Below are 72,089 nucleotides of genomic sequence, written 5' to 3' on the forward strand. Positions count from 1 at the left end.
ATTCAAGTGACCAATTATTTCATGTGCAAATTTACCGCGTAAAGGAGTTTTATTTTTGGATCAACAAAAACCTAAACTCGACATAAAATTGTATAAAATCTCGCAAAATAGACCTATAATTGAATTATTTAGATTTTTTGGGTGAGCCACTACACCACTTTACGGGAATTTGGATCAACTGAAACCTAAAACCGACACAAAATTGTATAAAATCTCGCAAAGTAGACCTATAATCGTTGATTTTTTAATTTTTGGGGGTGGACCGTGGCCCACCTCAGCCCATGAAGGGCTCCGCCACTGGGCTGAAACCCACTTATCTCTCTCCACCTTCTTAATATCAGTTTGGATTTATCCTCAAATGCAGTGACGGATCCAGAAATTTTGAAAAGTGGGGGCACCACATATATATAAATTCACCACATATATATAAGTAACTAAACAATTGTTTAACCATTCATCTCCCATGCGATTTCGCATCCGATTCTTGACAAAGTTGTGTTGTTGTGTCAAGGTGTGTGTATATGTGTGGGCCAAGAGAAAAGTGTTGTGTGGTTTGTGTGGGCCATTTGATCAAAATTTCAACTATTACTATCTATTACTATATTATTACTACCTAAAAATAAAATTCTACAAAGTTAATGTAGGCACAAGCCTACATACCTTTGTAGGTAGATCCGTCCCTGCTCAAATGGTCATATTTGTGAGTCTATAAATACTAACTCAGAGCACTATTTGTGATTCTATACAAATTTCCTAATGCCTCACGTTTATTTTACTGTTTTCTGGTTTTCATTTAAATAACCTTATGTTTTTCATTCATTCGTTCAACTTTGTTGACATCTATCTACAACTATATTAATAATTTACCACAACTTACAAAACAGTGATGGTTCCAGAATTTACCACTGTTAAGAAGACATTGAACAAGGCGGAGCCAGAAAAAATAGTTTGGGTGGGTCATTAAAAGTTTGACTAAATAACTCGGATATTTTAAAAAAATAAATTACATAGTTTACTATTGCTATAAATTACAATTTTTTTTCTTATAATACAACTGTTAATTGGAGGAATTTTCAATTGAGAAGACAATATAAAGGAGATTTGAAACCCCGAGAAAATTAGAAGATATGTAAACCTCCGCTACCCAACCAAGTATAAGCATGACAAGAATCACATGTCACTTTTAGAACTGCCAAAAACCCAAACCATTGAAAAATTGTTTTTTTTTTTTTTTGTGGTGGTCAGGGTTTGAACCATGGACCTTGCATATTTTATGCATTGTCCCTACTAACTGAGCTAAGTTCACGAGAACATTGAAAAATTGTTTAAAAACTCGTAAAATAGACCTATGATTTTTAATTTTTTAATTCTCCAGGTGGGCCACTACACCAATTATTGAGGATTTAGATCTGTCGAACACTAAAACCGCAACAAAATTGTTTAAAATCTCGCAAAATAGACTTAGGATCGTTAGTTTTTTAATTTTTACGGATGGGCTGTGGCCCTCCCCAACCCATGAAGGGCTCCGCCCCTGTTTTTGTTCTATGTGAACTTAAATATTTTTCAATACATAAAAGAAAAACTCAATTAATTACTCATTTATGAGGAGGTCTACGTCATAATTTTAACGCGTAGTCTTGTAGTCTTATGAATCTGTATTTATAAAAGCAATACTTTCTTCACCCCAATCAATGGCAATTTCTTCCTTCTCTCTCCAACTACTCCTTTTCTCTTTCTACCTCTCGTGCATTCTCTCTCCAACAAAAATGGCGCAAGAAGCATCATCATCAACATCTTCAAAAAAGATCTTGTTGAGAACAGCTGATAGTGACACATTTGAGATAGAAGCTCCTATAGCAAAGCAGATGAAAACTCTGCAAGCTTACCTTGAAGAAGATGTGGAAGTTTCCACAATTCCCTTGTCGAATGTCTTCAGCAAGGATCTCGCTAAAATTATCGAGTATTGCAAGAAAGAAATCACTGGAGAGGTCACCAAGGATTTTGAAGCTGGATTTGTAAAAGAAATGGGAGACGAAGAGGTAAAGGACCTCTTCCTTGCATCAAATTACCTGAATGTTGATAGGTTGTTTGAATTTCTAAGCCAGACCATCGCAAATCGAATCGAGAACAAGAGCATAGAATATGTGCGTATGTACTTTGGGATCGATAATGATTTCACGCCTGACGAAGAGGCCAAACTCCGAGAAGAGCGTGCCTGGGCTTTTAGAGGTGTCAACGAAGATTAGGGTTGAATAAAAAAAAATTATGATGTATTAGATTATGAATAAGGAGTAGGAAATCTCCAATGTTATCTTTGAATTTATCAATTAAATCTGCAATCTTTTCCCTAATGGTATACAATTTGTGTTTAATTGTGATATAACTACTTTGACGGAGAAGCATGTGAGATCCAAGCCGACCCTATTTTTTACTGAGAGAAACTCCAACTTCTCGTTTTCTCTCTTTTTCACTCATCCAAGAAGGGTGATTTTAGGTCATTTTGACTTAGAATCACCCATCTGCATCTTTTTCCCCTTTCCTTCGATCTAAATAAGTGATTTCCACGTATATATTAAATGTTTCTTTTGTGTTTTTTTTCATGATTTCGTCGTCCGAGTGCGGCATGAAGGTGAGAAAAACATAAGAAGGGGGGGGGGGGGTTGAATTGTGTTAGATTTTACTTCGTTTCTCCTAAACTGAAGCACACTGATCAGAAGCAAAGTGAGATAGATTCTGAAGTGATATTCAAGATCTAAATGCAGCGGATAAAAACAGAGAGAGAAGAAGAAAGACACAAAGCAATTATACTGGTTCCTTCCACAATCCGGAAGTAGTCCAGTCCCCCTTGCAGTTCCAAGGAGAGTTCACTAAAATGTAATATCTGATTACAATTGCTCAAGCACACAGCAAGAGACTTCCTTTGCTCAAGCACACTTTGCAAGAGTCTTCCTGTGCTCAAGAACACAATCAAGAGACTTCTATGCTCAAGCACAACTGCAAGAGACTTCTAATCAAACAAGATTACAAAGAAAAATGTTTGAGGTTGAACACTTGATATACAATCAGAGGTGCTCACAATACAAATCAGATACAGACTCTTAAGACTTTAGAATTTATAAGATATGAACTTGAGAAACAGAAATTCTAAGTGAACTTTGGATGTAGAATGATTTCAACAGAGTTTTGACGCTTTCAAATTGTTGGAGAGTCTTGTTCATTCTTCAAGTATTCACTCATATTTATAGAGGTGTGAAATGAACGTTGTAAGTGGCAGCACATCCAAAAAGAGTCGTTGTTGAAGCTTGATCTTTCACCAATGATTCCTTGCCTGATTTAGTTATTGTCCTATGAAGAACCAATTTTAAATCCATTCCACTTGAGAGGGAACATTTCTGCAGGCTTGGTTGTATATTCAGAGCTGTTATCTTGTCTTGTAGCAGAGACACAAAACAGAGTAGTGGAGAAGGTGGTTGTACAGTTCGTACATAGTACAATGTCAACGCTCTTGTTCCTTTTTGCAAGCAAATGCCTTCAAATACTTTTGAAATGACCGTTGCAAAGTTCCACTAGTCTTCTGCCATCTTTAGACGAGTTTCAATCCATGAAACAACTCTTGAATCCTTGAATTCTACAAATTCAGTTGATCTTCAGCTTCTGGTGAAAATAGCTTCTGATGAGGTTGCTTCTGATTAACTTGCTTCTGATGAACTTCAGCTTCTGATGACGTCATCATCTTCAGGAGCACTTTGTCTTCAGGAGCACTTTTGACTTCAGGAGCACTTTTCTTCAGACGCTTTAAAGCTTCCTTTTTGTGATTCCTTAGCTCTCTTTTGTTCTTCAGAACCTTTACATGATGTAAATTTTTAACTATGGTCCTGTACACTTGAACAAATATTAGCTAGTCCAATTGACAATTTTTAATACCTTGTTATCATCAAAACTCTCTAAGGTTCATTGTTAAACACATTTTGTTCCAACACGGCGTTGTGTTGTTTGTCGTCTTGTGCGACGGTTTTGTTTGATTTCGCGTCTTGTTGCGTTGCGATGTTCGTTTGGTTCATATTGAAAGATCTACTTCAGTCAATCACATATTCAATCAATGATTTGGACGTAACGTTGCAGATCCGAAAGCATGAGTATTATGGTGATTTAGATTTTTTTCATATTATTTGTAGGCATTTTGCCGTTGTATGCTATTAACTTGGGTGTTGTGAGTTTGTTCACAAATTCATCTTCTACGTTTTTAGCGATGTTGATTCTGATGTATTCTATCAATTTGAATGAATGAATATCATTTTGTTTTTATCAACAACAAAAAAAACTACTTTGATGGAGATCAATCAAACATTTTTCTCAGTTTTTGATTTTGATAAAAAAGAATTTAACATGTCAAACATACATTTGAATAATTATGTAGTTTATATAATACAAGTGAAAAAAATTAAGTTTCTTGACTACCTCGTTGACTTTCTCTCTAAAAACCTTCTTTCTCTTTGACTTCTGTCTAGCTTTCTTCCGTGCCACCTCTCTCCCCCTCACCCAATCATCATCTTTCACGATGTAAATACCATTTTCAGTAATGTGATGGGTCCGTACCACCAGTGTTTTATTTTCTTCACCTATCTAGCCTCCCTTCTTTAGCTGTTGCAATATCTTTGTAGAAATCGAGAGGTAAGTGATCATGAAGACCTTCATATGGTTAGCTCTATGTTATAGGTAAGACAACGTTCTTTTCAAAGCGTTTGTGGTAGTGACATTATAACTTACATCTATTGCATATTTTGATATCTAAAAAGATTCCTACCACTCTTATTCAATCCAAGTGTTCCAATGTATAGACCTTCATACAGTTGAAGAGACAAATCATATTTATAAAGTTTAACAAAAATTGCAGTTTTGGATTTCACTACATATTGTGTATCAAGCAAAGATCAAATCACATGTTGGATTTTTGTTCTATGTTTTGTTTGCGGTGTTTGTCACATATTGTTCCAATAGACTTTTTCCATGCTATAACTAGAAGAACAAAAAAGTATGTAATTTTTGGAGTATTTTATTTGAGTCTTTTCTTCTTTGTTGCCCATATGTACATCAATTGATTTTATTTCTTAAAGCTTTGAGGTTGAATCAGAAGACAAAAAGGTGGAATTTTGTATTCCCCGTCAAAGTTCATCACTTTTATTGCAAGTTTTTGTCAAAAGAAAAAACTATTTATTCATCCTTCTCAAATACAAACAAGTACCAATTTAAATCACATTGTAGCTAATTTGCAAGACAATAAATTTCATTATTATTAACTTTTCAGATTTTTTGATCACATTATAATTTTCACAAAAAATTGTTTTTCATCAAAAATTAAAGATGAAGATTATGTAATATAGCATATATTTGCTATACTCATATATATAAGATAAAATGTATGAATTTAAAAAATGAAGATTATTTGAGCAAATGTATGAATTTAGTTTATATATATATATATTTTCAGCAAACCGAAGTGGGTTGAACCACTGTTGTTAGACGTTGTACGACCTCCGCAGCTGTATTTTTTAGCGACCCTTAAAAAGGGATTTTGAGATGTATATATTAAGTATCACAACATTTCGTTTTCAATTAGTGCAGTAAATCTACTAATAATATATAAAAAGAAAGTACTGTCAAAATCTCTTTACTGCCCATCCCTAATTTTTCACCATTTGAATTTACAGTTTCACTGGAAAGGTTAAATTAGACATTTCACCTGTTACATCTAAACTTCTCTCATATCTGTTGTTACACCCTATTATCCACTGGGTAACACTGCCTACTCCTTAATACCCACCTTTTTCTTCCTTGAGAAGGTAAATACACTGTTGCCATCATTTCATAATGTGTATCCCAAGTTTTTCATTTCATTTCTCATTTCACTCTCTCTGAACTTTCGCCATTCTCTCCCCACCGAGTTCCTTCTCTCCATCACAATCTCTGTTTCAGGTAATCTCTATCACCCATTCCTGTCGATTTTCTTCTCTTATCACTTGCATGTTGTTTAATCGGTTCATTTGTTTTATTCTTACTTGGATTTTGTTTGTTTTCAATATATTTTAGCTTTCATTGTTGTTTTCAGAACTGAGTATCAACTTTCTTTAGTTATTTTCGCATCAATCTTTAACTTATTCATCATATTATAAAGATTATCAAACAAAAGCATTGATTTCATGCTTTCAGAGTGAATTTAATGTTGCATGTGTTGATTTTGAAAAGGTTTTCCCAATATTTTACTGCTGAAAGAAGCCATTTTTCATGATTTTGTTTAATCACTGTCATATTCATTTTCTACATCCTTGAATAATAATAATCCATTATTTATTACACATTTCAGCTTCCTAATCCATTTACGTTGGTTGGAAATGTTGTTAGGTAATTAGTCATTAACGACTGGGACAGAAGTTGATAATAACTGATTAGATCTTTAACTGATTGTGTTTTATGGTTTAGGGGTTGTGTTCGTGCCATTGTTGTTTGGAAAAAACTATATAAACTTGGTTGTTTTACCTTTAATGATAAGAACTTAAATTTTGGATCTTTGTCACATTGTTCATATTTTGTCTAACTAAGATTGTACATGTACATTCATAGTTTGAACATGGATAACAAGAAACCTGTTGAAGTGGGTACATCTTTGAACATGGATAAGAAGAAAGCTGTTGAAGTGGGAACGACTTTGAACATGGAAAAGAACAAAGTTGTTGAAGTCGGAACGTCTTTGAACTTGGAAAAGAAGAAAGTTGTTTTTCGTCCCTATGACAACATCAAAGATGTCAATGAATCCAAAGATCTTTGGACTTTTGCTGTTAGGATTGCAGATGCTTGGTCTGTTATGGGTAAATTCAGACAAGAACATTTCGATATGGTCGTGGTTGATAAGCAGGTCATTTTACTGTCAAATACTGTACTTCTTTTTACATCTTATTTTTATATATAATCTATTTTAAGTATATTGTTAATGAGTTGTAATAATTTCATGTGCAGAGTGACAGTATTCAAGTTACAGTTCCAACTGATGAACTTGATGAATGGAAAGGAAAGTTGGTGAAGAATAAGACTTATGAGATGATGAACTTTAAGGTCCTTAAAAATGATATTGTTGTGAAGGCATGCACTCAGCCATACAGACTTGCTGTCACCGGTGCAACCATTATCAAAGAAGTTGATTTTCCTCAAATCCCTATACTCCCTATGAGGTTCAAAGACTTCGGTGAAATATTGGCTGGAAACTACCGTACTGATTTGCTCACAAGTAAGAAAATTGAAAACATGTATGGTATTCTACTTATAGTTCATATAATAACTAAACTTTGTTTACGTGTGCTTGCAGATGTCATTGGATGTTTCCAAACAGTCACCAATACAAATCAGTATAATGGCAGAATCAAATCAGTGACTTTTCTTCTTAAGGATACCAGGTTTGTTCCAATTATTCAAGAGAAACTTCATGCATATCCACATCAGTGACTTTTCTGCTTTATAAAACTAATAATATTCATTTTTATTTTGTTTAAATTAGTGGTCACTTGGTCCACGTATGTATGTGGGATGATTTTGCAAGGAACTTCATGGATTCATTCTCTAAGGTCAATGATGACAGGGTCTTCGTTGTTGTGAAACGTGGGAGGATCAAACCAGCCCATGTTACTAGAAACCTTTCATATTATTCAATCATTGAATTTCCATTTGTAACCTGAAATACGTTTTAATTACATCTTATTTTGGCCATTAGGAATTTACCCGTTAAGTGTTACAAACACATGGTCTGGTACTGAGATCATTCTTAATGCTGATATTCCTGAAATCAATGAATTCAAAGCGAGGTTGTACTTATATCACACTTTACTAAATTGGTTTTGTTTATCTTATATTCGCTTACACAACAATATCTTTAACATGTGAACACAGATTTGCAGAGGAACAATTGGATGATGTCAATCCAACTCAACAGTCTTCGCAATTTAGTCAAGGTTCTCAGCTTACTCAGCAAACTGATATCATGTCTAAAGTCAATTTCCTCACTCTTTCTGAGGTGAATCATGTTCAACATGTAAGAAGTTGAATATCTCATTGCAAAATCAATTCAAATATACTTTAAGCCATCATTTCGTAGATTAATCTGCATTATTTATATCTTACTAATAGGAAACAATCTGTGTCACTATCGCTAAAATTGAGAAGATCAATGCCAACAAATTTGGATGGACATATGATGGATGCAATTTCTGTGCTAAGGCTGTTCACATGGACAATGGTGAACTGAAATGGACCAGCAAACATATTAATGAAAAGCCTAGAGCAAGGTTCATTCTATGTCTTATTATCAATTAGAAATTTCAATTGTTAGCTTAAGTTATGCACAGACCACTGATCAATTAATGCTGGACTGATGAATATAAGTAAAAGTGATGAAGTGAATATGCAAATCATAGTACAATATAATTAATGCTTGATTGTTGAATATATGTTGAAGTTACCGTGTCAAATTGCATGCACTATTTCGTGTAAAATGTGGTACTACTTAAATTTTTCGTGTAAAACATAGCTTGCTGCCAGGCGAACTGCACACTAGCAGCTGCTGGCCAGCAAGAAAACCTGCTAAATTCAGCAGGAAAACCAACTTTAATCTTTGATTCTCCGCCTAAATCAAACAAATACAAGAAATTTGTTGGTAAAAAGTCACTTTTATCTTAACTAAGTTTTGCTAGGCATAATCATCCCTTTCATTTACATTTTCTTCATTTAAGATATCAATTCTCCACCAACTCTCTATATAAAACATGGTCATGAGACAGATTATACTTCATTCATACTGAAAAATTACATAATATATATAGATGCCTATGAACTAATGATAAACTTGAATTTATATAGGATAGTTTATGGGCAACAACACATTCTTTCGTTTAATTGCTTTGTTTTCAGGTATAGAATTGAGGTTCAAGCCATCCACAAAGATGTTAAGGCTAGGTTTTTGCTATGGGACAATGAGGTCACATCCATTGTTGGGATATCTGCTGCATATTTGAAAGAGGAGATGATTGAGGTAAACAATGTTTATGCCATATTAAAATTAAACCGCACTACTGATTTAACACTGTTGGAAAGACCCATATGTTCCTAACTTTTAGTCCTGATTTAGGCTGGTCAGTTTCATCCTAAGCTTTATCCTCCAGTTCTAGACAAGCTGGTCTGCAAAGAAAAGGTTTTTAAAATTAGGGCAGTTCCTGGCAACAATCCATGTACCGTTAGTCAAATTAGTGACAATGAACAGCTCTTGACCAACCTGAGAAAGCAATTTGGATTAGAAGAGGTATAAAAATTACTTATAATTCTCATGTTTATAGATATACTGGATCATTCTAATCTGACATTCAAAAATCAATTTTGAGTAGGTGAGTTCAAAGCTTGCAATAGGTGGAGAAATGAGTGATGCTAACAAACAATTTAGTGATGCTGACAACAAAGATGTTGACATTGTTCAAACTGTAAGTGTTTACTTCTCACATTTTTTAAGTTCAATACCAAAGTTCATACAATTTAAGATTAAAGCCAAATTATACTTTAAAAACTTTCCATCTACAACCATGTGCAGCAGTCACTTTGCGGTGAAAATGATCCATCGTCTACATCTGCCACCCCTCCTCCAAAGAGACTTTCCCAGTATGAGGTTGATTGGATAGCTTCTAGCCAAGATGTTGAGCCTACCCAACTCTCATCTACTAAGGTGGCCAAGCAACCTAACCCGACCAAACAACCAAAGTTGGAGCCTAAGAACTGAGGATAACTCTTGTGATGAATCACTTTTTGCTAGAAGTTGTTTAACTGAACTTATCAAGAACCCAACTCAACAACTTATTAAGTAACATATGTGGGTCTTTTAAACTTATTTGTTTTTTGTAATCTGTTAACTATGTGTTTAAAACTACATGACTGTATTATGCTTAAAACTACATGACTGTATTATGCTTACTTGACTACCAAGCTATCTGAACAATGATACCAACAATGTGCTGATGTCAAAATCATCTATTATGGTACTTTATATATATATGTTTGACTATGCAATTTAAGAACCTGAAATATGCCTTATTGTACATACATAGTGTGAATCTCCGACAAGATCACTTAATGACATGTTTATGATCTCTTTTTAACAAGCGTGACCACAATAACATGTTTTGCAAAAGAAATAATTCTTGAATAGTATAATATATACAAAGTAACATGTTATCACTACTAAAGGTATATATATGTTATAAGATCATACCCAACGAAGCTATGAACAACAAACATATTCTGAATACTATTGTTTAGATTGAGAACAGAAAACCAAATTTACATCACAAATACAAGATTCAACTTTTGAAAATCCATCATATGGAATTTAGGGCGTTCATAATAGTTTATGGTTATCAGAAATGAATTTTACATCATTTGGGTAATTGCAGGTAGCTGTTGAATAGTACAAATAAAGTTAATCTGGCATATGGGAATTTGCCACTGTGTATTACATCTTGGTCTTAGAGGCTGACTTTGGTAGTTGAATTTTAACATTGAGAAACGTGATAGACACCAAGCCTTTTGCTGATATGACATGATGCTGATGTATTAACACCAAATCTTTCCATATCTCTGTTCAACAGCTTCCAATGATGTTTACAAATATATATTAACTTTTTGTATATGCTGAAAATAGGTCTTAGGATGTCTATGTAGCCTTTTTGATGTTTATTTTTTTATGCTAACTCTACAATACTGAAATTTGGAGGGAATCTGAAAATTTTCAAAGACAATCTTCCCTCTAATATTTGAACCTAATCATTCTATAACTATATTAATTTTAAAATAGAAATCTAAATCTTTTCAATATCATTTCCTTATAGATTTACTAATCACATGCTCATTTTCTCATTTTCTGCATTACAAGGCAAACACTGACTATGAATGATCCTGATGAGCATGATATTCACAACAAAGCAGCTAAGGCAAGGATGAGGCAAAAACAGATTTTGCAGTCCAAGTTCCCAAAAAAACGAAAAAAGCAGCAATCAGGTTCCTCATCTCCATTTAATGATATCACTAACACTCTATTCTCCCCTAAATCAAAATTATATGCTAGAAATCAAAACTATGAATCAATTGCTCCAAATATTTCTATGAACAATACTTCATCATCACTATCTTCAACTCCATCTTATGCTAAGAAAACAAGTCCATCTGATTGTAACAAAACACTCCCTCAAGCTCCAAAACAAACAGCACTAAAGGACTTGACAAATAAACAACCAGCTGTTTCTGTAACTTATCAAACACCATGTAAAAATCCCTTTTATAAACCAAAACACCCTTTTCCAATCAATACCCCAAAATATGCAGCATCAAGTTCAAATCCTTATCAAACTAACACCTTATCGCCTTCTCCTTCTATTATTAAAACTCCAACTCTGATATCAACTTATTATTCACAAACTAAAACATCAACTTTCACTCAACCAACCTCATCCCAATACTACAGTCGAATTCCTAAGAAATCATCCACTTCTAATAGACTAGGGATCAATTTACTTGATAAATTTAGAGCTGAGATTGATAGAAATCCTATGGCACCAGCTTCTACTTCTGCTGAACAAAATGTGACCAATGATGAAAGTGAATGATCAATAGACAGTGAAGAGTTTGAAGCATATGAAGCAGCTCACCAGACTGAGAGTGAATCTTCTGATGAAGATGACTTTCAGGGTAGTTATTCTAGAGATATGGATGAAACAGATCACCAAGGTAATTGTTATCTATGTAATCAAATACTCATCAATAAATGAGGGTGATAACATTATAAAATATTTAATCGTATTATATATTATTAATCCGTTAAGAACTATGCTACTTTGAATAAGTTTTGCTTGAATACAATTTGTTAGATTCAATCACCATATCTAAATGTTTACATTTTTAGGATATGCTGATCTTGGTGATCCCCTGATGGAGTGTCAGAGATGTGGAGCAACCATGTGGTCCAGGAAAGGAAACAAAAATCCAGACACAGTGCCAATCCTAAGTTTGGACTGTGCTGTGGTGATGGGACAGTTCAGCTACCTTATCTGGAACAACCACCTGCATTGCTTAACAAACTACTGTTTGATCACAATGATCTTAAATCCAAACATTTCCAGCAACATATACGGTTGTATAACAGCATGTTTGCGTTTAGCTCACCCGGTTTTAAAGTAGACAAAAAGATTGGAAGAGGTAGAGGCCCGCCTACAATTAGAATTCAAGGACAATCATGTCATAGGATTGGTAGCATGATCCCAATGCCTGGAGTTAAACCAAAGTTTGCACAGTTATATATATATGACACGGAAAATGAATTACAACATCGAGTCGAAGGACTAAGGTATGAAACTAATTATAACAATTTTTTTAATAGACAATTTCAACATTGCATTCAATGGTACTTAAAGCTATGATATGTTTTCTGTAGCAATGCAGGAAAACTTGATATTCAAATGATGGCAGATTTGCAAAAAATGATTGATGAAAAAAATGTTCATGATAATCATTTAGAATGGCACATGATAGATTATCACAAGGCAATGTTCAAAATTTGAAACTTAAACTCATCTCTGAGAGGACTACTGATGGCCGGATATACAATCAACCAACTGTTTCCGAAGTGGCTGCTCTTATTGTTGGTGATGTAGATTATGCTCCAAAAAGGGATATAATCATGGAAACACAAAGTGGGGAGCTACAAAGGATTGATGAATTTCATCCTGCTTACTTGGCATATCAATATCCACTTTTGTTTCCATATGGAGAAGATGGCTATAGAGATGATGTTCTACACAGAGATAAGAAGACAGGAAAAAAACCAAAAAGAACTCATCTAACAATTAGGGAGTGGTTATGTTTTAGATTGCAAACAAGATATTTTGAATCTATGACAATTTTATGTTCAAGGAGACTATTTCAACAATTTTTGGTCGACGTTTTCACCATGATGGAAGCTGAAAGATTAGCATGGTTGAGAAGGAACCAATCCAAGTTAAGAGTGGGTAAGTACAAGACTTTAACTGAGAATCAGAACAACAATGATGCTCACTCTTCTAAGCAAGGTAAGAGAGTAGTGCTGCCATCCAGCTATGTAGGTAGTCGAAGGTACATGGACCAACTCTATTTTGATGGCATGGCAATCTCAAGTGCGGTTGGATTTCCGGATCTATTCATCACTTTTACTTGCAATCCTAACTGGCCTGAGATCCAAAGATTTGTTGGACCAAAAAATCTTAAACCACACGATCGTCCAAATATCATTACAAGAGTATTCAAGCTAAAATTTGATCAGCTGCTAAAAGATCTAACAAAGAATCATGTGCTTGGGAAGGTCATTGCATGTAAGTTAATGTCAAATTATTTTCAAATTTTAAATCTGAATATATCTTTTATTTTCATATAAATTTGAATTATCACCATTTTGCTTTACAGACATGTACACAATTGAATTTCAAAAGAGAGGATTACCGCATGCACATCTTCTTCTTTTTCTACACCCGTCTAGCAAGTATCCAAAGCCCGAAGACATAGATAAAATAATTTCGGCTGAGATACCATGTGCAAGTAAACATCCAGAATTATACAAATTAGTGGGAACTCACATGATGCATGGTCCTTGTGGTCTAGCAAATAAAAAGTCTCCTTGCATGAATCCTAAAGGCCGATGTACCAAGTTTTATCCAAAGAAATTTACCAACAACACTAATTTTGATAATGATGGATACCCTGTTTATAGAAGAAGGGATAACGGTGCTCAAATTCTAAAGAGTGGAATCGCACTAGACAATCGACATGTTGTTCCACACAATCCTCATCTGTTAATGAAATATCAAGCTCATATGAACATGGAGTGGTGCAACCAATCAAGCTCGATCAAATACCTCTTCAAGTACATTAACAAAGGCTATGATCGAATTACTGCTGCTGTTGTATCTGAAAACTTGACAAATCCATCTCGAAATAACAACCAGGATGAAATAAAAAAGTACCTTGATTGTCGATATGTCTCACCTAGCGAAGCTTGCTGGCGCATTTTTTCATTTCCAATTCATGGAAGAAAACCATCTGTTGAGAGATTATTTTTTCATTTGGAAGGTGAAAACTCAGTTTATTTCAATGATTATGAACATATTGATGATGTAATGCTTAAACCTTCTGTTACTGAGTCTATGTTTACATCATGGATGCAATGCAATGCCAAGTACAGTGAAGCTAAAACACTTACATATGCAAACTTTGTATCCAAGTTTGTTTATGACAAACCTAAACGCACTTGGAAACCAAGAAAAAGAGGTTTTACTATAGGAAGGTTAATTTGGGTACCACCAACCACAGGAGAGTTATTCTACTTAAGAATGATGTTAACAAGAGTCAAAGGACCAACATCTTATGAGGACATGAGAACAGTCAACAATGTTGTATATGACTCATTTAGGGAAGCATGCTTTGCAAGTGGTTTTTTGATGGATGACAAAGAATACATTGCTGCAATTAAACAAGCACATGTATGGGGTTCTGGATATTTCCTAAGACTGTTATTTGTAACTCTTTTGACAACAAGTTGTATGCATAGACCGACACATGTTTGGAATAATACTTGGCAGTGGTTGAGTGATGGTATTCTTTATGAACAAAGAAGATTGGCAAACAATCCAAGCACGTTGTAGTTTATAATCTCAATCATTTTTTTTAATGTCTTCAAATACTTACCTATGGTTTCCTTGCGTAATTGACCTTACTATTTAATATGATTCAGGTCTACAACTCAATGTAGAACAGATCAAGAATTTAACATTAATTGAGATTGAAAGGCACATGGAAAGAAATAGAAGAACATTGAAGGATTTTAAGGGTTTTCCATATCCATCAGGATATGTTGTCGAACAACTTGGTAAAAGACTTATATATATGATGAACTCAATTACAATGCGGATGCTTTAGCTGTAGAATTTCAACAATTATTCAGATCTTTGACATAGTTTATTTTTATACTATAGAATCATATATATTACTGCTGCATACTCACAAAAATAATATCATACAGATGAACAACGTTCAATTTACGACAAAATCATGTCATCTGTTACTATGCAAAAAGGCGGTGTATTTTTCTTGCATGGTTATGGTGGTACCGGTAAAACCTTTATGTGGCGAACTTTAGCTGCATCTTTAAGAAGTCGTTGCCAAATTGTTTTGACAGTGGCTACAAGTGGTATAGCATCTCTATTGTTACCTGGAGGAAGGACAGCACACTCAAAGTTCAAAATACCGGTCCCGGCTTTTGAAAACTCCATGTGTAATATTCAGGGTGTAAGTGAACTTGCTCAACTTCTAAAGCAGACCAAATTGATCATATGGGACGAAGCACCCATGGCTCATAAATTCTGTTTTGAAGCTCTAGATAGAACACTCAGAGACATTTTGAACAATGACCAAATTTTTGGTGGAAAAGTTATAGTCTTTGGAGGTGATTTCAGACAGATTTTACCCGTGATACCCAGAGCTGATCGTTCAGACATTGTCCATGGATCAATTAATTCTTCTTACATATGGGATTCATGTCAGGTTCTAACACTCACCAAGAATATGTGTTTGCAACAAAATCCAATGTCTACTAATTCTCAAGAGTTGAAGGATTTTTCTGAGTGGCTTCTGAAAGTTGGTGAAGGAAAGTTATCGGAGCCAAATGATGGAAATGTTGAGATTGATATACCAGATGAGTTTTTGATAAAAGGTTTTGAGAATCCAATACAAGCTATATTTGAGAGTACTTATCCGGATTTCTTCAATAACTACAACAATCCTGAATATTTACAATCAAGAGCAATTCTTGCTTCCACAATTGAGGTTGTTGATGAAATTAACGAGTATATACTGTCATTGATTGAAGGTAATGTTCAATCCAATTTATTAAACACTATTGTTTATTTAATGATTCAATGTAACTTAAAATTTCGTCGTATGTTTTTAAACAGGGGAAGAACGAGAATATTTAAGTTGTGATACTGTTGACAGATCGGAAATTAATGATGAATGTGAATCATTTCAATTTCTAACTCCAGAATTTCTTAGTACCCTTAGAACTTCTGGTCTACCAAACCACAGAATTAAGTTAAAGGTAGGAACTCCTGTTATGCTTCTCCGAAATATAGACCAATCTGAGGGACTCTGTAATGGGACTAGACTCATCATTACTAGAATGGCTGAGCATGTCCTTGAAGCAAAAATTATCTCAGGAAAGAACATAGGCAATATGACTTACATTCCAAGGTTGGACATGTCTCCTTCTCAATCACCCTGGCCATTTAAGCTTATAAGAAGACAGTTCCCAATAATAGTATCCTATGCAATGACTATTAACAAATCTCAAGGTCAGTCCCTGGATAGTGTTGGTTTATATCTTCCTAGAGCTGTGTTTAGTCATGGTCAGCTTTATGTAGCTATGTCCAGAGTTAAGAGCAAGGCAGGTTTAAAAATATTGATCCATGATGCTAATAAATTGGAGCTATCAACTACCATGAATGTGGTCTACAAGGAAGTATTTGAAAACCTATAATGTAAGTAATAGAATTTATTTTCGTTTCTGATCAAATTATTGTTTCAAAATTCACTTCTGAAATTGATTAGAATTGCATTCATTTTCATGTAGGCACAGGATACATGGATGAGTTGGAAATTTTTTGCACACATTCATAGGAACAAAATCCAAGTTAACATCTACATTACTGCAACAATATGATAACTTGGAAATTGATCCTATTTTGATTACATATCAAATTTTGTTGTGTGTAGTAGTATTGAAGGTATTGCTTATCTATGATCTAAGTAATTTTAGTTTATATTGTATTATGATCAATTAGCAATTACTGTTTTATCAAAATTGAACTTCAGATATATATATCTCAGTACCCTTTTCAGCATACAGGAGTAGTACAAATGGATATTTATTCATCAAATTACTTCTTTGATAAAAACCATTATTATTCAACCTAATGGTGTTAGAAAAAATTCACGTTAGATAAATGGTTGTATCTGGATCCTCTCAACAAAGCTTACAAAGATACACTTCTACTTTCAATTGCTATCCAATCAAACAATACTATTTTGTCACCTTATTCCTAACTTATGTCAAAATAGAATCAATAGCATGTGATCACAAGTTGTTCAATAATTCACGTCATATTGCTGTCACAAAAGGTTAAAAACTAATATTCATAATATTATTTTGGTATTACAATTTCCTTACGGGTATCAATCACACTTTAAGATAAGACAAACACACATGTCTAACATCACAATTCCCTTTTGGTTCAAAAAAATAAAAAATACACTTCACACTTGATTTTTTCTTTTACTATAAATAAAACGTTTTGCTTAAACTTTATAACCAACTTTTCATTTTTCAATATGGAACAACTAAAGCAACTCATTCAATCTAATCCACTAAAATATGCACACAACCAAATGTATGACTTGCCAAATCAATTGGCAAAATCATTTATACCTTTTGGTCAATAATTCAACTTAGCATTTATGCATTTTTTGATACTACAACCATATTTTCAAGACTAATCAATATGGCTACTAATCAATACTGCAGACTTATTTTTAGTGAGAGCAACTGTAGGAAGTTGGAAAAATATAGAACACGTGAATGGTTGTAGTGGCACCAAACAAAGTACACAAATATAACACCTGCAGCTTTAAATTTGTCCTATTCTGCACACATTCACTATACATTTCACAATACCATGTGCTTATACCATGTGCTATCTGTCAAGTTTAAAAGAGCACAGTCTAGCTACTTGAATTGGCAAATCACCTACATTTATGTTCTTATTTTTACTTAAATTTTTTGTAGGATGTTGTGACAAGGTGAGACACGATTTCTTACCAAACCAACTACCAAAATTTATAACATATTAAATTATATAATTTAATAATATTTGTATTTCCTATATATATATAATAGTGAATACAATATCATACCATTCATCAACTTCATTCATCGACTTAAATTGCCTAAGAAAAATGAATGCACAAAAAATTATCACAATGCTTCAAACTGATCCAGTTGAATATTTTTCGGTGGTTCGATTGGCATTTCAGGTATTACTTCATTCTTCTTAAAAAAATAATATTTTTCCCTCATTCATAATTCTTAATCAACAATAACATCTATATTTTTGTCTATTCCCAATTAGAACTATGCTGAGGTTGATGAAAGGTTTGTCGGAAAATATTGGCATTGCCTCAGCAATACGTGGAAACTTTTAAACGAAGAAGGAGGATTTTATGAACTCAAGTTCAACAAAAACCGATATATTCCAATAATAACAGATGGTTGGGCAGAGATTAAGGAATACCACGAAATTCCTGATAATGCTGAAGTTGTCTTCTCTTTCTATGGCAAAGATCTCTTTGGCATGTGCATGTTAAGAGAAGTTGTTGATCCAAAGACATTGCCGAAATTCCATAGTCGCAATCTCCTTCCAAAAGAAACATTTTTCTTTGATCAAGGGGTTAATGATATGCTCTTGAAAAGGCCTACAATCGTTAAGTTCATCAGCCATATCATTTTTACTATACATTTTTAATATTTCTGATTTCCTTTAATAATTTTTTTTTATATTTAAAATATTGGTGTATTAATATTCATTATTTCTTTAATTTTTTGTTTGTATTTTTTAAATATAATTTCATGTTATGTCTAACTTTAAATTTTTTTATTTTACAGACTATTTCTGACCATTTTGGTGAGTTTCTAAAAAAAAATAAGTATGAGATGCTTGCTTGCTGCCATGATCAAGGACAATTTGAACCGTTTAAAGTCTTTCTTCGTAACGATAAAAAATTCACTGTTGAATTGGGAGTAGGTTGGGACAAATTATGCGAAGCAAATAATTTTCAACCAGGAGTCATCCGATTCAAATTTGCTACAAAAACTGGTCATTGGTTTTACCATGTTTATCAACTCTCCGTCCATGGATCACGGTCTACTTCAACTATTATTCAATGAAACTTATATGTTTATTATGTGCTTTTATTAAATAAATTAACAGTTATGTAATGTTAGTGTTAACTAGACCTTTTATATTTGTACTTCAACCTAATTATTGTCTAATATTTTAGTATAACTTTTAGTATTTGCATTTTATTCCTGTAACTTAAACATTATGATGTTTCTATATTACCTTTTATTATTAAGAACTGTTAAAAATAATGTTTATTGCTTATTACATTGTTATAATTGGAAGTGGATGGATAAGATTTTGCTCATGCAATTGCATTGCTCCTCAGACTCTTCTAGAATTCAAGTGTGACTCTGTCATGCCAAATAACATCATTATTGTATTTAGATTAACTAGACGATACTAAAAGTCTACTATTTTTATTGTTATAATTATTCTGTAACTTTCAGAAAGGGTATATTTTCCTATGTACTTCTTACAATTAATTATATTGCATTTTTGTTCTACAACTCATTTTTTCACTATCAACAATAAAAGTAATTACTTTTGCAACGTACCCTGTCGATAGGCGCGGCGAAGCCGCGCCGTACAGCGCGGCGAAGCCGCGCTACCCGTGCTGTAGCACGGGTATCTCGACTAGTATGTGAACTAAAATGTCGCAAATGAAAGGACTCGATAAAAATAATGAGTAAACTTTCCATTTTTCATCCCCTCAAAAAAGCATTCAAGTGAAAGATAAAAAAACTGTATCATTAATAATTTACGTTACTTGTGACTTACTTACTACTATTTTTTTTTTAATGTAAGAGATATTATTAATTGAACAATTCAAAATAGTACATAGATTGGATCTGATAAGGGACTTCTTCTAACCAGACCCTATTGGGCTCTAAATGTGCCAATTGGGCCAGGCAGTGTGCAACCTTATTACCCAGCCTATGGGTATGTCTAAAGACACAGAAATCAAATTGAGACAAAAGCGAGAGTATTTCTCTGACTACCAAACCCACATACAATCTGTTAGTATGCTCTTTGTGCTTCAATAGATTCACCAACTTTTCACTATCAGATTCGACTCTACCCTTCTAAATCCACAATCATGAGCAAGCTTCACTGTGTTTAGCAGTGCAATTGCTTCGGCAGTGAAAGCACAGTGGAAACCCTTGGAGAGCCAAGTCGCAGCTACCATAACCATACCATCCTCGTTTTTTATTATTGCTCCTAAGCCCCACATGCCCCAGTTTTGAAGGTTAGCATCAGAGTTGGCTTTTAGTCTGTCGATGCTTGGTTTGATCCATTTGGGAAGCTGGCTTGGTGGAGAAGAATGGTGGGTACAACGAGCCTGAGGGACCAGATCTAGGAGTTGCATGTTCGCGGTTCTGAAAGCTAGGATGCTATTTTGGGCTCTGCTGATGATAGCGTGTTCAGGTATAATAATATCTTCAAAAATACTCTGATTTCTTGCATGCCATATGCTATAGATGAGAGCTACTACTTGTATGGTGCTTTGTTCTGTTTGAGTAGTGATAAAATCCGTAAGCCAATCTTTGAAATTAGATATAGGTTGATCTAAAATCCTTATGGATAGCTGCGAGCCAAACCAAGTCCTGGTAACCAAAGGGCAAGACATGAACACATGAGTAATGGTTTCATACTTTAAGTTGCACCTAGGGCATAATATACAACAGTTGATCCCTCTATTGCTGAGTTCACTCCTCACTGGGAGGGAATTATTGAGGATTCTCCATAAAAAGTTTTTATGTCTAGGAATAGAATGTAGCCCCCATAGTTTCTTCCAAACAGATGACTCTGAACCACTAGTGGAAGGGTTCGTGTTAGTTTGAGCTTTCCAAAGCTGAAGAGCTTTATACCCACTCTTGACAGAGTATTGACCATTTGGCTCAAACAACCACATTAACTCATCCTGTTGGGTTAGGTTAATAAGGGGAAGTTGTTCAATCTGATATTTATCTAAAGGAATGAATTTATCCTCCAACAAGTTAGTATTCCAATTGGCTGAGTCATTATCAATAAGGTCTCTAACCAAAATAGGCTGAGGAGCAGAACCTTTGTTAGAGAAAACCTTAAATCATTTCTTAATGAGTAGGCATGCCCAAATATTTAGAAATGCAGGTAGAGATTTTAATGGGAAGGTGATCCTGGAACTCCTTCTTAGTTTCTTTATTAATATTTGGACTGAAAATCATTTCTGATTTGTCCAAATTAACCCTCTGACCAGATGCTTGCTGGTAAATGTCAAGAATACTTTTGATGGCAATAGCCTCTGTTGGTTTAGCTTTACAAAAGAGAATGCTGTCAACGGCATAGAGGAGATGAGAGATAGGAGGCACATTAGTTGCTATTGAAACTCCATGTAAGATACCATCCTCCTGAGCCTTAGAAATTAAACCAGAAATAACTTTAGAGCAAATTATAAAAATATAAGGTGAGAGAGGGTCCCCCTATCTTAAACCTCTCTGAGGGAGGAAAGGGGCAGAGGGTTTCCCGTTAACAAGAACAGAAAACAACACAGAATTAATACAGCTCATAATAAGAAGGATAATTTTAATAGGAAACCCCATACTTCTCAAAGTATTCTCAATGAAATCCCATTCAAGGCTATCATAAGCTTTTGTCATGTCCAATTTTATTCCTATAAACCCATTGCTTTTCTTCCTAGTTTTGTTGAGATAATGAAATGTTTCAAAAACTATAAGCGAGTTATCAGTTTTCAACCTACCAGATAGAAAAGCACTTTGGAATTCATTAATAATGGATGGCAAAACCTTTTTGATTCTATTTGCAATGGTTTTGGTAATAATTTTTAAAATAACATTGCGAAGACTTATAGGCCTGAAATCAGATGGGAGGGAGGGAGAGTTAACTTTGGGAATAAGACTAATAAAAGTATGGTTAATTTTACTAGGGGAAGCACCATTGTTTAAAATGTTAAGGACAAAAGAAAGGATATCACTACCAATGATATCCCAATATTTTTGGAAAAATAAAGCAGCGAGACCATCAGGGCCAGGAGCAGAATTGCTCTTAAGGTTACTGATGGCCTCTAGAACCTCCAGACTAGTAAAATTGTTATCAAGGTAGTCATACTGATCATTAGAGATTCTATCCTTAACCACCTTAAAGAGCTTAGGGGCATATTGAGTATCAGATTTTTTAAAGATATTAGGAAAATAGTCATTGAAAACAGAAAAAATATGCTCATTGTCCTTCCAAGTGATGCCTTGATTATCTGTAATGGAATGAACATAATTCTTTCTCTTTCTTTGGCTGGCCTTATAATGGAAGAACTTGGTGTTCAGGTCCCCATGTTTGAGCCATTGAACTTTTGCTCTTTGGGCCCACCATAATTCTTCCTGCCTAAGCAAATCATCTTGATATTTCTCCTTAGTTTTAATGAGTTGTAAACAGTCCTCATCAGGTTTTTTATCCTTAAGCTGGGTGAGGCACTTCTGAGTGTTTTTTTTTATCTCTTTTTGGAAGTTCTCCAAATTTTGATTTTCCCCATTCAAACAAAGACTCCATAGTAAACTGTAATTTGTGGATACTATCATCAGAGCTAGATTTCCACATGTTTTTAACAATTTGAGTACACTCTTGATCTTGGGCCCATAACTGCTCAAACCTTTTGAGCCTGGGGGTATTGTAGGTTGACCTGGATTCATTAACATCATAAAATTCAAGAAAAATAGGGCAATGGTCAGAAGTATATCTTAGAAGATACTTATTATTATATCTGGGGAAACTTTGAATCCAATTGGAGTTAGCACAGAATCTATCAAGCCTTTCTTTAATGTGATGAGAGCCAGATTGATTATTGGCCCAAGTGTAAATGTTACCCTGATATCCAAGGTCAATAAGATCACAATAATTAAGAGTTTCATTAAAACAAGCAGATAGATTTATGTCCAAACCATTTCCCCCAAATTTTTCAGAGCTATTCAAAATTAAATTGAAATCTCCAAAGATAAGCCAATTGGCATTAGATCTGCTACTATAGAGATCTTTAATAGCATTGTAGGTAAGGTATTTTTTATTAGTGTAGGGAGAGCCATATAAGCCAGTGGAAAACCAAGAAAAAGGCGAATTACAAGCAGTAATATAAGTATCAATGAACATTTTATTAAACTGAAGAATATCAACATGAACGTTACAATTCCATATGATGGCTAAACCACCAGCTCTATGTCCATTATGCATATTACAATCTACCATGAAAAAATTAGAAAGGGGGCCACAAGTGAGGGTGGACTTAGCTTCAGGATCAGATTGAAGTAATTTTGTCTCTATAAGAAAAACCAGGTCTGGGCAAAAGGACCTAATGAGCTTCTTATAAGCTCTAACTGCAGAGGAGTTGCCCAATCCTCTACAGTTCCAGGACAGATACTTCATGCTTGTTGGCTGGCCTTGTTGTCAAGGCCTGCCATAATAATATCCTCCTGAGTGTCAGCCCTGCTGGATATAAGCTCTTGGACACCTGCGACCAGTTTCCTTTTATTATTCTTCTGGTCCTCCTTAATAGGTGTAATCTGATACTGCTGATGCTGTGAATGAGATTGATGGTGAGTAATTGCCACATGATGCTGATGTTGAGACTTGTGGATAGTATGTGAACAGGCCTGATATGCAGATGAATTATTGTTCCCAGTTGTAGTAGTATTGAAACCAGCTTTTTTCAGATTCATATGAGCCATCTTTTCTAGCAATTCTTTGGGAATGGGGCTGAATTGACCCCCACTCAGAGATTTGAGAGGATTCTGCTAAAAGTCTTTTCCTTCCTTTCAATCACCCTACATCCATAGCTCCTAGTCCTCAACCAGGCACCCCTAGGATTAACTTCACCTTCCTGTAGGACAATCCCACTCTTACAGATGTCACCCTGATGTCCAATTAGGCCACAAACAAAACATAACATAGGTAGATTTTCAAATCTGAAATCTACCCAGTTGATACCATCATCATCATTGCCAATATACATCTCTGCTCTAATTGGCTGCTTGATGTTGAATAATATCTTGACTTTAAGAATTCTAGCATTTTCAGTGAAATCATATATCCCCACATCTAAGAGGGTACCAAGCTGGGACCCTAGTTCTTTGCCTATAGTGATTGATTTGCAATGCAAAGGGAGTCCCCAAAATGGTATCCATAGGGGAACATGACTAAAATCCAAAGATAGGGCGTTAACCTGACGGTCCCATTGGTGCATGACAAACCAGCAGTTACGTATAATCCAAGGACTCCCTTTCAAGATCCTTTGAAGACCATCTTCCTTATCAACTTTGATCTGATATAGTTTCCCTTCCAATTCACTGATTTTGAGCCCCACTGGATTACACCATATTCCTAATAGACTGCTATGAATGATGGGTAATGGGATGGGTTTGTCAGCCAGAATTTTACCAATAATACTTTTCTGGCAATGAAATAAGTTATCTTGAACATGGGAATCCTCATAATAGAAAAAAGGTTCTGGCTCAGGATTACCAGTAGTTAAGTTCTCTTGATTAGTGTCATGCAGATTTTCAGGAATAGATGAATCTTGATTGGAACTGTGACAAGTATGGCTTGTTGAGCCTTGTTCTTGAAATTGATGATATTGTTGATGAAATTCAGGTTGTTCAGGCATGTTAATCTGGAGTTTCTACTATTGAACTTCCATCATGTTTTTTTTTTTTTTTTTGAGGAACTTCCTTCATGCTTGGTATACAAATTTTTTGAGAGAAACTAAAAGGTTACCATAAATAATTTTCGTTATTTTTAACTTACCAATTGCATGTCAATGAACTTCCTGCATATTTTTTTTTTTTTTGAGGAAACTTCTTTCATGATTGGTATACAATTTTTTTAATAACAAAGTGTGATTGAGATTTTTTTTTAATTCATTTTTTTATCGTGTTACCTTATTTTCCCCTGCATGACTTTTTAACTTTGCGAAAAGAAAAACTAAAGTTAGTTTAAATTAAGCTTTACTATACATTATGGGGTCAAAAATAGTTAGCTATCTATATATCTATATTTATAATCTCTCAAAAAAAAAACTATCTATTTATATAAATCCTACTAAGTCTTCTACCCTAAATCCTATTTTTTTCTAAACCCTATTTTTTCCCTTCTTTTATGAAAAAAAATCCTGTTGGGAATCAAACCAAGTACCTCATGCTTTCAATCCACAGCTCTTACCACCAAAGCATTTGATGACATGTGATTGCTTCAATGTTATGCATTCAACACAAATCTTGGGTCCTATTTCTTTCAATCTCAAAATCCCTAAATCATTTCTCACCATCATGCAATCGAACTTAATAACCATAACCCCACCCTTTTTAGCGGGCCTAATTAATTTTTATGAAAAATAAGGTCTACAAGGAATTGAATCAGGTAGCACATGAAAAGTTCATTTTTTAAGTCATTAACGTGTTACAATTCCTTTTTTTATAGCAGTTCCTTTTCATTATTATTTTTTCTTTCAATTACCACATAACAGTTCATTTTTATTTTTATTTTTTCTTTCGGTTACCACATAGCAGTTCCTTTTCATTATTATTTTTTTCTTTCGATTACCACATAGCAGTTTCTTTTCCTTTTCATTTTTATATATTTAACAACCTTTGGTGCAGACCTTTGTATATATTTGTTCTTTTGATTTGTCTTTTTTATTGTAGTCCATCTTTTGTTTTTGTTGCTTTTTGAGGTGGTTTGATAACATAATACTGAATATAACTTTAAAAGTAAGAATATAGTCACTTTCATTGTTATATACAAAGCTCTACAAAACCCGTGCAGGCAGAGGTTAATTTCTTTTCAATATCCATTCCACTTCCAATCAATTTAACATTCAACTCATTTAGTCTTCTAATTTTAATGCACAAGAATTTTAGTAGATGCTATTTTTTTCTACCAAAAATGACTTAATTTTACCAAGGACGTATGATATTAACGCTCAGTGAGATCAGTTATCCCATTCATGCATATATCTAATTATCCCACTAACAAAATATTTTATATATCATAATGTGCCTCTAAATTGAAGAGAAAGATGAATGAGAAGCAAACCAATGAAATAAAAAAAAATTATCCTCAAATCCTAACTCTCTAAGAACAAATATTTGGAGATGTGTAGAAATGGAAAATAATGGACGAAGAGTGGGAGAAAAACAAAAGGTCAAGAAATGAAATGGAGAAAGAAAGATGAGAAAGAGGAAAAAAAAAGGGAAGAAAAATAAATCAGAGAGAGAAACTGAATCATGATAAAGTGATATGTGGAAGAGAAGGAGACATAACTCATATGTCAAGGAAGAGTTTTCAATGAGAATCAAGGTTGCAATGACCATTAATAAAAGTCAAGGACAATCATTTAATCATGTCGGAGTATATCTCCCAACACCAATATTCTCATATGATCAATTATATGTTGCAATTTCAAGATGACCTCAAGAAAAGGTTTGAAGATATTGATAACCAATTAAGATGGTGAAAATGATATGGGTACATAAAATGTGGTTTACAAAGAAGTTTTTAGAAATGTGTAATAATTTGTATCTACTTTTAGATTTTAAATGTTTTTTGTTGTTTATGTTTCTTACCGACTATAAGTTCAATATAAACAACAACATTAATATTTTCATGAATAGTGAATCACGACATAGTATTAGGTATTACATCAGACCCAACCCGTGTGTCGCACGGGTGTAGGTCTAGTATATTGATAAGATACATTGGATTAACAAATTACATATCCTTTATTGTTCAAAAAAAAAATTACATATCCTTTAGAACCATTGGATCTTCATCTCTTCTAATTACACAAATTACGTATAGATTAAGGATGATATATGTAGATTAACAAATTACACAAATATGTAGATTAAGGATGAAAGCGGATTATGTTTTATTGAAGAGATTGTAGATTCAGAAGGGAAATAGAGATTATTTTTGGTTGTGGGTGAAGTGAGGAGAAAGAGACTATGGTGTTTGTGTATTTCTATAAATTAATGAAATAATTTTTGAAAGAAAAAATAAAGCAAATAATAATGAAAATTAGGAGGTTACATGTAAAATAAAAGTTTTTTATTTTACATAAAAAGAGGGTTTGTCCGGGTTGGAATAAAGGGGGACTCCATGTGCCTAAAATCAAATGAGTTTCTAGTTTTGGTAACGACTGCTTCCGGATACTCTCTAAGCATTCTAAATTAAGTAATTATTCTATAAAGGAAAATGTTAACTTGTGCCCTTAAGGAACAAGTTTAGAAATCAAATGTAGAAATAATGTATTGGAATGCGTGCATTAAATTTAATCTTTACACTGTGTTTGGTAGAGTAGAAATAGAGAAGAGAGAGTGAAGGAAGAGAGAAATTGAAGAGAGATAGTGAAGTTATCATGTTTGGTGGTGAAGAGAAACAGGGAAGAGAGACTAAAAACATATGGGTCCCACAAAAGATTTTTTCTCCCCAAAACTGAGAAGAAATGGAAGAGAGCAGTAGTATATTTATGTTTTGGGAAAATTACATTGACCTCCCCTGAGGTACATCAAAATGACACTCACATCCCCTCTATTTTAAAACTTGACATTCTCCTCCCCTGACTTTGACACTGTTAACCACCGTTAAAGAACAGAAGCTCTAATGACTGTAATATTTTCCTCATAATAATTGTTTGACAATAAAATGAAGTGAAAACGTAATCGATGGGAAAAATGGTAAAGGCGAAGTAGATAAAGAAGAGGAGGTGTCTTGTTTTAGTATACTATTGTTTCCACTCAGAGATGAGGTGGAAGAGAGGAAAAATTGAGTACGATTGTCACCTAATGATATAGAACCCATTCTCTCATTCTTCTTCTCCAACAACTCTTTCATTTTTCTCTTTCTATCCCTCATCCTCTCTTCCCAGATAAATTTAAATCAGTTTGCAAGTTCATCTCTATTTACCAAAACATAAACCAAAACCTCACTTCCTGCGCCGCCACTTTCTGCGACGGCAACTCCGGCAACACATATTCAGTTGCGGAGGAAATTTTTGCGATTTTTTATGGCCGTATATCCTCTAATTTCCTCTCTCAAGGCTTAGATCCTCTGTTCCATATTTTTTTGGGATCCATGACCATGCTTCTTGTCGTGCTGCTCAACACAAATATGTAAATCTTAATTTTTTTTTAAATAGCTAAGTGTGCTATGTTAATTATGACAGAAAAGAATAAGGAATTTCAGAGCAGCTACATCAACATGTGTGTAGATGTGTGAGAAGTTGCAGAAAAAAAGGGAATTTTACATTTGTTAGTTTTAAGTAACAGACCTAAACACCGTTAACTAAAAAGGGAGGTATTTGTCACATGTAATACTAAGTAGGGGAGGTCAGTGTCATTTTAAAAAATAGAAGGGGTGTGAGTGACATTTCAACAAACCTTAGGGGAGGTTATTGTAATTTTCCCTTATGTTTTTCCTGTTATACCCTTCTGTCAATACCATTAGTTTAGCTTAAAGTGATTTTTTTTTTTTTTTTTAAGAAAATAGGAAAGTGAATTTTAAAAAAATGCAGTGTTAGTCATGTTTTTCATAAGTATTCATGCTTTATAGAATTTCACGTTACATACATAGTATATACCCGTATTTTGTTATTTTGGAAATGAATGCTCTTTTTTTCTTACAAAAGAATTTACAATTATTTTTTTATATATTCCAATGTTTCTTTTATAAAAAGATATAAATTCTATTTAATTAAAATAAGTAGTCGAATTAATTAATTAAGTGTATTTAAATAAAATAATAAATTAATTTGGTTGAAAATGTTATTCAACATAGGGGCATTGTAGTACTTTTCAAAATAGGCAATACTTCTCTCTTCTCTATTTCTTCTCTCTATCTCTTATACCAAACAACCCCTCAAATCTACTCTATTTCTCACATACTTCTCTCTTCTGATACTCTCTCTCACCTGTTTCTCTCTTCACAACTTCTCTTCCAAACCAAACACACCCAATGTTTTAATGAGTTGAATGCACAAAGTTTAAGGGAATATTTCTTTTTTTGGATTTCTTAACATGTGCCCTAAGGACACAAGTTAACACTACCCTGAATATATTTATGTCACAATTACGAACATTAAACAAAACAAAAAAAGACAACGGTTTTGAGAGAGAAAAAAACAGTTACAATTTTTTTTTAATTACATAATTACTCTCGTTTTACAATGGTTTATAATAGTGGTAGGTGAATATTTTTGTCTAAATAAAAATGTACACATTTGCTAACTTAAACCTTTATATTTTCTGTTGGTTTAAGTTAGGAAACCCGTATATAAACAACGTATTTATTTATTTTAAATTTAATTTTGATTCTCACACGCAATAACAAAAACCTCTGTAACAAATGGGATATTCAGGAAAGGTACACTTAGAATCTGGACAATCGTCCACATTTATACAAGGGCGACCTGTATGTTAAATACGAATAAATGAATGTTATTAGAAGGAGATAGAATATTTTATATGATAAAGAAGAAACATTAACTTGTGTGAGAAAAAGGACTTACTCTGGCTGCTTACGATAAGAATTAGAGAAACTAAGATGATCAAAGAATAAACAATTTTAATGATTTTAGCCATATTTTGTCTCTTTGATTACATGTACCAAGCAAATCATTATTTGATCACTTTATAAGTAGAACATCCCATCCTTTGTTAATATTTATTAAATTGTTAGTACAACTTACGAAGTTTCCAAAAAACATTCATATAATAAATATTATTATTTTTTGACATGATATAAAAAATACTAATATTAAGTGTCTCTTGGGTATAATATTGTGTTAATTTTATCTGTAAAGCTCACGCAATTGGTTACTTGAATTTAGTAACCATCTCGTTTAAATTTTATTATAATGTTTATATATAGTTAGAACAAAATGAGTTTTAACAATGCCACTTAAGAACCCACTTGGGTTGGCCTAGTGGTATTGGCTTGGATCTGGAAGTGTGCTCCTCCTTGAGGTCTCAGGTTCGATACTCTCTGGTGCCAATCCAATTTAGGTGGGCTAATTTAGCTTCTTCAAAAAAAACAATGAAACTTAACATTGGTTTACAAGGTATTAACCAATTTAGTTGGGCTAATTTAGCTTCTTCAATTTAGCCAATTTAGTTGGGCTAATTTAGCTTCTTCAAAAAAAACAATGAAACTTAACATTGATGATAACAAGGTATTAAAAGTTAAATTAAAAATAAATTAAAAATATAAGTGTGCAGTAAAATTTATTATGTCTTAATCAAAGTATTGGTTCCGAAAGAACAAATTGAAGAGCAAAGTTTTTCAAAAGAAGCTAGTTGCAAGTCAGAATCTAGAAGAAGTCAGACTCTGAAGGCTACCCAGACTCTGGAAAAAGTCAGGCTCTGAAGATCAACCAGAAGTTGGACCTCAGACTCTGTGAAGACCAAAGGAGCAAAAGCATTGGATGTCAAGCTTTGGGGGCGTTTGTTTCATGGTTACAAATTGAATTCCCAGGAATCTAAGATGGGAATTATATATTCCCATGTTTGGTAGACATGCACACAAAAATATTCCAAGGAATGAATTATTCCCAGCAATATTTTTTTACACTATACTGCATTGTTTTTATTCCCAACAAAAAGGGTGGGTTTTATTTATTCCCGGCGGTTAACATCCTTTGTGTTTGGAAAAACCATTTCTACCCTCCTAAAACCGCAATATACCCACGTTTTCTTTGGTTACATATCCACTATCTTTATATAGCAATTTACGTGCCACCCATAATTTATTTCTTCTCTGCACTGATTTTGCTATGGAAAAAGATCATACAACTTTTAATATTTGTTTTTTCGATTGGATGTTAGTAGGCAATGCACTTTTATTGGAACAATAAATGTCATATTGTTTTTTCCTACAAAAGTCATATTATTTTGATTGCATCAATAAAAGAAAACATAGATGAATTGATGTATGAAATAAAACTCTCAAATATACTGGTTTAGATTCTTTTTGATGAATTACAGGTTTAGATTGTTCATTGATATGAATAGTAATAATTTGAAGTAATAGAGAAAACCAAAGACACGTCTCTTTTACCAAATATGATACAAGGGTATTTTGATAATTATATATATTTTTTAAAAATAATTCCCAGGAATTCAAATTATCAACCAAACATATTTTTTGAAAATTCCTTGGAATAAAGTCCACACCTTTTATTCCTGGGAAAAGGTTAATCCTGGAAATAATTTTGGTAACCACGAAACAAACGCCCCCTTAATGGTTCTGAAGATCAAGCACAATGGTTCTGGAAATGTCAGAAGGTCAATGGATGTCACTTTCAGTGAATGTACAAAGAAGGACAACAATGTACGACCACTACTCCACTACCTCAAACATTTTCATGTGCATTACATGAAGCTACAGTTGTGTCTCCATTGGAAAGGAACAGTTAATTCCTTATATGAAAGGATTCAAATCCATTCCTTCATATGACATTAACCAAATCAAGCAACAAATCAATGATGAATGATCGAACTTCTCAAATGACTCTTTATGCGTTGACACTCTTCAACGTCTCTTTTCAACCTATATATAAAGGATCGAAGACTTGAAGATAGATCAAGACTCTGCAATATTTTTACAAGTGCCAAAACTCTGTCAAATTCATTAAGCATGAAACAAAATCCATGAAAATCATGCGATTTTGAACGGATTTCACGATTTTGTGCAATTTGGATAGGATTCTATTATGGATTTGAGTCGTATAAGCTAAGTAAAGTCGCAAAATCTTGTGTTTTGGGACTTAAGTCGCAATTTTGAGTACTAGTTCATCATATTGGTGATGGACATCTTTTATATTGTATATTGATAGTAAAGAGTGATATTACGAATGAGTGAATTGTCCCACTAATGAGTGAATTGTCCCACTAATAAAAAATGAAAGTTTAAGAGAAAAGTATAAAAGAAAAAAAATAAAATATAAAAAGAAAAGAAAAGTAAACACTAAATCTAATTTATGTATAAACTTTTAATGGGTGAAAAGAAAAGTAAACACTTAATCGAACTATAAACTCCTCTTATTTCAATTATACATTCACCTATCATCCTCCATAGATCTTGATATAGAACAGATAATGGGTGATCATCTCTGTTCATGTTCTTCGTCATCCAAACCATGTGCTTCGATAGACGAATTTCCATTTTAAGCCTTTGGTGTGTGACTAGGCATGGCAACAAAACCCGTGCCCATGGGTACCCGCCCAAACCAACCCCGATTTGACGGGTTTTCCCCGATTTGACTGGGTTTGGGTATGGGTTTGAGTTTTTCCCGATTTCAATATACGGGTACGGGACGGGTAACGGGGATATATGTACCCACCCCGGACCCATACCCAAACCCTACCCGAATGTAGAAAGGTCATATTTTTGTTTTTGTTGAGGGAGTTGATAATGATATACCATGTTATTTGGTTTGATAATTGTCATGATATAAGAACTTTCATTGATAGTTAAAGGAGCAACCGAATTATTCGGTAAGAAAATGTTAAAATGAGTGCAAATTGTTGGATAATGCATTACAACATTACCATTAAAGCTTTAAAAAAACTTTTTTTTTTATTAAAAAAAATTGATTCACTATGGGGGACGGGGATGGGGTGGGAATATCCGAACCCATTGGGGATGGGGATGAGATTCAATTTCTCATCCCCGTTGAGTATCGGTAGGATAACGAGTAAGTATATGGGAGTAGGGGATGGGGATGGGGAAGGCAAAACTTGTCCCCACCCCGCCCCATTGCCATGCATATGTGTGGCTTGCTTTGTTGGGCAAGTGTTTGGCTCGTAGAGGATGGCCTTGATTTTCTTCTTTTGAGTTAAATGCTTGAAACTTTCATTCTTCTTCTATTAGACATACATTGTGTTGAAAAAAAAAGTGCAACGAATACTAATATAATCTTGATACTATAATATTTGCAATAATTTTGGTTTTTATAATGTTTCTTGCAAAACTATAATGTTTTCAATGCAAATATTTCTTTTTGTTTCCTTAACTAGCTAGTGTCTCAGGGGTATTGGTTAACAAGACCCATAAAATAATATTCATTTGACACTTATCAATGGTTTTTATGATGTTTTTGTCTGATTAGGGATATATAAGCATTAGTTTATGAGATGATGTTGTTTACTCCCTCCGTTCCTTTTAAACTGTCACATTTACAAAAAAAATTTGTTCCTATTTATCTGTCACTTTAACACTTTGTGGATACAATTAGTCAAATATACCCCTAACCTCTCAATTACTACTACCTACACATTAATTGTATACTCCATTATGCTAGGCTAAATTAATTCATGAATTCCAGTGCCATTCCGATCCGTTTTACAAAGGCCACAGATGCTTTCTAGAGAACTATTGGCTTAAGACTGGCTCGATATTAACAAAACAAAAAGTTTGTTTTTGACAAAAAAAAATTGGCTTAATATTATTGTTCTGTTCCATGGCGTTTAGGCTTTCAAAGTGAATAACATGGGCTGCATAAACTGCAAGTCAATAAATACATGTGTTGTTGTTATGGATTAAATAAGGGTAAATAAGGAAACAAAAGATTGTTTGACCTTTGCCTTGGTTATAGTGAGTTGAGCTAAAACGACACATATAGAGGAACAGAGGGAGTATTTTAGAGCAATGATATATGTACATCCATTTAATAACAACTTTTGTGACAACCTTGTCTTTCTCTCTTTTTATTGGTTAAAAATAATGGAAAGAGAAAAAGGAAGAGAGAAGATAACAACATCATATGAGTATGAGAGAGAAAATTGTTCAAAAATTGTCATAAATTGGTTGTACAAATATCATTTCTCTTTATTTTATGTTTTCTAGTCTAGTGTTGATGTTCAAGTTGCATTTAATGAAGGCATTATTTCTCGTGGACAAGCAATATATTAATTTTGGGTTGTGCTAATTCTTTAATACTTACTTTTTTTTAGAGTCACTTTTAAATAGTTTTCAATTTAGTTTTAATCATGTAAGATTTTATTTATTTTTTTGAGTCAGAAGTGAAGAAAATCAAGTTTTGGAGTTATTTAGTCATTTTGCTTGTTTTCATTATTAAATCTTCCCAACCAGACAAGTTCTTGTAATTTTATGTAGTTCTTTCTTGGTTGTTAGACTGACATGTTGATTATGACAAATGGATTTACATTCTAAAGGCTACAGAGGATTACTAAAATCACGTAATGAATTTTGAAGGACATAAGAAGGACATCAATTTAGGATGAACATAATAAAATCTTGAAGATGTTTGTGGCACATGGGACAACACATTGCACCTAGCCATGCACCATAATGTATTTCAAGAACCTAACTACATACAAATAAGAGTTTACAATGTGCCAAAACAAGCAACAAATTAAACAATGGTCTTTTACATGTCAACTAGTTAATTATGAATCTGTAATTTATGATTATATTATTGTCTCTTGAATATCTTTTAGATAAAAACGTTGTGTGGAAATACCCAACTACAGACTAATCAGAGTTCACAATTTAAGTAAAATAAGAGCATTGTTATTTATCTAGAGAGAATTATTTCGGTGGTATCAAGAATAGCAATTAACCAATCATGATTGTGTCTGGCCACAAAACAAGGAAGGTGGTGCTATAAATTAGGAGAAAATATTGAGAAATATTATCGTGAAGCTTTCGGGTAGAAATCTCTCATCTCTCACTATAACTAGCATTTAGCGTAAAATAAAAATAAAAAATCAACTGGTATAGTACTTATTCTTTAATTAGGTAGATACAAAATACATGACTCAAACCCAATTATTACTATTTAAAATGGAATGGATTTTCCCTTATGTGTACTTAGTCCAAGCATACCAATATAACCATAAATTTGTTTACAATAATTCATTGTATTTAATTTTAATGATTTCATTTAAAATTTATATTGTTATTTATTTATGGCAAATGCTAACCGGTACCCCCGGGGCACTGGTTAAGGATATGAAAAAAGAAATTATATAGTAGTTAATGCATTGAAATTGTATAATTAATTTATAATAAAGTCAAAAACTGTTTCCTTTTATGGTAATAATTCCCTTTTATGGTATGCTTAACCAGTGCCCCAGGGGCACCGGTTAGCAGGACCCTTATTTATTTTATATCTTTCACAACTCTTACTCTAAAATTGAAAGAACAATACGTTATTATTATACAAAATCAAATTTTATCTTTATTCATTAAATTAACTAATTAAAATTATTCAATGAAGTTGGTGTTATTGATATCTACTACGAGCGAACAAAGCTAACAATACTCGCATAATAATTCTTTCAAAAGAAAAAATACTTGTATTATAATATAGTTGTATCACGCTTTTGAGAACACGCTTTTGAGAACAAGGTCACAAAAGCATAATCTTTTTTGGTAGTGGCCGGGATTTGAATCTGGACCTTACATATTTTATGCATTGTCCCAACCAACTGAGCTAAACTCACGAGGATCACAGAAGCATAATCTTTTCAAATAAGAAAGGTCACAGAAGCATAAATTAAAATGCAAGAAATTTTATAATTTGGAAAAACATTGTGATGTCCATGATAAATTATAAACTAATTAGAAGTAACATGGAATTTATTTTAACTTATTTTTCATGCTTAAACGCAATGACATTGTTCCATATGACAATGTGGATATTCGGGATGGATACATGGATCATTTGCACAATCATCATCAGTTCCGCAGGGGAGCAAACCTGTATGTCAAACAAGAATATATGAATGTTAATATAAGGGGATAAAATACTTTATTTATACCATTATATAAAGTTAAATCCAGAGTTAATTAATGTTTGACTACTTTTTGATCAGACCTTTTCTTGGACATATATATCCTTAGCAACTCAATTATTTTTATTCTTTTTCAAAATTAAATTAAATTCAAATCAACACCATAACTATAGATATTTTGAAAACTAATCTACCTATTTTATTTGAACTTCTTTTTATTACATTATTTCCAAATTTAGATGACGTAAATATTATAAAACATAAATAAAAAAATAAATAAAAATATATGATAAAGTAAATATATCGGAATACAATAAAAAATGTGGAAAACTGTATGCATTAATGTTTATGTTTTCGCTAGTATATATGTGATAAAGAAGAAACATTGAAGTATGTGAGAAAAAGGACTTACTGTGAACGTTACTAGTTACCATAAGAATTAGGGAAACAAAGATGACAAAAGCATACACAATTTTTATAATTCCACCCATATTTTATTTGGTTAATTTGTAAGTAACAAACAACCCATGATTCAATCACTTTATATATTTTCTTAATTTCTATTAAATTGTTTTTATCACTTAGAGTGTTGCAAGGAACCAACATATAATAGATATTTTTATTAAATGTCTCTTAGGTATAACTATTTGTCATATTTATCTCTAATGATCACTTGAATTTAGTAAAGACTCACTTAATTTTTTTTTTATGATGATTGGAGGTCATTACATTTTTAAAAATATCAATGTGTTATATTTTATTTCTCATTTGACCTTACACGATCTAGATGGGGATAATCCAAAAAAAAAAAGTCTAAAATGATTAACAATTGTATAAATAATGGATTGAAAAGTATGAAGCTTAAAGCCTTTTCGTGGCCTTGTAGGTATGGTGTCTTTCGATAAATAGGCTTTTAACATTGGAAAATTGCTCGCTCCCACGTGAACTGACCAAAATAACATCAACGTGACTTAAGTCACGTTCGCTATATATCAACATGACGTCACGTAGGTTATAGCTCAATGTGAATTAAGTCACGTAGGTTATAGACCAACGTGAGTTAACTCACGTTATTCCTGTGTCATTTGACATAACAACATAATTGGCTTTTTTCCTATTTTCCTTCATTCATTCATACTTTCATACCTTCATTCGTTTATTTTCATCCCTGTATTTATCTATTCATCCAATAAATCATGCATACATACATTCATTCAATCAAACTTAAGATACACAAAATTAAACCAAAAAACAAAAGAAAATGTCATAAAAATACTCAAAGGCGTAAGTGTAAATATATTACATCAAAATCCTTCGAAATGTCAATAAAACATCTAAAAATATACAAATGTCATAAAAACATTAGAATAAGACCCTACTCTTTGGACTATTGCTCCTAGTCCTCATCCGGGGAACTGGTCCCTCCTGCAACATGCGATAATCTTGTTGGATGCACAACAATGCACCGGTAAAGTATGAATGTTGCTCAAGATACTCCAATGCACTCTCCACTTGGCTCGGATGTTCCCAATAATCTGGAGTGGGTCGGGAACCTATCTGGCATACTGTTGCTGAACAATAAGCACCCCATAAGGAGGGACAGGAGTTTTAAGCTTACATTGCCTTAGGTTATGTTTTGTTGATGTTTTGATGTTGTTAGGAATTCTTAGATGTTGTCTTTATTTTGGTATTATAGCATAGACTGTGTTAAAGCACCTAGCAAAACTATGGCTCATCATGCTCTATGATTCTTTTGTGTACTACATTCCTTGTGTCTGAAGAAACTTCATTTTTTGTTGTTCAAAATTGTTTTTCTGCACATTTGAATCGATTTAGTTTGGCTTAAATCGTATCACCAGAAGTCTCTGACTTGGGGTGAATCATTTCATGAAGTTTTGAATCTTATCATCTCTGAATCGGTTTAAAATTGTTTGAATCGTATCATGGAAACTTTCTGACTTGTGTTGAATCGATTCAAAATAGTTTGAATCGTTTCAATCTTCATCATGGGCTTCCTGAATCGATTCAAATATGGTCTGATACGTATCAATCTTCATAGCATCTTCATAGTTCATCTGGCTTGTCATTTAGCTATCTGAATCGATTCTGACATTTAGTGAATCAATTCACTATGTTGTTTTTGGCCGAAATTTTGCACTTGCCACCCATTTCTATATATAGTCACTCCCTCATAACACCCAAAATATTTAATCATTTGCATTTATTATCTCTTGAGTCTACAAACCTCATTGTTCATACATTCTTCAAGATTAAATATCTTTTCTTAGAATCACTTTGATCTTTGAGTCATAGATTTCTAGGGTGCTATTGGAATTGTAAGTTGGTTCATTCAAGAAAATCGATTGGGTAATCAAGGTTCTAAAGTGAAGTGAATAATCCCATTCCATCTCCAAGGGTATTGGGGGTTCTTTCTAGAGTTCATGTGTTCAAGGGTATCTAATTGTTGGACGAAGCATCAAAGAGGTCGAGTGAAGGACTTTAAGGGTTGCATGGGTGATTGAAGATTCGAAGACATCAAGAAACATCAATTTCAAAGGTTATTTGAAGATTGGGAGAGTGATTGCATAAGAATTGAAGAACTAGGGTAGTTTCACGGAATTCTTGTAATAAAACATTATCATTCTAGTGGAAGTCCTCGGTGGAGAAGTTTTCCATCGAGAAGAGTAGTCATAGCCCGAAGCGAGGAAGAATGGGCGAACTACTATAAATCTCGTTGTCTTTTCTCTTCTCTATCCTCTTTAATTTTGATTATTTGTGTATTTGACTGCTTGATAAATTGCTAGTGTAGAGATTGAGTGTGATTTAGTTTTAAACCAGTAAACTTGAATTTGTTCTTTGAATTGGCTTTGCCTCACTTTTCTTTAGATCACACTTAGTTTCAAATTCATTGTCAATTTATCAAACACTTAGACAATTGTGTTCTTTAGTATAATTGATTAATTACTTTTAGGTTTGGTTTGAGATTGTACTTTTTTTTTAACTTCTGTGAATTTTATTAATATTAGATTGTCTTAAGATTACTTAGAATCTCTCAATTCAAGGTTAATCTTATCATTTGTGCATAATCTTAATAAGTTTGTCATCACCATTGAACCTTGCATAAATCGAACAAGTCGTAAATCGCTTTTCTTCAAATAGTTTTCGCTACAAACTCGATAAAAAATTTAAACGCTACTCACCCCCTCCCCCTCTAGAGCATATTACCTTGCCATATCGACCAATAGAGTTGTGTACTTAGCAACTGACGCAGGGTCGCTCATAATAGGATGAGATATATTGTATAACCAAGTAATGTACCCCTTCTGACTCCTCCACTACTGAACCGCTACTGTCTGTCGACCCTGAAGCACCTGTGGAAGGACATGGAGCATAAAATCCTAAAAGGCCACAACTGTAACGCCCTATTTCTATTAAAGCGATAAAACACGCGAATAAAGAATATATTCAAGAAATAGACGCTACGTCTTCAACTAAATCCATAATAATAACATGCATGTATAAAATATATCTCAACAGTCGCAGCGGATAAAATCATATGTCTCCAAAGTTTACATGCCATGATATCAAAAAACATCATCATAAAATCCTCCAAGTCTCGACAACCTAAAATCCAAGTCCCAAAAATAAAATAAAATCCAACAACAGCATATAGACACCGACAACCTAATCAGAGCCTAAACCTACGACTCCAAAACGATAACGGAGATTAGCTCCCGCTATCCAAGCACTCACCAAAAGCGAACTACTCCTGCACAGCGTCTACCCATCCATACAGACAGGTAGGCGGTCAAAATCACTGGAGGTTAGCTTCACATCAATCATAATCAATACATAAACAATTTGACATAAATCAATTCAATTCTTCACTAATCAACATGAGCAATTAACTTCCATATACACATTCACAAAACAATTCCAATTATCACAAGTATATGCATTCATCTCACACTTATCATCATCATTCTTCATACAACGGCAACAATCAAGACTCATGCCAATGTGATATGCACCTATACTTGACGCATATATGCATGTGGTACCAAATCTCCTCAAGATCGTCACCCATGATGCAACAAAAACATCATTATCAATGGCTATAGTCAATGGCAATATAGATATAACATCCGACACGACATATGATGCATGAACATATGACTCAATCCACCATGCATATGTTCACAACAATTCAACGGCTATAAATCAATGGCTATAATCAACATTCAACTATATCATATAGTTTAACAACTCCATACAATTCCTTACAATCCAAGTAAAGGAGAAAATACAACACATGATGACAAACATCATATTCATCACCTAACAACCATTCATACATCTTCTTACAATCACATCAAGCTATGCATAAAGGATTTATAAGGCAATCGGCTCTTAAAACCATTTTCAACAAAGTTCGTCTATCATTCCAAAATTTTACAATAAATGAAGCAATTGAACCAAAACCAAGTAAACAAGATCCAATGCATCAACTAAGTATACTTCTAGGCCACATATAAGTGCAGTAGAGTATACATTTACGTTTCACCGGCTAAATACGACGAAATCATGAGAATCACAAAGTTCGTCTCTCTTTATCACATTTCAAGAAAATCCCATTTTTAAAGCAAAACAAGTTAAGACTTGATGAAACCAATCACAACCATTTTTAGAAATCATATAATCAGTGTACAACCTTAACCCTACTCCAATTCCGTGAGAAAAACGAGTTTCGGAAAAATCGACATTCTTAGACCATTTTTCAAAAGTTAACTTCGATTCACAAAATCAAGTCCAATTCGATTCAAACGATGTTCCAGTAGGTTTAATTGTGTAAACGGAGATTAAACAAGTCAAAAGAAACATTTTAGAAAGCTCGGATTGGTCCCGAAGTGCACGAAACGAAAAATCAAAAGTTGTTGAACAGGGTGCTGCTCGCTTAAGCGTCCTGGGCAAGCTTAAGCGTCCAAGTTCCAGTAGCTTCTGGACCTTGCATGCTTGGAGCACGCTTAAGCGTCCTGGTCCAGAAACTGCTTGCTTGGAGCACGCTGCAGCACGTTTAAGCGTGCTGGCACAGTTTTTGCCAAAAATTGTTACGGGTTCCAACCCTTTTCACCCCAAAAATCCCAATTTTGATCCTTCCAAACCCCAAAACTTAACCAAAAGATGTTTACAGGTCAGATACATTTCAAAACACTCAAACATGCATAAGTTTTGAGATTAAAACATCAACTCAACAAAATTCACCAATTCACCAAAACTTCCACAACTTTCAACAACAACAACAATTCTCATCACAATTCACCAATTCATGATACACAAAGCATCAATTTATCAACAACACATCTAACAACAACAACAACATCATCATCTAATCATGAAATCATCCACAATCTAACAACCACAACATCATTCTTCATCAATTTCACACAAAAACTCATCATGTTCATATATACTCATTTTAACATACAAATTCAACAACAACAACACAATTATCAATCAATTCATGTACATAATCATGTCATCAAAATTAAGCACGAATTTCTACAACCAAATTCAAATCAACCACTTATTCAATTAAGCACTTAAGCAAAAGATTAGGGAATAAGCTACAACTATTAATTATGATTGAATTCTAACCCCCTTACCTTAATTCTTCACAAACTCAAGCTAAGACTTCAATTTAGCTCCAATCCTTGAGCCTCCACCTTCCTCTAGCTCTCTCTAGCCCTTCCTCTTCAAAACCCTTTTCTGATCTTGCTCTTTCTATCTCTATCTCTTCTCAAAAATGTGTAAAATGATATGAAACCCTATTTTCTCTAAAGACTAGAGCTTATATAGGCTCTACATAATTGGGCTCAACTCACAATGCCTTAATGAGCCTAACCCATTACTAATCTAATTCAAAATGCTTCTATCACTTAACGGTAAAATATAACAATAACGGTCACTTACTGGTTATAAAACAATTCACTACAACTCTCTAGCACTTAGTAAAATAATAACGGCTCTCACTAAGCACTAAAAAAAATCCTCATCAAAATTACTAAATTACCCCTGCTCACAAAATGACCAAAATACCCTTAAGTCCAAAATGACTAAATACCCTTCTAACGCCGAATTCTACAACTCCCAACCAAAAGTACACACAGAGGTAATAAATCACATATGAGTACATATAAACACACATTAAAATAATTAAAAATAAATCTAGCGAAAAATCGGGCTGTTACAACTCTCCCCCACTAAAAAGAATTTTCGCCCTCCAAAATTAACTGAAGGAAACAACTCCGGATACGAAACCTTCATCCTACTCTCCGATTCCCAAGTGGCACTCTCATCAGTTGGTCCAACCCAAATCACTTTAACCAAAACGATCTCCTTGCCACGCAAACGCTTCACCTCCCGATCCTCAATCCTAACTGGCCAAGTCTCAACAGTCAAATTATCTCTTACTTCCAAATTATCCACTTGAATCACATGAGACGCATCGTCTTCTCTTGAATCATCTTAACTTTTTTCGTAGTCTCTTGCACAACCTTCGGTCCTAACAAAGCACTTTCACCTGACTCATACCAACATAACGGTGTCCTACACCTCCGACCATACAAAGCCTCAAACGGTGTCATTCTGATACTAGAATGAAAACTGTTGTTGTAAGTAAACTCAATCAACGGTAGACATTCGACCCAACTGACACCTTGTTCCAAAACACAAGCTCTCAACAAATCTTCTAAACTCTGAATAGTCATCTCCGTCTGACCATCATTCTGGGGTTGATAAGCATAACTCAACCTCAACTTAGTCCCTAAAACAGCCTGCAAGCTCTCCCAAAACTTAGAAGTAAACATCGGATCCCGATCCGACACAATAGTAGAAGGAATACCATGCAATCTAACAATCTGCTCAATGTAGATCTCAGCCAACTTCGCCACAGACATACCAGTCTTAATAGGAACAAAATGTGTCGACTTCGTCAACCGATCAACAATCACCCAAATCGAAGCAAAACCCTTCACAATCTTCGGCAACGCTCCGACAAAATCCATAGAGATACTATCCCACTTCCACTCTAGCACAAACAACGGTTGCATTAAACCTGACGGTTTCTGATGTTCAATCTTATACTTCTGACAAATCAAGCAAGCATACACAAACTCCGCAATCTCCTTCTTCATTCGAGGCCACCAAAACAACCTCTTCAAATCCTGATACATCTTAGTCGCTCCTGGATGAATACTCAGACTACTTATATGACCTTCTTCCAAAATCCGTTTCTTAAGCTCAAGAACATCTGGTACACAAACACGATTGCGAAACATCAAAACACCATTCTCGCCCAATCTGAAGTCTCCACCCTTACCTTAATTAACCAACACCACTAGATCTACAAGTTCCAAATCTTCCTTCTGACCATTCTTAATCTCTTCCAAAATATTACTCGTCAGCTTCAACATTCCTAGCCTCACACCCTCCGGTGTCAACTCACTAACCAAACTCAAATCTCGAAACTGCTCAATCAACTCCAATTCCTTAACCATCAAAGCAGACATATGCAACGACTTCCTACTCAAGGCATCAGCAACAACATTCGCCTTTCCAGGATGGTAACTCAACTGAAAATCGAAATCCTTAAGATACTCCAACCATCTTCTCTGCCTCATATTCAACTCCTTTTGATTAAACAGGTACTTTAAACTCTTGTGGTCACTGAACACTTCAAACTTAGAACCATACAGATAATGCCTCCAGATCTTCAATACAAAAACAACTTCCGCCAATTCCAAATCATGAGTCGGATAATTCTTCTCTTGCACTTTCAACTGCCTCGATGCATAAGCCACAACCTGACGGTTCTGCATAAGCACACCTCCAAGACCCATCTTAGAAGCATCACAATACACGACAAACGATTCCTTTGGATTCGGCAAAATCAACAATGGGCTGAAGTCAACCTCTTCTTCAACTCTTGGAAACTCTTCTCACACTTAGCATCCCAAACATAAGATTGTCCTTTCCGAGTTAACTGCGTCAATGGCAACGCCAACTTAGAGACGTCAATGAACCTCCGATAATAACCTGCTAAACCAAGAAAGCTTCTAACCTCAAAAACAGACTTAGGTGATTCCCACTGCAACACTGCATTAACCTTCGACGGATCCTCAGCAATACCACCTTTAGAAATCACATGACCAAGGAAACTCACTTCCCGCAACCAAAACTCACACTTAGACAACTTAACAAACAACTTCTTTTCCTTCAAGACACCTAACACAATCCTCAAATGCTCAGCATGCTCCTCTTCCGACTTCGAATACACTAAAATATCATCTATAAACACCACCACAAAACGGTCCAGAAAAGGATGAAATATCCTATTCATATATTCCATGAAGACACCTGGCGCATTACATACTCCAAATGGCATCACAGAATACTCATAGTGTCCATACCTTGTTCGTAACGCAGTTTTGGATATATCTTTCGCCTTTACTCTAATCCGATGATATCCTGACCTCAAATCAATCTTGCTGAACACTTCCGCACCAACTAGATGATCCATCATATCATCAACCCTCGGAAGCGGATACTGATTCTTAATCGTCAGCTTGTTCAACTGCCGATAATCCACGCACAACCTCAGGCTTCCGTCCTTCTTCTTTACCAACAACACTGGAGCACCCCACGGAGAAACACTCGGCCTGATAAACTGCTTCTTGAGCAACTCTTTCAACTGCTGCTTCAATTCACCCAACTCTGATGCAGACATCCGATACGGCGCAATCGAAATAGGACTCGTTCCTGATACAAAATCAATTGCAAACTCAACGTCCCTCTCTGGCGGCAATTCAGTAATGTCGTCTAGAAAAACTTCTGGAAACTCTTGCACTACCGGCAAATCTCCAACTCCTTTCTCACTACATTCCTTCAAGGACGCAAACATCATAAACACACTAGCTTCACCGTCCAAAGACTTCTTCACTTGCTCCACGGTTAAGAACTTCTTACCTATCTCAGCTACCGGCTTAGAAAACGTTATACTCTTGGTCAAACAGTTAATGTTAATGCCAAAAGTCAACATCCAATCCATATCAAAAATCATGTCCATAAGCTTCAACGGAAGACACACAAGATCCAACTCAAAATCAACATTACCAAAATTAACAGGACACTTAGCACACACTAAGGAAGTAGTCACCGAACCACTAGCCGGGGTGTCGATGACCATCCCTCGCGACAATGGAGTCACAACCAAATTCAAACGCTCAACACAACTAACCGAGATAAAAGAATGAGTAGCACCAGTATCAATAATTGCAATCAAAGGAGTACTATTGATAAAAACACATACCTCGGATGAGATTATCCGGGTGGTCCACCTCTTCCGCATTCAATGCAAACACCTTCCCCGCCGCCTTCTTCGGCTTGGTACACTTAGTACTAAGATGATCCTCTTCACCACAATTGAAACAATTAATATCCCTCTTGCACTCAAACGCCTTGTGACCTTTCTGCCCACACTTGTAGCAGCTGTCTCCTTTCTTGCAATCATTGGAGTAATGACCCAAGATTCCACACTTGTAGCACCTCACCTCAGCAACATTCGGCAGCCTCCACCAACTTCTTTCTTCTTTCCCTTATCCTTGTGGTATGGTTTCCCAAATCCATGGCCTTTTCCTCTCTTATCATTCATCGCCTTTTCCTCTCATATCACTCAGCCACAAAACGATTATCTTGCTTCAAGTTCAAGAATTCTACTTCCTTCTTGGTCCTCAAATCCTCAGGGAAATACTTCCTAAAAAACTCAGTCTTGAACCTTGCCCGAGTCACAGCCTCTCCACTAGCCTCAAACCTTCCCTTAGCATTCATCCACCAATACTCAGCCTCCTCAGCAAGCATATGAGTAGCCAATCTGACCTTCTGATCCTCACTAGTCACCATAGCACGGAAGATCCTCTCCATGCCTTGCACCCATGCCTGTGCTCCATCCGGGTTATACCTACCCTTGAACGTTGGCGGACTGTTTCGCAAGAAACGATCGAGCCTCCGCTCTTCAGCTTCTCCAGGATGACGATGACCAACCGCAGCTTCCTCGTTGTCCTGAGCCAACACCTTGGCCATCGGAGCCAAAGCCTGTGCAATCGCTGCATCATCTCTACCACCAGTCATCTCACTTCAACACAAAACCAACCAACAGATAAGAACAACAACACAACAAAACATGTACCGAAGGTAATCCATTACCATTCGCGTACAAACAGGAAATTCAACGAATACTAGTCCGGACAAGACTGACCACGGCTCTGATACCAACTTGTAACGCCCTATTTCTATTACAGCGATAAAACACGCGAATAAAGAATATATTCAAGAAATAGACGCTACGTCTTCAACTAAATCCAAAATAATCATATGCATGTATAAAATATATCTCAACAGTCGCAGCGGATAAAATCATATGTCTCCAAAGTTTACATGCCATGATATCAAAAAACATCATCATAAAATCCTCCAAGTCCCGACAAGTGGGTAAATCTCAAAAATAAAATAAAATCCAACAACAGCATAAAGACACCGACAACCTAATCAGAGCCTAAACCTACTACTCCAGAACGATAACGGAGATTAGCTCCCGCTATCCAAGCACTCACCAAAAGCGAACTACTCCTGCACAGCGTCTACCCATCCATACAGACAGGTAGGCAGTCAAAATCACTGGAGGTTAGCTTCACATTAATCATAATCAATACATAAACAATTTGACATAAATCAATTCAATTCTTCACTAATCAACATGAGCAATTAACTTCCATATACACATTCACAAAACAATTCCAATTATCACAAGTATATGTATTTATCTCACACTTATCATCATCATTCTTCATACAACGGCAACAATCAAGACTCATGTCAATGTGATATGCACCTATACTCGACGCATATATGCATGTGGTACCAAATCTCCTCAAGATCGTCACCCATGATGCAACAAAAACATCATTATCAAAGGCTATAGTCAACGACAATATGGATATAACATCCGACACGACATATGATGCATGAACATATGACTCAATCCACCATGCATATGTTCACAACAATTGAACGACTATAAATCAACGGCAATAATCAACATTCAACTATATCATATAGTTTAACAACTCCATACAATTCCTTACAATCCAAGTAAAGGAGAAAATACAACACATGATGACAAACATCATATTCATCACCTAACAACCATTCATACATCTTCTTACAATCACATCATGCTATGTATAAAGGATTTATAAGGCAATCGGCTCTTAAAACCATTTTTAACAAAGTTCGTCTATTATTCCAAAATTTTACAATAAATGATACAATTGAACCAAAACCAAGTAAACAAGATCCAATGCCTCAACTAAGTATACCTCTAGGCCACATATAAGTGCAGTAGAGTATACATTTACATTTCACCGGCTAAATACAACGAAATCATGAGAATCACAAAGTTCGTCTCTCTTTATCACATTTCAAGAAAATCCCATTTTTAAAGCAAAACAAGTTAAGACTTGATGAAACCAATCATAACCATTTTTAGAAATCATATAATCAGTGTACAACCTTAACCCTACTCCAATTCCGTGAGAAAAATGAGTTTCGGAAAAATCGACGTTCTTGGACCATTTTTCAAAAGTTAAGTTCGATTCACAAAATCAAGTCCAATTCGATTCAAACGATGTTCCAGTAGGTTTAAGTGTGTAAACAGAGATTAAACAAGTCAAAAGAAACATTTTAGAAAGCTCGGATTGGTCCCCAAGTGCACGAAACAAAAAATCAAAAGTTGTTGAACAGGGTGCTGCTCGCTTAAACGTCCTAGGCACGCTTAAGCGTCCAAGTTGTAGTAGCTTCTGGACCTCGCACGCTTAAGCGTCCTGGTCCAGAAACTGCTCGCTTGGAGCACGCTTAAGCGTGCTGGCACAGTTTCTGCCAAAAATTGTTACGAGTTCCAACCCTTTTCGCCCCCAAAAAATCCCAATTTTGATCCTTCCAAACCCTAAAACTTAACAGAAAAGATGTTTACAGGTCATATACATTTCAAAACACTCAAACATGCATAAGTTTTGAGATTAAAACATCAACTCAACAAAATTCACCAATTCACCAAAACTTCCACAACTTTCAACAACAACAACAATTCTCATCACAATTCATCAAACAACACATCTAACAACGACAACATCATCATCTAATCATGAAATCATCCACAATCTAACAACCACAACATGATTCTTCATCAATTTCACACAAAAACTCATCATGTTCATATATACCCATTTTAACATACAAATTCAACAACAACAACATAATTATCATTCAATTCATGTACATAATCATGTATTCAAAATTAAGCACGAATTTCTACAACCAAATTCAAATCAACCACTTATTCAATTAAGCACTTAAGCCAAAGATTAGGGAATAAGCTACAACTATTAATTATGATTGAATTCTAACCCCCTTACCTTAATTCTTCACAAACTCAAGCAAAGACTTCACTTTAGCTCCAATCCTTGAGCCTCTACCTTCCTCTAGCTCTCTCTAGCCCTTCCTCTTCAAAACCCTTTTCTTCTCTTGCTCTTTCTCTCTCAATCTCTTCTCAAAAATGTGTAAAATGATATGAAACCCTATTTTCTTTAAAGACTAGAGTTTATATAGACTCTACATAATTGGGCTCAACTCGCAATGCCTTAATGGGCCCAACCCATTACTAATCTAATTCAAAATGTTTCTATCCACTTAACGGTAAAATATAACAATAACGGTCACTTACTGGTTATAAAACAATTCACTACAACTCTCTAGCACTTAGTAAAATAATAACGGCTCTCACTAAGCACAAAAAAATCCTCATCAAAATTACTAAATTACCCCTGCTTACAAAATGACCAAAATACCCCTAAGTCCAAAATGACTAAAATACCCTTCTAACGCCAAATTCTACAACTCCCAACCAAAAATACACACAGAGGTAATAAATCACATATGAGTACATATAAACACACATTAAAATAATTAAAAATAAATCTAGCGAAAAATCGGGTTGTTACAACAACCAGATCATCTGCCTTAGGAGCCTCAAACGTCGTAGGAGATTTGGGAATGGTATGGACATAGTCGTACTGCCTGAGAACCCGTTCCGGCAAGTGAAGGCTTATCGTTGATTGGCTGGCCATGATCCAACCGGAGTACTAGCAAATGTCGTGAAACGGAATAACCTCCCGTTGATCCTCATACGACCTCTAGATGACATCAACATTCACCATCAGATCAATCAGGTGTTGGTAATGTAAAGGATCAGAATGGCCCCTTGACGGTCTCCATCAGATCAATGGTTGTTTTGTGTTGTTCATGTTGTTTCTATACCAAAACGCAACTTGACTTAAGTCACATTAATACCGAACATGACTTAACCCACGCTGGTTCAAAGGGTTCAAAAGGTTGTAGTATGGTTCGTACCAAAACAAAGAAATTGCATGGAAGCTCAATTTGGACTAGCAAAGGATTAAATAATATAGTTAGTGTGGCTCAAAAAGGTTGAGTGTCAAACAATGTGCCTCGTGTATAAGAAAATATGACCAATAGTCTATAGATAAGCAATGCAAAGCTCTAGAAGAAGAAAAAACACATTCAAACATAGACACTCATGCAAAAGAAATGCGATAAAAAGTGAAAATATTTGACTCAAAATATCGCTGATTATGCTATAGAGAGAAGATATAGTGATTATTATGAATGTTTTTTCTGCAGCATGCTCCTCAATCACAGTGCTTTTGAACTTCAAGAAGTAAGATAATCTCCCACCTTGGTGTTAAGCACATACTTTTTGAACTGTTGGTCGTGCTCGCTTTTTTTTCTTGAGATAAGGTAAGGTAGATCTATATAAGTGGGGACGACTTAAGGTTTGTCTCCCATCCATAAGGAATTGGATTTTGGTATTCCTGAAGATGGAGTCTTCATCTATGAATTGGTATTTGGTCATAATTTCCTTCGCTCTCCTTTTTTGATTCCACCTCTTTCTCAATTTTTTGTATTTTAAATTTTTTACAAAAAATTTTTAAGAATATTTGACTTTGGTCACCAAAAAAAATAATATTGACTGAAAAATAAAAACAAAATAAAAAGTAAATCTTTTTGGATATTTTACTAAAATATAACAGCTTGAATTAAAAATCAAATATTTTTGGTATTTTGAGAATAAATTACTGAAAAACAAAACTAAGAAAAATAATAAAAATAACTATTTTAGGAATTCTATAGAAATATTTAACAAAAAAATAAACACAAGAGAATACATATAAATCTTTTTAGAATTTTTAAATTTTTTAAAATAAATAACGATAATAAAAATATGATAAATAGAGCTAAATTGCTTTGTTGAAAAAAGATCAACAATCCCCGTCCAATGAAACCAAAAACTTGACCAGTGCACCAAAATGTTCCAAATAATAAAGTAGTAATTTTATTTTCCAAATGGATTGTTGTTTTCAACACGGCAATTGAACAAAACTTAATTAAAACTTGTAAATAGGGGATTTTAAAATCAAATTTGTGCAGAAATAATCTCTCTTTATGATTGGAATTGTGTAGAAAAAACAAGTAAAAAGAGTGTTATATTTGATAATTAAAACTTGTAAATAGGGGATTTTAAAATCAAATTTGTGCAGAAATAATCCCTCTTTATGATTGGAATTGTGTAGAAAAAACAAGTAAAAAGAGTGTTATATTTGATAAAATCAAATTTGTGCTTTTTGTGGGTCAAAATCAGATCAGACTAGCTTTTATATATTTATCATAGGGTTGTAATAAATACAATAAATATTGATATGATTACTCAATCTAATCCTAATCACATATGTGCAGCTAAGGAATTCTAACAGATTATAACTGCGTTCAATTCAATAATATATGTGAACATTAAAATTTTGAGGCAAGAACGACCAGAGGCAAATTTGCATAAGGGTTGTTGTTGGAAAAAAAAAGTAAAGGGAATTAGAATGATAACTTACTATTATCACTTACTATTTGAGGTTTTTATGCTCACGACACACATTAAAGATCAAAATCTCTTCATGAAATAATGTTCCCTAGGGTTAACAGCGGACTTATATTCTCGCAAGCGTTAAACTGGACATTAGAAAACGTCATACAAAGCACAACTCCTAATCTCTCGACGAATTATCATAGCGATTAGTATATTCTAGATTTGGTTATTTGACATAAAGCTAATAGAAATTTAACCAAGATTATTTTCAAGACCAAATGAACCGAAAAACATTAAGAACAATATATAATAAATAAGCATGATTTGAATAGTAATGACAAAAAGACAAAGGATCACGTGTTTGCCACAATTCGAAAGAGATTCATTTTAAATATCCTAATATTTAAATTGTAGTTACTCATGGTAACCTAATACATCATCAAAAAGTAGGGAAAAGTATACATACATGATAGCAAAGAGGTTGTTTACGAATGGTTACTGAACTTTTGCTCTCATTGCAAGAGCATAGGCCACAATGTTTTAGCATGTCGTTAGCTGCATCCTCACAAGGTTACAAATAGAGTTGATCATGGTAAAAATATAATTGCATCGGGACATAGTACCAAGCCAAATGTTCATAAATGAGTTGAAAAGGAGAATAATGGAGGTATCGGTTCATCCAAAACATTTGAAGCTCTTGTTTATCTAGGATGGTGATATTGTTGTGCGCCTAGAACCTAATGCCATGATGCAACCAACACTTGTGCCTCCCTCAGAACAAGTACAACCTCCCAAGGCCATGAAATCATTCCACTTTGCATTAAATAATGTCACAAATGAAGCAGTGGTACACCAAAAATAATAATGAACATGTTACTGTTCTTCGGCAAATCATCCCCCTGATAAAAGTTTTAGTGTTTAGCCATACATCAAAGATACAAATTATAGCATATCATTTAGTAACAAAGAAGAACTAAGAAATTGTGTGCCTTTGAATTAGGTTGATGAAGGATAACTGTCAGAAGGATGAGAGGGATGACTACCCTCATTCCGTTTAACTATAATGTTCAGAATAATTAACTGTCTGATGAGATGATGTTTAAATAGCTAAACGGCTGAGGGAAGGGACCTCTCATTGGGCTTAGCTAAATGGTTCAACCCATCACGGTCCATTTAGAAACAATAGCTCAATCACACATATTCACCAACTAATTAGTGTTTAACACAATATACCATAATTTATATTATAAGATTAACTTATAATAATTGATTATTGTCAATCCATAATTGATTAATTAAATAATTAATCCATAAGTCTCCCACTTGGATGACAATACTCAATCACTAAAGAATATAAAATTTATTTTAAAACTTTTATGTATGGTCAAAGCACTAATCATTCAAAAGAGAAGTAAGCTTTAATGCTGCAGAAATTGAATCTGATAAGGAAAACAAATCATACAGATCAAATGCTCACTTTTCTAACAAATGATGAATTTATAGTGACATGTTTGAATTAAAAAGAATGTGTCATTAAAGAATTGCCCAAACATTTTAAAAATGCTATAACAAACTCCCACTAACCCAAAATATCAGACTTAATCAAATCATCATGAGTTACAATACTCATATATATAAGTATGTGGTTAGTAGTTCTGCCAATGAGTTTTCAATTTTATAGAAGTTATATATCCACATAGATATACGAATAGTAATTACTTATAGGGATAGCCTATTACATTTAGTCAAAAAATCAATAAATGTTCTATGACATTCAATTAATCCAAGTTTTAGCAAAAGTGTGACTATGAAAATCCATAAAAAACAAAAATAGGAAATTCAAGAATCCCCAAATTGGATTAACATAGACACTTAGTTTGGAAAAAAAAGGATGTGGATTAATGTGGCCACTAGAATGTCAATAACGAAAGAACATTTATGATTATCTCAGTTTATAAAGTACTTCAAGAACACAATATCATACTCGATAGGAGTATTGATATTATACATTGTACTTACTATTTATGACCTCATAAAATGTGGAATGTTGGTAAAACATAAGCTCAATATATATTTGCATGATAAGAAGTTATTGTGCATATTCCAACAAAATTGACTTAAGCATCCAATTATGATGCTCATTGAGATTGATAGAATTTTAATATATATCTCAATATAATACAGTGAGACTAAAGTTTAAAGTCTCTTAAGCTATGCCATATTTTATAGTGTGCACAAGAGTACATGGCGATAACGAGAATAATATTGCGTACACATTTCTCTTGATCACACACACACACACACACACACACACACATATATATATATATATATAAAACAAGAGTGAGATTTCTCATTTGGGCTCATAATATATAATGTTGTGTACACACTCCCACTGATCCCACATATATATAAACAAGAGTAGGTGGGATTCTCATTAGTGATCACTGATATAAAATATTATAATAATGTAATATTCAACAGTGGGATACTTAATTGCTAGTGCAAAATTATTGATATAAGTGGTTATATAATTTTAACTAACAAAGTTTCACGAACTCAACCACATATTTTGCACATGAGCATAGCAGAATTATTAACACAAGTGGTAACTCAAGGATAATATGAAACCCCGTAAATACATATTTTATCAATGACAGATATTATCAAGAATTGGGTTTCGTAGTTAACCACATATTCTGCATTCAGAATTAAGGAGAATGTAAATTTTCATTTAAGAATTTTATAACACAAGATCTTCTTTTTCACAATTAAAATTCCAAAGAATTTTATAAATATAGTAACCTTTATATGACAGAGTATGATGATTGTATAAAAAATTTATCATCATATGAGTGAGATAAGTCTCTTATTATTATAAAATAGGATATAAGACTCTATTCACAAATTTAGTAACTCACTCAAAACTCAAATGTTACAATTATACTTCCCCACATTTGAAAAAATACCAGGTTACACGCAGCGGAAATACACAAGACTTATATTTTATTATTATTGAGGATATAAGAGAAATTAGTCGAAAAACTTCCACAAGTATTAAAGAATAGCAATAATATAAAATATGTCTAAATATACCATTTATAATTATTTAGAATAGTGGTATAAATAAATTTTTCTCAATAGAGTTGTTAAGAACTTGGAGATTTCGATTTGTCAAAAAAAAAAAACTTGGAGATTTCGACATATTGCTATTACAAAATAAGTTTACAATAATATAAACGGATATGGAAGTGTACAATAATTTATAGAAAAGAATATAATTAATATCCTCAATATAAGTCTCTACAATAATTTTATATCTAGAGTTATAAAACAAATAAATATATTTGTTTATAAGATATAGTTAATTGACATGTAGAATTTTCCTTACTGGTTGAAGAATTATATGTTCTCCACTTGAGAATGATAGTTAAACTAATAAGGTATTTTTCTTACCCACAAAAGAATGATTATGTTAAGTAATGTCATACTGATAGGGTATGTCCATCACGTTACACAATGCATAGCAAGGATTCTCCCACTTGATAGAGAATAGACAATGATAGTTGAATTAAAAAGTTTGAAAGATATTTTAAATAAAATATTCAACTATTTCTCTATCACAAAATGATATGTTAAGTAATTTCACATCGATAGGGTATGTCCGTCACTCACATAACAAAGGGATAGTAACAATCCAAAATATTTATATATATAAAAAATCACATTTAGGTAGAAATTTAATTCAAAATATAATAATATTGGATTGCAAAATTTATACAATTTTCTACATGTCTTTTAATAGAGTAACTTACTTATTGTAATCTCATTCAAGAACCTTAAGGATAATAATAAGTAAGAACTATATCATCACAATGTACAATTCTTATGTCTCAATTTAAACATTGATAGGGTATTCTAATTATAATTGACATAAGTATAAACATTTTAGGTACATTGAATAATAACAATTATATTAATAACAACACACCGATAGGGTATGACTGTTACCAATATAATGCTAATCTATTTAACAAAATTCGCATAATTGTACCCACGATAGGTGAGATTACAATTATACAAATAAATAATGTTTATGCTTAAGAGAATATGATACAATAATATCATGCATAAACAATTGTACTTAATTTACTCAACTTCGGTCATATTCAAATGATATAAAAATGTACTTAACAATATTTTAAATTAGCACATCATAAATATGACTTTAGAATTTTTTTTTATATGAAGTAGTATAATACCAAAAGTTATTATTTGGAATACAAGTGTGTCAAATAGTTTTTTAATTTATCCAGAATAGAACTCTTAGAATAAATTTTTTCAATACTCCCACTATAAATTAGAAAGAACATAAATACAAAATGGAGTATTATAGTAAGAAAATACACCCTCCAGTCACTATTATAAGCAAAAAACAATATTGTAGGTTCATTCATTTAATGATGTATGTGGTCTTTATTATAGACCACATACATCATTAAATGAATGAATCCAAAATGTTGATTTATGCTTATAATAGTGACTTGAGGGTGTAGTATATAACAATAGAGTTCTGTTTAGACTATTCTAAAAAAGGATTTCACTTTTATATAGGATATCATAATTGCATAACAAAAGAGAAGAAAGACTATATTTCTCCATATGTGCAATAATAAGCAATAAGTCACAAGAAGATAAAATAATTAAATCATAACTTACCTCGGAGAGTGTGACATTCATCCTTATACTTAGAGCCAATGACTTTTAATGACTTAACGAGAATATCTTATAATATAGACATCTCAAAATATTCCTCAATAGAGAATAAGCAATTATAAATAAACATATGTGAGACTCTAATTATAAATCAATATGATTTATATAAGAATTCAGATGTAAGGATGATACATATTTAAAAAATTGCCTCAATTCTTAATAAGTTGTTTTGATAATTGTTAACGGATAAACAACAAAGAAACGTACAAATTTTATTTCATAATTAGAATTTTAGCATAAAAAATGCAACAATGCATTATTCGCTATATATAAAATATATAGTTTAATATTATTGTGATCCAAATATTTAATTGCGACAAGACACATAATTAGATAGTTAATGGTGTTTGTCACAAAATTTAAAGTAATAAACTACGGGTCTAGATTAGAGAGTATAGTAGAAAGCATAATGTATATTAAAGAGAAATATGCCAATTTTAGATTCAATTAATATAAATGACATATATATACAACTCACTATACTCATTTTGAAAACAAAATATTACGAGGACCCTTCAAAATAATTTGTGACAAGAATTAAAGACAAGTGTCTTAGTTTAAATATGTCGCCAAAAGAATGATCAATTCGTAAACTTTGGATCTTTATGCTAAGCCAATATGAATTCAAGAATATCTTATATTAGAATATTTATAATGCCAAGAATATTTAAAATCATAAAATTTAAATCAATTATATTTGGCATTAGAATAAAATTGAGCCTTCTATAAATTCACAATATTGAATAGTTAGTGTTTCTAATATAAGAGTAAATAAATATTCAATTTGTTTAGACTCAAATACTGAGAATATATGATTTGAAATAAATTATTCTCAGTTTAATTGATACATGAACTTTTCAAGATTTGACAAAATTTTGAAACCCATAAATCAAGAATATATATAGTAAAATAGTCAATTTATTCTTGATTGGACAAATAATTTTGAGGGTATCAACAAATCTCAAAACATATATATTAATATAGAATATTTGATGCAAGAATATAAATCTCAGCATAAGAATTTTCACAATTATAACACTTTACCTAAGTATTACTATAAAAAATATTTCCACATAGAATATTTTAGACTGAAATTTAGAGAAAGCATGATTTAAAAGGGTATATGATTCTCATATTAATTTACATCAAATATTTAGAGATCTCATAAATTAATTTAAATCCCAATTTTTATGGGTATAAGATAAATCAAATCTTCTTAAGAATATTTTGGGTGCAAGAAAAAATATATTTTTATCCCAAAATAATATAGTATTTACTAATTAATTGAGGATGCAAAATTTCTCAGCGACACATTAATCTCAAATTTAAGAGAGTGAGATTTCTCATGTCAAATAAGAGTAAGGAATCTTCCTATAATAGAATATGATATTTTAGAAAACAATTTATTCCCCAAATAATAATATAAAAAATATTTATAGTTGTCAAAATAATTCCAAATTTTATTCCCGAAGAATCAAAATAATAATTAATAATTATTTGGCATATAAAAAATAAAAAATATTGGAATTATCTAGACCTAACACGAGCCTAAAGCACAAGAGTACATAGGCAAAAAAATAAATAAAATTTAATAAAAAAAACGGGTTGCAAATACCCGGTTTTCCTCTTGTTTACGTGCTTTGAACAGTTAACTGAGTTTTGAGACGTAAATATTTGAATCAATAATTTAGAGAAGCCCCATGAAAATTGATTCTTTGATTCAGCAGTATAGTATTTGAATCAGTATATAAAAAATAGTGTAGGTTACTAGATTTAGAATAACCATGATTCCACTCAAAATCTGATTGATTACTCCGTAAAAATTTCGATTCAACGATGATTTCAATAAGGTATGCAATTTCATATATACGGATCACAGTCAAGTATTTATCATATGAATATGGTGACTAACGATAAATCATACGAATTAGATAATACAAAATGGCCACGATGATGGAAAACAAAAATATGGCATATACAGAATAACCGATTCAATTTGGATGATTCATATTCAATTCATACGATATACAAGGCAAACAACAATAGCCATAAATTGTATCTATTCGGCTTTGATACCAATTGAGAAAAGTTTTAGTGTTTAGCCATACATCAATAGATACAAATTATAACATATCGTTTAGTAACAAAGAAGAACTAAGAAATTGTGTACCTTTGAATTAGGTTGATGAAGGATAACTGTCAGAAGGATGAGAGGGATGACTACCCTCGTTCCATTTAATTAGAATGTTCAGAATAATTAACCGTCTGATGGAATGATGTTTAAATAGCTAAACGGCTGAGGGCAGGGACCTCTCATTGGGCTTAGCTAAATGGTTCAACCCATCACAGTCCATTTAGAAACAATAGCCCAATCACACATATTCATCAACTAATTTTTTTTTTTTGAGCAAAGGCAAGATTAATTCATTTCATTAATAATAAGCGGATACAAGTAATCAGGAACATCATAAAAAAGGTAGGGGATAGGATGAGATAAGGAAGCTCTAGCTCTGTTATGAGCTACCCTATTTGCTTGCCTCCTAACATAGAACACAGAATAATTACTGTGGGATGCTAATAAGATCTTACATCGAGAGATTATATCTCCAAACTCATTAAGATGAGTAGATGTGGAAATAATAGCATCAACAACTAGCTTACAATCAGACTCAAATATGACAGACGTCATGCCTTGATTGTCAGCAAAGGCTAAGGCTTCAAGAAGGCTTAGAGCCTCGGCTTCTGAAGGGGAAGAAGTATATAAAGAATACTTAGATAATCCATAACGTAACACCCCTGTAGAATCTCGAAAGCAGATGCCAAGCCCTGTGGTGGTATTGTTTTTGAAAAAGGCACAATCTACATTGCATTTTAACCTGGAAGGAGGGGGTTTAACTTAGAGCTCGTCATGATGTATATTCTGGTTGGGTTGTCTTGCTCTTTGTAAACAACGCCATTCGTGAAGTGAATCATGCGCTCGTTGAACGATCAATGATGAGGGAGTGTCAATGTCGTCCCATAATTTAGAGTTTCGACTTTTCCACAAACTCCATAGAATCATAGATGTTGTTGCCTGGGTATGTGAGTCCAACCTACTAAATAAATGAAAGAGAAGAGATGTGAAATCATTAGCATCACGCAGCAACTCTCGCACAATACCATCCAATCGAACTTGTTCCCAACAATTCATGGCTTTTGGGCACACAAAGAATGAATGAATGTGGGATTCAACCAGGACATCGCAATGAACACAAGTATCGTCAATAGGTAAACCTTTCTGGATCAAACGAGAGCGAGTTGGAAGGCAACAGTGGGTCATTCTCCACAACAAGGAACGAACTCTAGGAGGCACATGTTGTTTCCAAATAATGTTCCAGAGACATACATAAGTTATAGGCCAATTTAACAGTATAAATGCCATCAACGGAGTGATGCCAGACTCGAGTATCATGCAGGTTACGCGTATGGAGTGGCAATCCGCAAATGGCTGACGCGTCTGAGATGGAAAAGATGTTGGTAATGAGAGAACTATTCCAAGTATGCAAATCTTGATTTATTAAATCACGAACCAGTAAATGTTCCAAATGTGGAGGTGGTGTTGTTGAGGGTCGAAGAGTAGAAAGAGAACGAATCCATGGTGAGGACGAAACTTTGATTTGGGAGCCATCTCCAATCTTCCACCTATATCCCAAAGTAATAAGATTTTGAGAACGCCATATGCTTCTCCAAGTATAGCTTGGATTGTGACCAATATTGGCTTCCAAGAAATCCCTTCTAGGGAAGTATTTAGCTTTGAGAATACGAGATAGTAAGGAGCTAGGATCACTTAGGAGTTTCCAACCTTGTTTACCGAGCATAGATAGATTGAAGGCTTCCATGTTACGAAAACCAAGTCCCCCTGAACTTTTATGTAAGGTAAGTTTATCCCACCTCATCCAGTTAATTCCTCTGCGACCATCTTTTTTATACCCCCAATAAAATGAGTTCATCATCCGTTCTATCTCAGTACATAAAGAGGGTGGGATAAGAAAAGCACCCATGCAATATGAAGGAATAGCTTGCGCAACAGATTAATAAGAACCTCTTTACCTGCCCGAGAGACTTCTTCCAAACTCTCTCCTTGAGGTAGTTAAAAATAGATTTCTTATTTCGACCAATCAAGGACGGGAGGCCCAGGTATTTCCCGTTCCCAATAGAGTTTGTGACACCGAGAATAGTAGAGATAGGACCAGCAATTCCATGAGTAGTATTTTTGCTAAACGTTATAGCTGACTTACCAAAATTAATAGCTTGACCGGAGGCAGCTTCGGTTGTTGTAGCTTTACAAAAGAGGAAACTATCATCCGCAAAAAGAAGGTGACTGATGGGAGGGGCTTGACGACTAACGCGGACACCATGAATTTTTCCAGTAGACTCGTGGTGTTTTATAAGCACAGAGAGTCCCTCAGCACACAAGATATAAAGGTAGGGGAGAGGGGGCAGCCTTGACGTAACCCTCTTTCCGGAGTGATCGGGCCAATACTGTCTCCATTAAAAAGAATATGGTACTCGATGGAAGTAATGCACATTTTAATCCAAGAAATCCACCGATCAGAGAAACCCATTTTTTCCATAACTAGACAAAGATAAGTCCAATTTACACTATCAAAGGCTTTGGAGATGTCAAGTTTTAGAGCTATCTCACCTTTTTTACCCTTGTGCTTGCATTTCATAAAGTGGATAATTTCAAAAGTTGATAAAGCATTATCCATGATGGATCGGTTAGGCACAAAGGCAGCTTGTTCTGGGGGGATAAAGTTTCCAATTAAGGGCTTAAGACGGTTTGCCAAGACTTTTGAGATGATTTTATACAAGACATTACATAAAGAAATTGGACGGAGATCCTTGATAGTTTCCGGGTGGTCACCTTTTGGAGCTAAAACAATATTTGTGTTATTTAGTTCTGAAGGGAAAACACCCATATCCAACCAAGAGTTTGCAGAAGCAAATAAATCATCACCAATTTTGCCCCAAATTTTTTGATAGAAACCAGGATTAAGGCCATCGGGACCGGGGGACTTATCTGGGTGCATGCTGAAAAGCGCCTCTTGAAATTCTTCCTTAGAAAAAGGTCGCGTGAGAGACATGTTATCTTTATTAGAAACACGAGGCTGAATGCGAGATATAACTGGTTGCATGTCACCTTGAACAGATTGAAAAATAGAGGAGAAGTACTCGTGAATATGAAAGCTCATATCATCGTGAGAGGTAAGCCATGAGCCATTAGGATGTCGTAACTTAGTAATAGTGTTTCTACGGCGACGCGCAGAAGCGGAGGCATGGAAAAACTTGCTATTGGTATCACCTTCCCTCAGCCAAAAAAATTTTGAGCGTTGTCTCCAATAGATATCTTCTTGGAGCAGTAAGTTAGCGAGTTCATTTTGCAGCTCGAGAATTCGAGGGTCCCCTGGATCAGTCAAAGTTGTACGAGCGTCTTCAATGAGGGCTCGTTGTTGAGATATGCGTTTTTGGAAGTGTGGAAGGCTTGAGCTGCTCCATGCTTTCATGTCTTCAACGCAGTAATTTAACTTGGATATGAAACTAGTTGACAGGTAGTAATTCCAACCGTCCTTGACGAGATTGTTGAGATCCGGTTCTAGAAGCCAAGAATTATTGAATCAGAAACTTCGATGAGGCTGCCTCCATGGGACGGGATCAAGTTGGAGAAAGATGGGAGTATGGTCAGACATGGGAGCCACCAAAGTTTGGAGGGTAGCCTGAGGAAAGAGGTCCTACCAAGTTGATGAACATAACACCCTATCGAGGCAAGCTTCTTTAGAGGAAGTCGTGCCTAAACTTTTGAACCAGGTATACTGATAACCTATGAGTGGGAGGTCAATTAGGCCACAATCATGAACAACATCTTGAAAGCCTTTAATAAGCCAGGGGGCACGGTCTGGGCCACCCCTCTTGTCAGATGGAGATAAATGATCGTTGAAGTCACCGATTACGCACCAAGGATCATCAGATATATTACTAAGAGAACGCAACATATCCCAAGAGTCTCTTCTTCTACCAGAGTCCGAGTATCCATAAAAAGCAGTAAGGCGCCAATTACCTTTAACAAAATCATGAACATACAAATTTATAAATTGCAGGGAATAATTTTGAATGGAACAATTAGCAGAATTACGCCATAGAACTGCAATGCCACCACTACGACCAATACTATCGACAGAAAAGTAATGTTCGAAACCAATCGAGTAACACAAATTAGAGACTTTATTATTATTAACTAAAGTTTCAATAAGGATAACAATGTCCGGTTTATAGACACGGATGAGGTCTTTTAGACACGGAACTGCCTTGACATTGCCTAAGCCATGACAGTTCCAAGCTATGATATTCATGACTCCCGACGGGCCTGGGAGCCAGGACCTGCCGATAAAAAATGGCTCGTCTGAGCAACCTCCATAGGAGTATGACTATTGGTGTTAATCTCCCTGTTAGACATAAAATGAGGGGGGTAATTTGCTGACGTGAGTGGTGAGTCAGTAATGGTTGGGGGGGGTGCTGACTTTCCTCATGTGGATGTTTATCATTGCCAATCGATTCCCTTGACCTTTTGTGTTTATTAGCAGTAACGACATCATTAGTTTCCTCCTCAAGATGTTCCACGTTATTCTTACTGCCAGCAATAGTAGCATCACTCTTCTCCAATTTTGATGACTGAATTAAATGAGGATTCCTTAATAGTCTAGCTAGAGCAGCAGAATTTGAAGATTTGGAATTATTTCCCATACTGCGAATTAATGCAAGAGGCTGAACTTGTAACCAACAGACCGTTGCCTTCCTTTAACCTGGATACACCATCATTGTTGTTATTCCTTTCGACGCGTAACTTGGGACCCCAATTGCGAACACAATCATCAGAGGTTGTTGAGTAAAGCTTCTCGCAATAATCTTCAATGTGCCCCAACATACCACAATAGTAACAAAAATTTCCCAGCCTTTCATATTTGAATTTAATTACATTAGACTCACCTCCTAGTTTCTTAATTTTTTTCAAACGTTTCAAGGGCTTCGTAACATCTAGCACTACCCGAATCTTCATGAATGAACGGAGAAAATTAGTATTATTTTTAGCATCATACTCAAGAAACTCCCCAAGGTAATTACCAATGTCCTTTCCCACTTTTTCTAACATGAATCCAGTTGGAAGGTCATGTACCTGAATCCAAAAAGGAACGTACTGCAGAGCCACCTGATTCGGATTTCCATCGACCGGGACAATATCGAGTATCAGCAAATGGTTGTCAAAATACCAAGGACCTTTTTTCAGTATTCTCTGCATATCAAGATGGTGGTAAAATTGGAATGAATAGAGACCTGAATCAATCTCCCTGATTTTCATGTTACGGACCGGGTTCCAAAAGGATTTAATCTTTTGCATCATCATATAGGAACGAACAGGTCTGTTGGTCAGAAATCGGCCAACAAGGAGAAGATTTGGATCGGTAGGTTGTGGTGGGATATCCAATTGCAATTCAAGTTCATCTTCTTCATCACTGAGTGAAAGATTGTAAAGGGAGGTCATGATTGTAACGCCCGTTTCGATTATTTAATTATTTTAATGAGTTTTAAAATATATTTATATGATTAGTGTGATTTATAAGATTTATGTGATTTATATGATTTTAGAGAAATTTATGAGACGTTGTGACTTATTTTATTGTTTAATAAAATAAGATTTGAAAATAAAATAAATATTAAGTTGTGGGGTTATTTTGTGTAGAAATATATTTGTTATTTGATGTAGAGATATATTTGTTATTTTGTGTAGAAATATATATGTTATTTGGTGTAGAAATATATTTGTTATTTTGTGTAGAAATATATATGTTATTTAGTGCAGAAATATATTTGTTATTTTGTGTGGAAATATATATGTTATCTGGTGTAGAAATATATTTGTTATTCAGTGAAGAGATATATTTGTTATTTGGTGTTAAAATATTATATACATATATATTTTGATGAAATATGTTATTATGTGTTATTTGGTGTATTAATATTATTAAGTGGGAGAGATATATATTTAATTTAGAAATAAATAAGATTATGAGGAAGAGTAATTTTGAGGTGTAAGAGAAATTAGATGAGGGGTTATAAATAAGAGAAGTTAGGTTTAGAAAGACATAGAACGTACGATCAGTTTTTGGAGAAAACAAGGTTTAAAGAGAAAAGAAGAGAAGAGAAGAGAAGAGAAGAGAAGAGAAGAGATGACAAAGAGAAGAGAGAAGAGGCTGCATCGATAATTCTAAGGTAAGGGTGAGACTAACATTCAATCTTATTATGTGTATGATTCTAACGATTAGATTTAACGAGTTGTAGGAAGAGTTTTTGAGAGTTCGAGAATTAGGGTTTAAGTGAAGAATTGAGAATTAATGGTTGTTGTTGTTTGATTTTGATGATTAGAGAAATTAGGTTTCACTCAAAATTGATGAAATATAATGTTGTTGTTGATGAATTCATGGTTGCTTGTTGCTGTTATTGTTATGATATGTTTTTGTTAATGATTGATGCAATGGGTAATCATAATCATAGAACTTGAAGTGAATTTATGTTGTTTTTGAAGGTTTTCATGAAAAATGGGTCAAATGGTGATTTTTGTTGAAAGGGTGTTTTAGTTCAAGTTTTATATGGATTTGGGTGTCTTTTCATGTTTAGAAACGTTTAAACAAACTTTGGGACCAAATTTGGGTTTAGGGGATTCAAAATTGGGATTTTGGGATGAAAAATGGAGTTTTCCCGAGAGCTATCTCTGACAGCATTCTCTGTTTCATGTTTTTGCATCTTTTTCACACATTTCACTTTTGAATTGGCTTTAGCTGTAAACACGAAAGTTGTAGGCATGAATGTTAGCTTTCTAATGCCGTTGGTTTGACTTCAAAAGGATTTATAGAACTTGAGTTATGGTCAAATTACTGCACGTAGGTCACAGTGAATTTTTATGGACTTTCAACACAACTTTTCCGAATTTAAAATGAAAACTGGTATTGATCGGTACAGAATTGATCTTAGGCGTAAACATGAAAGTTTTAGATAATTTTGTTAGCTTTCCAGTGGCTTTGGTTTGACGTGAATATGATTTTTAGTTTTTGAGTTATGATGAAAATACTCCAAGGAGGTCTTAGCGAAATTGTACGGTGACATCATTCTCTGTTTCATGTTTTTGCATTTTGTTCATATGTTTCTGTTTTGAATTGATCTTTGTTGTAAACATGAAAGTTGTTGATTTGTGATATCTTTCCAGTAGCCTTGGTTTGACATGAAAATATGTTGTGCATGATTATTTATGTTCTTACAAAGATGCATGATGAATTGTTGATACTTGAATACGATGATATATGATGAATTAATTGTGTGTTGTCATGTTGCTGTTAATATTATCAATGTGATATTGTTTTATGAGTATTAATGTGAATTATATATGATGTTTTAAGATGCTAAGATGTTAAGATGTTAAGACGTTAAGATGATATGAAGTTGTTAAGTCGTCGAGTCGTTATGAAGTCGTCAAGTTGTTAAGATGTCATAGATGTTCATGAAGTTTCTAAGACGTAAGATGTTGAGTCCATGCATACTCATTTATAGACGAGGGCTCATGCCCTGGAGCTTTTGCTCAACCCACGACGATGAGGGCTTATGCCCTAGGAGCTTTTGCTCAACCCACGACGATGAGGGCTTATGCCCTAGGAGTATATTTATGCTCAACGACGATGAGGGCTTATGCCCTAGAATGGTACCACATGCATTTGCATTTCATGATGATTCGAGATGGTTTAAGACGTTAAGAGTTGCATAGTCGAGTTTAGATGCATTGTCGAGTCAAGATGTTAAGTTGTGATGTTTTAACGAAGTGACTATAGATGAATGATTATGAAGATGTTTATGATGAATGATTATGAAGTTGTTTATGATGAATGATTATGAAGTTGTTTATGATGATTGATTATGAAGTGGTTTATGATGATGATGTTATGTTGATGCTATATGATTTATGATATGATGCTATATGATTTATGATATGATGTCTATGTCTATGAGATGATTATATGTGACGATGTTATGATTATTAATTGATGATATGTGACGATGTTATGTTGATTATTTGATGATATGTGATGATTGTTTGCGATTAGTATTTGATGATATGTGATGATGCTTTTATGAATATATTTATGATGATATATGATGACGTTTATGTTTGTACTTATGATGCTATAAGATGATGTCTTATGATTATATTTATGAAGATATATGATGATGTTTATGATTGTATTTTTGATGATGTATGATGAAGTTTATGACTAATGTAGGAAGATTAATGATGCTAGTTAATGAAGTTTAAGATGTTAGATATAATTGTTGAATTATATGCCTAATATTATTGTTTTGTGAAATCTCACCCCTTCTGCTTGAAAATGTTGCTCTTCGTATGAGTAACTTGCAGGTAACCAAGATTAGTTGCGGTCGTGAGTGGACTCCTCACAAGTGTGTGTGTGTCTTAGGTGCTCTGATACGTAACGGGATGGGATTATGTCTTTACTTTCTGTTCCTTATGTATTACTTTATGAATCTTTCAAGAATTGATGTTGAACTAAGTTTTATGAGATTTTATATTGAGACCCTTGTGCCAAAGATTATTTAAGTTGTCAAACTATTCCACTGCGAAGTTTTAAATATTATGTTGTTGAACGTTTTGAAGGATAAATTATTATTTATTTCATTTATGATTTTTAAGAAATGTGACATTCCGTTTTATGATAAAAAAAACTCTGATTTTATTTATGAAAATTTTACGTTGGGAAAACGGGGTGTTACAATGATCACAGGTGTGGAATTGGAAGAAAAAAAAAAAAAAAAAAAAAGGCTTCTCACAGGGAGAGAAAACAGCTTGTCACAGGGAGAGAAAAAGAAAGCACTTCTCACAAGGAGAGGATGATAAATCACATAATAGGAATTAGATCAATTGCAAGATTAAAAAAGAAGTTTTACGATTGAAGGAAAACGATGCCCATATCAAGAGAGTGAAACCCTAGCAGAGCTTTTGGTCAATCGCAATGGTAATTGGGGTTGAAACGTATTTGGGAAATCGTAATCACATAACTAGAAAGAAAGTTCTCGCAGGGATTGAAACGTTGTCGTATGTGAATCAGAATAGCAGGGATTGAAGAAAGTGAATCGCAGAATCACTTTTGATTAGAATCGCAGAATTGCAATCGTATTCACAATCGCTATTTTCAAACAATATTTTATTAAAGAGTTATTTCTGAGTTTATTTTGATTTATTCATCAACTAATTAGTGTTTAACACAATAGACCATAATTTATATTATAAGATTAACTTATAATAATTGATTATTGTCAATCCATAATTTATTAATTAAATAATTAATCCAACACCCCCAACATATGCATGCTGGTGTTGACGATTATGTAGATCAGTACATGAATGATTCGGTAGGAATAGCAAAGAAGAATCTCGATGCAACAGATTCCACATAAAGGGTCCAGACTATAGCAACACAGCAGTAGGATTTCGTTCCAGAAACGCAGCTCAAGCAGCCTCCTTTGCGGTTGTCACTTCACATAGATGACCAATAATGCAAAAGGACTTTGAATTGATCAAACCTTATTTGGCTGCTCAAAAAAGATGACAAGGAAGCTCCCTTCACACCGTATTTGACTAAGAATCAACCTATCATACCCCGCTCCAGGGGTGAACCATCTCATATTCCTCAAGAATTTTGGAGGAATATGATTTTTGGGTTGCTCTCAAGAATTGTTTTGCGCATCATCCTTATTTTGGTATAACACATATTTTTCATGGAGGGCAATGGGTGTGCAGATAAGTGGGATAATCATTAGCACTCTATTCTTGGTACAATTTGGTGGGAGTCTTTCCCTACTTGTGTGATGGATGATTTCTTTAAGGACCGTTATGGTTTGCCAAATTTTTATTTTCGTAGCTCTTTTGACTTTTGCTTTTTGCTTTCTTTAATTTTGGCCTTTTCTTTAGAGAGTTTTGGTTTGACCCTCTTTTATATATATATATATATATATATATATATATATATATATATATATATATATATATATATATATATATATATATATATATATATATATATATATATATATGTTTCCCTTTCTTAATTATATATTGGAAGATGTTAAGGAGTGCCCCTGGACACTCTTTAAGAACTATTAATAGTAAGTTTTTATAAAAAATCATGCAATCAATGCATTGTAATTTGTAACTTTTGACTTTTTTAAAGAATATTTTCTATATTTTAGATCCTTAAAGAGTGTCTCGAGAGCACTCGTTAACAAGACTCTTATATATTATAGGTGGATGACAAAGGATAGAGGTTAATTGGGGCGTAAACCTAGTTGGGAAGTTCAGTTTTCTCTTTGATGTTTTATCTCGCTCTTAGTTCATCTACATAAAATATTTATTTTTCAAATTTTAACCATTTGATCTTTTTGTTAAAAATAAAACAATTAAACAATACACATCTAATTTTATTTTCCTTTTTCTTCTTTTTATTTCTTCTATTATTCTTCATATTTATAAAGTTCATAAAAAAAAACCTAGAAAAAACAAACATTTTACACTAAATCTCATCAATACACCACCACCATCATCAACAACTTTCACTTCAAAAAAAAAAAAAAAAAACTTTCGGATTTCTTTGATGCACCATCACCAACAAATTTTAAGGCAATTTTTGGTCTCCGTCTAACACCACTGAGGTTAATTCAACAATTGAAGAAATTGTCTCTTAAACACAAGACTCAATTCTCCTAAAAAAATGTTCACCATCAATTGTTCATCTCTCACTCATTTTGTTCTTCCAATACAAACCTCAAATCCATTTTCAACCAACCCATACCTTACCATGCCAAAGCTCCCACCTTTTCAACCTTAAATTCAACAAACCCCAATTACCCTCTCAACAACATCGTCCTTATGAAATTAGATGCCCAACTCTCAAAATAAAGAAAGGTCCCCAGAAAAAAAAAATTAACACAATTTATTTAAAAGAGGAAAAAAAATTATAATGTTTGTTTTATTTTATTTATTCAGAGAATAATTATAATATTTGTTGTTTGATTTTGTTATTTTATATGTCAAGTATAAACCTAAAATTACAAGAATTTCTTTAAAAAAAATAAGTATAAAAAGTTATATTTTATTTTTATTTGTAAATATATAGTTCAATAAGTTGCAAAGAGTTGGACTAAATTGTAGAAATAAAAGAGAATATTGAGGACATATATGAACCTCAAATCCATGATACATTAGACCCAAATTTTGAGGCCTTATAATGCTGGGAAGGAAAAAAAAATTAATTAAAGGAGGAAAACATAAAATCCTATGAGTTGAACCCATGCCTATGTGTTCACAATCGCTCCCAGATTTTAACTACTAGGCCATATGAACCAATTTTAAATTAGTTATGTGTTAATAGTATATATTCATATTTTCATGCATTATACATATAAAAAAAAAAATTAGGCCCCAAGATTTTGGAGGCCCAGCTCTTGCACCCCTAAGGGACGCACCTACCTCTCAATAATACTATCCACCAAAAGAACTCCATAAAGAATCCAAACTTTGATTATGGGATTGTCTCTGCCCCCCCCCCCCCCCCCCCCCCCCCCCAAAATTCTTCACATATTAAGAAGGGGTCGAACAAACAAAAAATGGGTCCTTTGAGCCTAAATATATTTCTCATTCCTTTGGAAAAAAAAAAGTTCAATATCTACCATGTACTCTATTCATGGTATTGCTAAAAAAGGACTTACTATGGGTGATTATATGAAGGGTCAGGCCTAATACAGAAAAATCAACGCACTTTTGCGAGGTCAAGGGCTAACCATAAATGAAATTGTTTAAAATTGTAGCTTTGTAATAGGGTAGTGCTCCATCTCCCTCTTCTCTCTAATCTCTTTCATCTCTGCTTTAGATAAATTAGTAGTTATTTTTATTTCTGCAACTTAAATTTATGTTTTGCAATTTCAAAGAGTATATAACTCTCAAACTTAAAAGACACTCGATTGTGCTCTAACACTTCTCCAACGTCTCTCAGTTTCTTCCCTATATAAGGATATGAATACTTGAAGATATAAACAAGACTCTATACATTTTGAAAGTGCCCTTACTCTGCCTAAATCAAAGCGCATTTGAACTTAGAATTTCTTACAAACTTATTATCTTAGAAATTCTTAAGTCTTAGAGTATACTCTATTTTGTAAATGTTTACACCTCTTATTGTATATCAAGTGTAAAACCAAACAATCTTTTATTTGATTAGGTTAGATTGTGAGAAGTCTCTTTCAGTTGGGATTGAGCATTGAAAGTCTCTTGCTTGTGTGCTTTAGCATTTGTAATCTAAGTGATTATAGTGAAAATCTAGGAAGTGCAAGAGGACTGGACTACTCCTGGTTTATGAGAGGAACTATTATAATTTCTCTCTTTGTGTAGCGCCAACACTAAACGTATCTAAAAAGTTTAGCATGTGCATTATCTTTAGTACTGGATACATTAAAATTTACAACATAAATCTTTGAAAGGATAAATAAAATAAAAAATCACGATCGTACAATTAATAATCCAACACTACACATCCAATACATGGTGTATACACACTTGAATCCATAATATATCGTACAACCGGTACGAACGAGCACTTGCTGATTATCCATTCGACCACATGCCTGCTACATCCTGCTATACCAACCTGCTGATCTGAAACAAAATAGGATTGGGATGAGACATAATGTCTCAGTGAGTTCTACCTAATCCTAGGCTGTAGGCAACCTCGGGGAAACTTATGGTTACCACGTGTCTACAACACAATCATTCGGTTGATTATACGTGTGTGATTCATGCATACTTGGACGAACGTGCATATCTAGGATCGTCACAAGGTTCTACGTATCGTGGCCTATAAGTCTTGCTAAATGCTCTGCATACCATGGCAGTCAAGGGAACTAAGACCACTATGTCGGAAACCGACACTATCATGGTTTAACATATCATGTACATAGCATAATCCGACTGGACGATCGGGGAAAACTAATATCATCGATAGTGAGTTATAATAACTTGTTGCAAAAGCATTTACCTATACCTATCATAGCATACTCATAATCGTATCATAGCATGGTTCATAATCATTCATTAATTTAGAGAGTTAGCGTGTAACAAACAACATTATCTTGGTTTGTTTTACGAATTAATTACGAGTGGAGTAACCCCGAAAATTAATCCCATGGCATGACCGGTGAAATTCCTAGCTAAGGCTAACACCTGAACTCCTCTTAATTTTGTGCGGGCCTACCTTGCAGAGCGTGTCCCGTTCCCCTGACGTGAACCTCTTGTATCCCCCTCGCGTTGATAACAAGAGACACGACACTTTCATTTTAATTACATAGTCTTGTTCATACATGAAGGGTATAACCTAAACTTGCTTGAATGGTTACCACGAGTTCATAGCCTACTCGTATAATGGAGAACCATTACTTACTTGTTCACATTCATACGTGACTTAACATACTTGGCTTACATGATATCATACTTGTTCTCGACGATTAACATCGAGGCTCTATGATCTTCCCATGCTTAGATTTATTGCTACCCGATCATGTTCTTGTTAAACTCTCGTAATGCCATTCTCGTCTAATATATTAATATTGCCCATGATTTTCATTTTCAAGAATCGTTCGATGTAATGTGCATTTCTTAGATGATGTTTAGGGGTTTTAAAGTTGGAAAACAATGTGAGGAAAAGCCTCGGACGGCACTATGGGCCCCCGGACGAGCCAACAAACCAATGGAGAGTTGGGGAAGTCAGAGCCAACTCGCCATTGGCGTGTTTCATATGGGGGAAACTCGCTATTAGCCAATTATTTCGCTAATAGCGAGTTTCTTCGGGTCTGTAGTGCAGATTTTGAGTTTTTACCCCAAAATTCTTCAAAATTTGATCCTGCAATGCAATATACATCTCCAGTAGTCCATATAAATTGTAGAAATCATCATGCATAGCAATTTTAACATAACACAACAAGAATTGGCATTGGGTACTAAATTCTACATTCATGAACTAAACATAAATTCACCTTACACTATCACACACACAAACCTAAGGGTGGAGAATCTATCTAAAGAACTCAGCTAATTGATTCAACAACATGCATAACTCAAAGCTCCAACTTCTATCTTTCTTCAAATCCAAACCCTAACCCTTGAATCTCTTGCTCACATGTCCCAAAAGCTCCAATGTCACACCATTGCAATCCTTCTAATTGTTTCTTGTTCATGAAGTCACTATGATTCATACTCGATCACTAATTGCATGCATT

General features: G+C 33.9%; 6 protein-coding genes, 2 long non-coding RNA genes and 1 pseudogene across 9 annotated transcripts; 5 read left to right on the forward strand and 4 right to left on the reverse strand.

The window, feature by feature from the left end:
* Positions 1 to 1,707: 1,707 nt before the first annotated feature.
* LOC146948938 (SKP1-like protein 14 pseudogene) lies at positions 1,708 to 2,351 on the forward strand (annotated as a pseudogene). Its single transcript, XR_015025370.1, has one exon. The product of XR_015025370.1 is annotated as an SKP1-like protein 14 pseudogene (transcript).
* Positions 2,352 to 6,660: 4,309 nt separating this feature from the next.
* Positions 6,661 to 9,860, forward strand: LOC146948939 (replication protein A 70 kDa DNA-binding subunit C-like). Its single transcript, XM_085745080.1, has 10 exons — positions 6,661 to 6,910; positions 7,012 to 7,279; positions 7,358 to 7,445; positions 7,547 to 7,669; positions 7,758 to 7,850; positions 7,936 to 8,077; positions 8,173 to 8,330; positions 8,953 to 9,073; positions 9,170 to 9,340; positions 9,423 to 9,860. The coding sequence occupies exons 1-10, from the start codon at positions 6,668 to 6,670 to the stop codon at positions 9,708 to 9,710; spliced, it is 1,695 nt and encodes a 564-aa protein (XP_085601206.1). The 5' UTR covers positions 6,661 to 6,667; the 3' UTR covers positions 9,711 to 9,860.
* A 1,497-nt stretch (positions 9,861 to 11,357) lies between these two features.
* Positions 11,358 to 16,639, forward strand: LOC146948940 (uncharacterized). The gene is made up of 7 exons (XM_085745079.1): positions 11,358 to 11,808; positions 11,984 to 12,424; positions 12,512 to 13,424; positions 13,516 to 14,739; positions 14,840 to 15,058; positions 15,126 to 15,973; positions 16,059 to 16,639. The coding sequence occupies exons 6-7, from the start codon at positions 15,157 to 15,159 to the stop codon at positions 16,637 to 16,639; spliced, it is 1,398 nt and encodes a 465-aa protein (XP_085601205.1). The 5' UTR covers positions 11,358 to 11,808; positions 11,984 to 12,424; positions 12,512 to 13,424; positions 13,516 to 14,739; positions 14,840 to 15,058; positions 15,126 to 15,156.
* LOC146948941 (uncharacterized) lies at positions 12,024 to 14,750 on the forward strand. The gene is made up of 3 exons (XM_085748455.1): positions 12,024 to 12,424; positions 12,610 to 13,424; positions 13,516 to 14,750. Exons 1-3 carry the CDS (start codon positions 12,024 to 12,026, stop codon positions 14,748 to 14,750), a joined length of 2,451 nt encoding a protein of 816 aa, XP_085604581.1.
* Positions 16,640 to 17,972: 1,333 nt separating the features above from the next.
* LOC146948942 (uncharacterized) lies at positions 17,973 to 19,240 on the forward strand. Its single transcript, XM_085745078.1, has 3 exons — positions 17,973 to 18,192; positions 18,288 to 18,638; positions 18,821 to 19,240. The coding sequence occupies exons 1-3, from the start codon at positions 18,115 to 18,117 to the stop codon at positions 19,100 to 19,102; spliced, it is 711 nt and encodes a 236-aa protein (XP_085601204.1). The 5' UTR covers positions 17,973 to 18,114; the 3' UTR covers positions 19,103 to 19,240.
* Positions 19,241 to 20,103: 863 nt separating this feature from the next.
* Positions 20,104 to 23,465, reverse strand: LOC146948943 (uncharacterized). The gene is made up of 4 exons (XM_085748456.1): positions 22,820 to 23,465; positions 21,569 to 22,728; positions 21,284 to 21,451; positions 20,104 to 21,138 (listed from the first exon to the last, which is right to left on the reverse strand). Exons 1-4 carry the CDS (start codon positions 23,463 to 23,465, stop codon positions 20,104 to 20,106), a joined length of 3,009 nt encoding a protein of 1,002 aa, XP_085604582.1.
* Positions 23,466 to 23,811: 346 nt separating this feature from the next.
* LOC146948944 (uncharacterized) lies at positions 23,812 to 24,702 on the reverse strand. The gene has a single exon (XM_085748457.1). It carries the CDS (start codon positions 24,700 to 24,702, stop codon positions 23,812 to 23,814), a length of 891 nt encoding a protein of 296 aa, XP_085604583.1.
* Positions 24,703 to 29,197: 4,495 nt separating this feature from the next.
* Positions 29,198 to 29,742, reverse strand: LOC146948945 (uncharacterized). Its single transcript, XR_015027084.1, has 2 exons — positions 29,602 to 29,742; positions 29,198 to 29,502 (listed from the first exon to the last, which is right to left on the reverse strand). It is a non-coding gene; the product is annotated as an uncharacterized LOC146948945 (long non-coding RNA).
* Positions 29,743 to 35,609: 5,867 nt separating this feature from the next.
* Positions 35,610 to 36,430, reverse strand: LOC146948946 (uncharacterized). Its single transcript, XR_015027085.1, has 2 exons — positions 36,264 to 36,430; positions 35,610 to 35,817 (listed from the first exon to the last, which is right to left on the reverse strand). It is a non-coding gene; the product is annotated as an uncharacterized LOC146948946 (long non-coding RNA).
* Positions 36,431 to 72,089: the final 35,659 nt, after the last annotated feature.

This window comes from Medicago sativa, chromosome 2 (genome assembly GCF_051527215.1).
Source record: "Medicago sativa cultivar Bolivia chromosome 2, Bolivia_mono, whole genome shotgun sequence".
NCBI lineage: Eukaryota > Viridiplantae > Streptophyta > Magnoliopsida > Fabales > Fabaceae > Medicago > Medicago sativa.

Bases quoted from the DNA above. Each gene is read 5' to 3' on its own strand.
- LOC146948943 (XM_085748456.1), bottom strand. From the start codon at position 23,465: ATGAAGTATCTGTCCTGGAACTGTAGAGGATTGGGCAACTCCTCTGCA. The intron at 21,452-21,568 runs GTTAACGGGAAA...TTAATTTCTAAG, and splicing joins CTGTGTTGTTTTCTGTTCTT to GCTCAGGAGGATGGTATCTT. The intron at 21,139-21,283 runs GTTAATTTGGAC...AAATGATTTAAG, and splicing joins AGCAAGCATCTGGTCAGAGG to GTTTTCTCTAACAAAGGTTC.
- LOC146948944 (XM_085748457.1), bottom strand. From the start codon at position 24,702: ATGCCTGAACAACCTGAATTTCATCAACAATATCATCAATTTCAAGAA.
- LOC146948942 (XM_085745078.1), top strand. From the start codon at position 18,115: ATGAATGCACAAAAAATTATCACAATGCTTCAAACTGATCCAGTTGAA. The intron at 18,193-18,287 runs GTATTACTTCAT...ATTCCCAATTAG, and splicing joins TGGTTCGATTGGCATTTCAG to AACTATGCTGAGGTTGATGA. The intron at 18,639-18,820 runs GTTAAGTTCATC...TTTATTTTACAG, and splicing joins TCTTGAAAAGGCCTACAATC to ACTATTTCTGACCATTTTGG.
- LOC146948940 (XM_085745079.1), top strand. From the start codon at position 15,157: ATGTCATCTGTTACTATGCAAAAAGGCGGTGTATTTTTCTTGCATGGT. The intron at 15,974-16,058 runs GTAATGTTCAAT...GTTTTTAAACAG, and splicing joins TATACTGTCATTGATTGAAG to GGGAAGAACGAGAATATTTA.
- LOC146948941 (XM_085748455.1), top strand. From the start codon at position 12,024: ATGTGGAGCAACCATGTGGTCCAGGAAAGGAAACAAAAATCCAGACAC. The intron at 12,425-12,609 runs GTATGAAACTAA...GGCACATGATAG, and splicing joins CATCGAGTCGAAGGACTAAG to ATTATCACAAGGCAATGTTC. The intron at 13,425-13,515 runs GTAAGTTAATGT...TTTGCTTTACAG, and splicing joins GCTTGGGAAGGTCATTGCAT to ACATGTACACAATTGAATTT.
- LOC146948939 (XM_085745080.1), top strand. From the start codon at position 6,668: ATGGATAAGAAGAAAGCTGTTGAAGTGGGAACGACTTTGAACATGGAA. The intron at 8,078-8,172 runs GTAAGAAGTTGA...TCTTACTAATAG, and splicing joins AGGTGAATCATGTTCAACAT to GAAACAATCTGTGTCACTAT. The intron at 8,331-8,952 runs GTTCATTCTATG...CTTTGTTTTCAG, and splicing joins AATGAAAAGCCTAGAGCAAG to GTATAGAATTGAGGTTCAAG.